Source organism: Adelges cooleyi, unplaced genomic scaffold (assembly GCF_023614345.1).
Source record: "Adelges cooleyi isolate 19-005CV unplaced genomic scaffold, UGA_ACOO_1.1 ACOO_flye_CR_arks_rails_tigmint_CR_PRNA_38, whole genome shotgun sequence".
Classification (NCBI taxonomy): Eukaryota; Metazoa; Arthropoda; class Insecta; order Hemiptera; family Adelgidae; genus Adelges; species Adelges cooleyi.
The window spans coordinates 1534397-1606485 of record NW_026096056.1 but is presented as its reverse complement, the minus strand read 5'-3'; the positions used below and the strand labels follow the sequence as shown (position 1 = coordinate 1606485).

At 29.4% G+C, this 72089-nt stretch overlaps 7 protein-coding genes and 1 pseudogene across 8 annotated transcripts; 6 read left to right on the top strand and 2 right to left on the bottom strand.

Moving 5' to 3' along the window:
* Positions 1 to 11950: 11950 nt before the first annotated feature.
* Positions 11951 to 18319, top strand: LOC126841293 (uncharacterized PE-PGRS family protein PE_PGRS54-like). Its single transcript, XM_050577662.1, has 3 exons — positions 11951 to 13787; positions 13853 to 14061; positions 18218 to 18319. Exons 1-3 carry the CDS (start codon positions 11951 to 11953, stop codon positions 18317 to 18319), a joined length of 2148 nt encoding a protein of 715 aa, XP_050433619.1.
* Positions 18320 to 18413: 94 nt separating this feature from the next.
* LOC126841292 (E3 ubiquitin-protein ligase MARCHF5-like) lies at positions 18414 to 19274 on the top strand. Its single transcript, XM_050577661.1, has one exon. It carries the CDS (start codon positions 18414 to 18416, stop codon positions 19272 to 19274), a length of 861 nt encoding a protein of 286 aa, XP_050433618.1.
* A 5433-nt stretch (positions 19275 to 24707) lies between these two features.
* On the top strand, positions 24708 to 29473 carry LOC126841268 (uncharacterized). 2 transcript variants are annotated; one of them, XM_050577616.1, is made up of 5 exons: positions 24708 to 24796; positions 24921 to 25098; positions 27568 to 27795; positions 27871 to 27982; positions 28943 to 29473. In XM_050577616.1, coding segments are annotated over exons 2-5 (432 nt in total). In that variant the 5' UTR covers positions 24708 to 24796; positions 24921 to 25096; the 3' UTR covers positions 29033 to 29473. The 2 variants fall into 2 exon arrangements, with proteins under 2 accessions (XP_050433573.1, XP_050433574.1); XM_050577617.1 differs by having other exon boundaries at positions 27555 to 27795.
* A 112-nt stretch (positions 29474 to 29585) lies between these two features.
* Positions 29586 to 40906, top strand: LOC126841221 (uncharacterized). The gene is made up of 6 exons (XM_050577554.1): positions 29586 to 30653; positions 31028 to 31329; positions 37092 to 37243; positions 39375 to 39986; positions 40059 to 40133; positions 40618 to 40906. Exons 3-6 carry the CDS (start codon positions 37213 to 37215, stop codon positions 40734 to 40736), a joined length of 837 nt encoding a protein of 278 aa, XP_050433511.1. The 5' UTR covers positions 29586 to 30653; positions 31028 to 31329; positions 37092 to 37212; the 3' UTR covers positions 40737 to 40906.
* Positions 40907 to 46138: 5232 nt separating this feature from the next.
* LOC126841265 (lysM and putative peptidoglycan-binding domain-containing protein 1-like) lies at positions 46139 to 46720 on the top strand. The gene has a single exon (XM_050577614.1). The coding sequence runs from the start codon at positions 46139 to 46141 to the stop codon at positions 46718 to 46720; it is 582 nt and encodes a 193-aa protein (XP_050433571.1).
* A 1691-nt stretch (positions 46721 to 48411) lies between these two features.
* LOC126841238 (ubiquitin-conjugating enzyme E2 J2-like) lies at positions 48412 to 49414 on the bottom strand (annotated as a pseudogene).
* A 2895-nt stretch (positions 49415 to 52309) lies between these two features.
* On the top strand, positions 52310 to 56975 carry LOC126841266 (uncharacterized). Its single transcript, XM_050577615.1, has 4 exons — positions 52310 to 52581; positions 52679 to 52722; positions 56365 to 56673; positions 56755 to 56975. The coding sequence occupies exons 1-4, from the start codon at positions 52532 to 52534 to the stop codon at positions 56946 to 56948; spliced, it is 597 nt and encodes a 198-aa protein (XP_050433572.1). The 5' UTR covers positions 52310 to 52531; the 3' UTR covers positions 56949 to 56975.
* Positions 56976 to 60647: 3672 nt separating this feature from the next.
* Positions 60648 to 62190, bottom strand: LOC126841291 (uncharacterized). Its single transcript, XM_050577660.1, has 3 exons — positions 62062 to 62190; positions 61594 to 61730; positions 60648 to 60791 (listed from the first exon to the last, which is right to left on the bottom strand). Exons 1-3 carry the CDS (start codon positions 62120 to 62122, stop codon positions 60648 to 60650), a joined length of 342 nt encoding a protein of 113 aa, XP_050433617.1. The 5' UTR covers positions 62123 to 62190.
* Positions 62191 to 72089: the final 9899 nt, after the last annotated feature.

Sequence of the window (72089 nt, the reverse complement as noted above, 5' to 3'; positions counted from 1 at the left end):
TGTAATCTATTCCAACTATTTATTTCTAATTCCAATTCCTCCTCTTTATTTTCTACCTTTATTAAATTTCTACGCAAATTCTGGTGACAGGTTCGTTGTTTTTTTTCTAATCGATATAAATCCTAAGTCATCCTAATAACTATTATATTATTATTTAGACATTACATGATCCAAATGGAGTTTTAATGTAGGTATCTATTGTACTATATGTAGTGAAAGAGCGAGAGTTTTGGGGAAAAAATATCCTGGCTGGCTAACCACATTGGTATTGGATTGGATTAAATACGATTGATATAAGATCAATTCATGGTACAAAAATAAATCCTACGTATTTTAAGTCGAAAAATATGTTGATTTCAAACTAAATTTCAGCACATTATCGTGTGCTAAATTCTAAATATGTACAATTGTTTATGCCACTGTGTATTGATTTGGAGAAGTGTTTTTGTATGGGCAACAGTCATATGCCTCGTGCCACATTACTCATAATATGTTATTCACATCGATTCGAACCCAAGAAAAATAAAACGTTAAAAAAAATGATAAATAACTGTGTGTTCTTCATACACAAGGTACTCCAAGGTCTTTTATATGATAACGTATTTCAAAGTACGAAAAATTTGGGTACATCGACCATTGTCAAGAAATATTATTACTCAAATGTTATTTAAATAAATTGATGTGATTTGAATATTCGTCACCTGTAAAACAGTTGCTTGCAAAATAAAAACGAGTACCCCTATGCTTGGTTTTTATATATAATATTATTACATACAGAAAAAATCAAACCGAACGACTCCTAGCCGGCTTTGGCCTTGAAGTTGTTTTTGCTCTTATCGATGAAAAACAGTTAAAAAAAAAAAACATATTTACCTTTGGGTCTTAACTCAGAACTTTACCGATTAGGTTTTAACGGTAATATTCGTTTTTCGACGTGCTGCATGTAAAACCATGAAAACCAAAGCGACTGTAATGTAACATATTATATATGTATGTGAATACTGGTGTAAAAAAATTGCATTCAGTTATAATTTTTTAATAAAATTAGAATGGTCAAATGTCTCGAACGCCTTCTTCATATGTTCGCACATATTGGATCCACATAACAGCTTATAGAGACATTAGTTATAATATTTGAATAAAATTCTGAATTGAATTGGTAATGGTCGATTAAGTGTCCGAAAACCGTTTTAGTATCTATCTGAAATGTGTTTGAAAACGGAAGATATCAGGATTAATTTTACTTTTAAAAATTGGAATGAAATAGACAAACCCAATTTCATTTCCTTTAAGAAAGTAATAATAGGACTAGGGCTGTGTTTAATTACAGTTCTAGGATTTGTTTTTTCTCACACCGAATTTATTTTCATGTGATTAGGTGTTTCACGAGTACAATATTTCAAAGTTAACATTTAATTATTATCATCGTCACTAACTTAAAAAGATTCTATGGTAACGTAGGGTTAACTATAAATAATAATACTATAAGGATGGTTTTTTTTATCAATATTGACACAGAGCAAAAGCTATGGTAATCTGATAAAAATGGGATTGAGGCATGCCTATTGCTTAATCAATGTTCCAAAAAATTTCAACTCGACATCGATAGCCATACTTAATACTCGTAGTTTTTGTCTGTAATCGTTCGCTCAAGGTTTTTTTGTTAAATTAAAATTTACAATTTGTTTTACGAAATGTTAGGCAGCAGTTGTACAAAATAGAAAATCGATGTGCGCAAATCGTATATCTGATTCAATAAAATTGTTGTTGTATGATTGTGTTATCATTTTAAATTAATATTATGTTCTGGAATATAACCTATACAATATTTATCACGCGTAAAAAATATCATTTTAAGTAACAAGTTTAGTTATGTACAGGAATTAATAAAATAATTAATGTAAGCAAACAGTGTATAAGTTATAACTTATTAAATACTATAATAATAAACATAATACAATTGTCAACTGTTGATGATTTGTCATAATCTTGGAAGTTTTAATAAATAAAAAGTAGTACTAAAAAGTGCCCAAAAAAAATTAGCAATTCTAATATTGACTATTTAATTTTAATTTTTTGTTGAACTAGAAATCTGAAAAATTGATTAAAATTGGATCAATTTTTGCTCTATAATAAATAAAAAGGTTCGAAATAATGTAATAGGTATACAGCCTAGACTGTACAGTTCAATCCAAACAGTTATGGTCCTAAATTTGAAATATAATAAACGTATATGGTAACGATATGTTTTATACAAATCTTAAACCATAAATCGTTGAATTCAGATATAAGGTACATTTATCAGGCGGGTAAATTAAGATGTGTAAGATCAATGCATTTTTACAGATGTTTAGACACACCCAAGGTTGAAAGTGAATTTGCGACTATAATAATGTATCGTATTTTTGTACAGGGCTATTCGAATTACTTTTAAAATAATTATTTTAACAGTAAAAGTTTTTGGCAAAACCTTTCAACGGTATCGTATTTTTTTAGGGTTTATAAAAAAAAAAATAATGTCACAAGTTAAATAAAATATATCTACTTCTCGAGTTTTTTTTTTATTGACCTTAAACAAATACACAGCGGGGAGAAGTAGGCTACTAGTACTATTATTATTGACACTGAATATTCTTTTGCACTCCTCTACCCACCGTGATAAATTGAACGCTATAAAGAATTGTTAAAGTTTGCCACGGTTATTTCGTTTAAGAGTAGAATATACAATTGTTCAACTGTGTGTAGTTACACTAGTGAAGCGCAAAAAATCAAGTTAATAATTCTTATTTTTGCTGTACCTTTCAAATCGTATTTACATTTAAAAAAATATATCCGCTGTAACAAACATGCGTATGCTTGTGTGAAATTCGCTATAAAACACCAAAATATTTTAGACGAGTATCACAATTAATGGTCTTACTTATTTGAAAGAGTAGAAAGTCATATTTTACAGCAACATGCACTTCAAGACCGTGGTTTTCCTATGTTCAATAATATGTATCCAACAGACATTGACAACATTATCAGAAGAATTGGCAGAATTATTTGGAGATGAGGTACCTATTTTTTTTTTTTATTAAAGCTATTGATATATTTTGGTTTATGTTGCTAAAATAATTATTCAGTTTTTGCTGAAACACTAATATCGTATTTTCTATAAAGCACAAGACTAATGAAGTTTTTTTTTATTATTATTTCAACAGTCAGCTTCAACTACCGACCAGGTAACATTTTTTATAGCAATAACCTAAAATTTACTAAAATAATTTTCAATGTTTATTATAACACTAACAAATACGATTGGTGATATTTTTATTTATAGAAACAATTTGATTGAACACTTATGATAAAAAAAAATAGATGTTTTAAACATTGTTGTTGCTACCATAATTATTCAGATTTTGCTGAAACACTAATTGTATTTTCTAAAAAGCACAAGATTAATGATATTTTTTTTTTGTTATTATTCTAACAGACAGAACCAACTACCATAGAGGTAATATTTTTTATAGCAATTGTCTAAAATTTGAGAAAATAATTATCAGTTTTGAATTGTAACACTAATAAATACCATTAATGATATTTTTATAAGTAAATAACATTTTTTTAAATACTCATGATAAAAAATGTATATTTAAACATTTTCACGATTTAAATATGGATACAATTTTTTTTTTTTGATGTTATAATTAAATATGAGTAATATATAAATTACATTTCAGGGGTTAAGAGATTTGTATTCGGCTATTGTTGAAAAATATCCAGATCAACCAGTCACACAAGAATTGACAAAACGTTATTTCGAAGATGATCTAAGTTATTCACAATCATATACCGAAATTGTAGCTCAATTTTTAGACGGTATGTTGAATAATCTCTAAAGTGTAAATAATGGTAGGGGCTAAGGAAACTTAAAATTTTTAAAAACTCTTAAAGCTTCATTAAATTTCAATAAATATTTTTTGGGGTTGTTCCTGATTGATAGCTAACATTTTTTTAAACGAGTTTAAAAGGATTTTAACTTTTTTAGCTCCCCCTTTAGTTACGCAAATTAAAAACACGACAAACTTTTAATAACATTTTATAAATTTAGTTATTGGTCGAATATATTGACTTAAGCGGGACTAGTTAATAATGTCTTGAACAATAGGGGCAATTTAATATTTATGTAGCATAACAGTAGAAATAATTTCTTAAAAACTAAGCAATGACCTTTAACTATAATAAACGGGTTGATAGCCTGAACGCAAGTACTAACAATAGCTAAGAAACAACAGCCGTATTAAGGTTCTTCGGGAGTTGCGGTCTTTATTGCAATACACTTATTGTTAAAGAATACTTAGTTTTAATTACCTTTAGCTAACGAAAGAATATTTTAATATTTAATAGAAAAAACAATATCATTAATAAATAAATTAAATAATAATGGGAGATATGAGCTCCTTGTGGGACTCCTGAAATTACCGAGATTTAAATTGAAACACAATTTTTATATTGAACACAAATTATTACCTATGATTTTGTAAAGCATTAACATATAATAAAATATAAAATATATGACATATGAAAAGGGTCAGCGAAACCAATTATTATTTGTTTTTATTTATTAATGATATTGTTTAACTATAATTTAATTATATTATATTATTCCTCGCTCCTACTACAGCTTCTTAACTCTACATTTACTTTTCATTGTTGACATAAATTTTTATAGTTTAATCTTTATATTATTTTTGATATGCTGACGCATATTTGATAGAATATGGTTCAGTGGTTCAGTAGTCAAAGAACTAGGCTGTAAACAACGAAATTTACATGGTTTAAATGGGCAAACTCTGCTACTACAAAGTATTTTAATTATGAAAATTGTATTAGTTACTATTTTATTTTATAGTAACTGTACTAAAATTGTAACTGAAAAATGTGCAATGGTTCCGATAGAAAAAGACTAAAGTTTTTGAAAATCGGATTTTTAATTAAGAGAAAATCAACATTATTCCTATTTGAGTTAGAGTAATCTTTAGTCGACAAGGCAATTCCCTCATTTTTAAAAAAATAGTCTCATTCTTTATCGGACAACCTTTGTATATTTAAAAACTATATATACTTTGATAAATAAAATTCTTGATTTAGCTTTTAGCTAATGATAGTATTATTAAAAACTTTTTAAAAAATCCACTGAAAATGTGAAGCATATTTGATATTTTATTCTAATAAGGGTATTTGTACATTTCAGGTCATCCTCATTCTGTAGAAGAATTTATAATTTGTTTGCAGCAAGGTGAGCTATTATATCACACTGAGGTGCCATAAAATGCCATGCTATAAAATTATTACAACCCAATGTACAAAAAATATACTTCGGAATAAACAAATTAAACTTTTATTATGCAAATATACAATTATATTATTACTATCTTATAAATAAAACTTTTTATTTAATACAAAGTAGGTACAACATTTAAAATTTTTGATTTATAGAGTTGCTATTCGAAGGAATTGGTCCAGTTTAAAAAAGTTACAGTGTATACAGGCACAAAAAAAGACCACATCATAGTAAAACCAATACTTTCGCTGCTCTGCATCGAAGATAAAAGTATTGAAAACTTGTTGAAGTTATAAGTTAGGCCTTTCGGGATGTTTTAAACAGTCCGTTCCTGTTTATATAGACGTAACTTGACTTGGTCATGTATTTAATTGAGTTTTATTTTATAAGAACAATAGTAGTTAAGTCTTAGCCATCAGAATATTATACATATCTTGGGTTTTTCTATACCTATGTATTTGTGCATTGTTTACATGGTTTGATAAATAATTGTTGGTGTTAAGTAAAAACAAGTTTATTTGATAGTACCCATCAAGAAGCATATATTATTATGGGTTTTTCTTTATAAACTAATGTTGTATACTTCATTCAAAACTTTTCTGTAAGGTGAATTTTTTTATTTGACAATCGGATGAATGTAAAAAAAAAACCAAAACAACTTTTTTTCTTCAAAATAGAAGATGCGGGACCCCGAGAAGTCATTTTAAAAATCTGAAAAAATTCACAACATTTTGATTCATCATGAGAAACTTGAATTTCGGTGGAAGAAAGCTGAAAAATAGTTTGTTTTTTTTGGACTACCCTAATTTTTCATAATATATATATGAAATAATATTTCACTTTTTTTTATGGGAATATTTGCCTTTGACCACATCTAAACGTTGTTTCGAACAATTTATAGCACTGATTGTTATAGGTTGTTTAGCGATATATGATGAGTTATAACATCTGGCTTTAATCGATTTACTGGCAACATTTATCAATATTTAACATTTCTCATAAATCAATTTCCGTGGTTTGCTAGTAAGTAAGTGCCTACATAACTTATATATATATATATATATATATATATATAATATATATATATATATATCATAAGGATATAAGAATAAAAGGATATATATCATATGGATATAAGGAATTAACGATATATATTAGGATAGTCAAATTAATTTGTTAGGTAGGCACTTACTTACTGGCGAACCACGGAAATTGAATTATGAGAAATGTTAAATGTTAAATATTGATAAATGTTGCCAGTAAAACGATTAAAGCCAGATGTTATAATTCATCATATATCGCTAAACAACCTATAACAATCAGTACTATAAATTGTTCGAAACAACGTTCAGATGTGGTCAAAGACAAATATTCCCGTAAAAAAGTGAAATATTATTTCACAGATTAAGTTACTCCATGTGCAGTGGACTGCATAATTTAGAGTACCTTATTTGGAGTACCTAATTGATGCCTGGTACTTAATCTCTTATCCTTATGTTATTCTACCCTTTAAGACATTTTGCTACTTTAAATAAGAGTTTAAAATATTGCTGTAGGGCTATATTATAAAATATACTATTCAACAAGCATTTTTGGTTTTATAACTACATTTTTCGTGGTGTACAAAAACCAATAATATATTATTTTCATACAATCCATACAGTACTTTTCACAACGACTGTCGCATTGCAAACAAACGACAAACACCAGTTGAATACACGAACTTTTAAGCTCTACATTCTAAGAACAGTTAGTTTATATTTTATAAAAACAATATTTTATAGGTTCACCAAATCGTCGTGGCTCCTACCTGCAAAATAAACCAATAATTGTTTTTTCGACGACTTTCTTAGGTCGGTCGGACAACTACAAGAGACAAGAGTTGCCATCTTGGGGAATTGAGTAGTGCGGCGGTATCTCGTTGCCTTCCGCACCAGTTAAGTCTCCAGACGGTTGCATATACAAATGACACATCACGATATTATAATAATATGGATTTTCCAAATGATGAAAATGCTGTTTATTTTTTTTTTACTTTAACCTGAATCTTTGATTAACACTTGTCTGACGTCCCTGTCCACAAACTGACTTAATCCCGAATTTTGAATACCCCCGCCTCATCGGTAGGGCTGGAAGTTTTTTTCCAATAAATTTGTTAACGACATCTTAGGACTAAAGAGCTGAAAACTATACGTTTCTATTTCAGTTTCAAAAGTTCCTATCAAAAAAACTAAGTTGGGAGGTGGGTAAAAACAAAAAAGAAATGTGAAAAATTGAGATCTCATTGTATAAAAACAATATAAAAAAAAAATATTTTAATTTCTTATTAAACCCTATGAGATATTGAGTGGTTCACGATAAGTGGATCATCCTGTATTATTGGTAATGCTTTTCTTATACATACTCGTATATATCTACAGATATACATATTTAAGTGTTTATTTAAATGTGATTTTACAACTTTTAGTTAAAATAATTCCTATAGCCCTGTGATCTCACCAGCTCTTGTATGCTTCGTTCCCACTTGAAACGTTATAAGTTTCAACTTTCTATGGTCTACGTGTCATTTACCAGTAGCCGGCCGATTCCGATCAGGGATAATTAGGGGAATGCGACCAATAGATGGCGTGCACATAGTATCAACCTTAAATCTCGCAGTTTTTAAATATTATTTATCAATTTACTAAGAGTAATAATTCATTAACAAAATATAGGCAGTATAAACATTAAAGTGGTCTTATAGCATTTTGTTATATTAACTACACCGAGGAAAGCATTTTGAGGGTGTGTTAGACACTTTTATTTCTTTCATATTAAAATAAGAAATACAGATCATAATTAAATTATTGTATAACGGTAATTATTCGACTCCTATTAACGGTTCTCGTATCCATATGTATTTAACCGAGCTCCAGAAGTGTAGGTGATTTTAAAAAAAATAAAAAAATAAGTTAGCGTTTGAATTTTTTATTTTCATTTATTTGTTCTAACTTTGTAAAGATACTTAATTTCCTTTTAATAATTATCATATTTCTTCGGTTTTCCAAAACCGGTAGCACATAAAATTCATATTTATGTTCGCATTTTCCAATTGGCGATAACATTATAACAACTAGGAAGTCACTATAAAAGATTTTGAAATAATGATAGACAAACGGTTTTTATCTACAGATTTCTAGATTAGAATGAGTGTGATACGTTAGTTGGATCACCCTGTATGTGTAAAATATTTTATTTCTTCGTTACAATATCTTACTTATTAACTATTAAACAGGAAATTGCAGAAAATACTAATAAAGGGATCGTTTCATTTATTTAAAAATAAAATCAAGTCTTAAATTATTCTTTATCAGTAGAGTAAAATTAAAAAGTAATCTCTTCCTTGGTAAATAGTTAGGTGAAAACGCCACTGGCCAAAGGTGGGATCGTTTCACACTACACCCCGGCCGTATTGTACTAGCTTTTTTTTTAAATGCAATAGACTTTTATTAACTTTTTAAATAAAAAATAATTTGCCGAAAATGTAGAGCAATTTCCAACGTTTGGTGTTTGATACTTTTTTGATATTTTTTTACTCGAGAGTAACAATTGTGGAAAATAGTGAAAATTGTATAAACTGTTTAACATTCGGTGGCATTAGTTGATAATATTTAAACTATACTTTTGCAACAACCTTTTTTGCGATACAGCTGCGACGACCGACGATACACAAATAAAACATTATACGTCTTGGTACCTTGACGCTACAAAATATGCTTACCCGGTGAATTGTGAAATTTAGTACCTATACTTTTTTATGTAACTTAATAGAAGTTATAACAGTAAATCGTTTTTACATTATTTTTATTGTAGTTTAATAAATGAAAAAAAAAATAAAGAAACAATCTGTATTGCAGAAAATATAAAGACGAATTGGTCATTCGAAAAAGAGTGGAATACCACAAAAAACTGTTTTTAAAACAGCCATTAGGGGTTCTATTTTGTTGAACAGTTCAAATATAATTTGACTGTCTCCAGAAAAATATTTTTGGCAATTATTGATATTAAGTATTTCACGACATCAGGTGACATTTTATTGTTTTAAGTCTTAAGATTAGACCGAAGGTAGATCTAAAAAGGGACCAAGACATACACACTTTTTTTAAAGACCAGTAGTAATTTTTTTTTTTCAAAGAATCACTCCATCGCCCTTAAATTCAGGAATCACTAATCAATACTTTCAAATTTTTCTACTTTTAAACTTTGACTAGCGAGAATAATTTCTGGAGCAATGTTAATACGATGTGGCCACTTAGAAAAAACAAAACACATTTTCGAACAATTGTGTTTTTAGCTAGTTTTAAAAATAGACGCCTAAGAAATAGTTTCTCTCTAGATGTAAGTCCAAACTTATTTTTGTGGTATTTATGTAGTTTGCATCTCAGAAATAATACTTTACAATTGAATGTATCATTTAATAGTAAAGTAGAATTGCTATACTTAACTAAATTTTCCAACAAAACTATCTTAGTCAAGCTAGCCCTTTCCCCTTTCATGGTCGCGCATATATGCAGTCATCATCTTTAAAGTGCCACGGGCGTGAGCATTATTATCCAGTCTTGTAAATATAAATTGATTTGATATGTCATAATGTATTAATTTGTTCAAAAATACTAACATAGGTTAAGTTTATATGAGATAATTATTTTTAATAATATAGAACTCGCCTTATAATAATGAGTACCTAACGTCGACAAATACGGAGTCTTTAAAATTGTATGACTTATGGTCGATTTTCTAAAATTATGAAAAAACAATCTATGTGAATCGTATGTAAGGTCATTTTAATTTTTCCCCCCTTCGGTAGGAATATTTAGAGAGGGGTGATTTTGGAATCTCTTATAGCCTGTATAATAATTTAGATATGAATGATAAGCTATTTTTATAGTAAAAATTAATTCGATTGAACTTTGAAGTTTATAACATAAATTAAAAGAGCCGTAGCCTTTTGAAATTTCTTTTAAAAAACTGTGCGCGTGTTGCGAGTAATAGCAGATAAAGTGAAACTGGAGTTGGTAGAATTTAATGTTGGAATAATAATTAATATTTTATATAACAGGATATATTAGTCACAATAGTATTATGTTGTTTATCATTATAATATAAATGAGTATGTTGCAATAACGAGGAAATAGTTTAGCCAAGGGTTCGAGTCTTCATATTATCAGTATAGCTTTTACGAGGAACTTGTGTTAGTGTCACACTGTTTATTATACTCTATGTTATAATATAATCTATAATAATTGTGATTACTTTATGTAATCACTTAATTTATTTTTGCTGTGTTTATTATTCAAATACCAAACCTTTCCACTCGCAATTCCTCTTATACGATATTAGTTTTATAGTATTACAACATTTAAGACATGAAAAAATATACTTAATATGTATAATCAAATTAAATTAGAAAAATTATTTTATTTCATTCGCTCAGCGTTAGTTTTAGCCATATCTTAAGTATTACAATAATTATCGGGCGACACGAATTTGAACTCCAATTTGTTGAAGCATATTGAGTACGCGTCAAGCACGTTTCTAAGTGGATGAAATTGGTTAAATTTTATACCATAACTGGATTATGCCCCACACTATCAATACGTTCTCGATGGGCCGTCCAAAATATTGCCAAGATTGAAAACTTTCAAGACTATTCTCAGTGGAAACGTAAACTAAACGATTGATTAGTTGGTGCTTGCTTGTATGTTAGGAGAGTTGAGTAGTCATGTAAAAAATTAACATCGTATGCGTGTAAGTAGCCATATGTCCAAAACGAAAATGTCGAGAGCATTAGAGAGTGTCGAGTTAAAGTATGTTCATAATAAACCTTACGGAGTTTAGTTTTTCCAAAAAACCGTGCTAATTCAATTTAACCTTGTATATTTCAATCATGGTGGTTACCATGTAATAAAATTTGATTAATCAACTTAATCGCGCACACAAAATTTCATAACAATCTGTCCAGCCGTTTAGGAGGAGTTTGAATACTTACACACGGACAGAAGAAATATATATATATATATACATATTTAGATAATAGCTGGCCAATATTAACTAGCTATACCTTGTTAGTTTAAAATGTAAGGTCTATTATTATTTCAAAATTCGAACTTTATTAAATATATTGTATAAAAAAAAAATGTCTACATGGAGAGATGTAACAATATTAGACAAGTGCGTCAAAAAATTGAAGAAAGCAATAAAGCGAGGATGCTACAAGCCGTGCTGTTACCATGCATATTGTAGGAAGACTATCATCAACCGGAATTGCCTGACACAATTGGAACACGAACAACTACTATCTACACCAAAAGGATACATATTTGTGGGCGATGTGCAAAGAAGAGCCGAACTAAAAAAATGCACGAAAGATAACATGAATACCAGACTCGACACAGGCGACATGCGACCAACGTAGGGAACTTCTTGGACTGATATCTAGCTATGTTATGTTATATCATATTTAAGTTTTTCAGAGTTGCATCAATGCCAAAACAGCATACGATAGCAAGTCTCTGCAAATATTTTAACAGTCTTGAAATACAATGCAACTCACCGGCTTGGCGACAAGAATTCATAAGCACCGTGATGAACAGCGTGCTGCAAATAATCACCAGTGATATAAGTGTAGTAAATACTTCTGAGACAGCCAACATTATTCTCAAAACTCTAGATAGTATTACTAATAGTAAGACAACTATGTCGTCACCCAAAGACCGATTACAAGAAGTGCAGGTATACTTGTCTTCGGCGTTAGCGCCTTGGTTGGAAAAGCCGACAAATAATATATGTGCGGACGCAGGGAAAACAATTAGTAGAAAAGTTAGTAAAGCTGGAGCTGATGGAAAAAGTGGCACAGGAGTTGCAGGTAGAAAATACGGTAAATCTGGTGCTGATGGGAAAGGTGGTAGAGCTGGTGTTGGTGAAACAGATGGTAATACTGGAGGTGATGAAAAGAGTGGTGGTGAAGGAAGATATGAAAAAAGCGGTACAGCTGGTGTTGGTGTTGGTGCAAAAAGTAGCAAAGGTACTTATGGTGGAAAAGGTGAAAAAGGCGGTAAAGTTGGCGCTGATGGAAAAAGTGGTACAGGTGCTGCTGTTGGGAAAGAAGGTAAAGCTGGCACTGCTGAGAAAAGTGTTAGAGATGCTGATAGTAATAAAGGCGGCAAAGTTGGCGCAGATGGAAAAAGTGGTACAGGTGCTGCTGGTGGTAAAGAAGGTAAAGCTGGTACTGATGGAAAAAGTGTTAAAGATGCTAACAGTGGTAAAACTGGAGCTGATGGAAAAAGCGGCACAAGTGTTGCAGGTCGAAAATCTTATAAATCTGGTGCTGATGGAAAAAGTGGTAAAGATGCTAACAGTGGTAAAACTGGAGCTGATGGAAAAAGCGGTACAAGTGTTGCAGGTAGAAAATCTTTTAAATCTGGTGCCGATGGAAAAAGTGGTAGAGCTGGTGTTGGTGAAACAGATGGTAATACTGGAGGTGATGAAAAAAGTGGTATAACTGGTGTTGGTGGTGCTGAAAAAAGTGGTAAAGGTGGAAAAGGTGGTAAAGCTGGAACTGATGGTAAAAGTGGCACAGGTTTTGATGGTGGAAAAAGTGGAAAAGGCGGTAAAGCTAGCGCTGATGGAAAAAGAGGTAAAGATGTTGATAGTGAAACAGGTGGTAAAGCTGGAGCTGATGGTAAAAGTGGCACAGGTGCTGATGGTGGAAAAAGTGGAAAAGGCGGTAAAGCTAGCGCTGATGGAAAAAGAGGTAAAGATGTTGATAGTGAAACAGGCGGTAAAGCTGGAGCTGATAGAAAAAGTGGTACAGGTGCTGAAGATGGAAAAGGTGGTAAAGCAGGGGCTCGTGGAAAAAGTGGTAAAGATGCTGATGGTGATAAAGGTGGTAAATCTGGAGCTGATGGAAAAAGTGGAACAAATGCTGCTGGTGGAAAAAGTGACAAAGCTGGCACTGGTGGAAAAAGTGGTAACGATGCCGATGGTGGAAAAAGCGGTAAAGCTGGAGCTGATGGAAAAGGTGGCACAGGTGCTGATGGTGGAAAAGACAGTAAAGCAATAGCTGATGGAAAAAGTGGTAACGATGCCGATGGTGGAAAAAGCGGTAAAGCTGGAGCTGATGGAAAAGGTGGCACAGGTGCTGATAGTGGAAAAGACAGTAAAGCAATAGCTAGTGGAAGAAGTGGTAAAGATTCTGCTGGTGGGATAAATGGTACCGCTGGTGTCGGAACTGGCGCTGATGGAAAAAGTGATACAGCTGGTGTCGGTGCTGGTGGCACAAATAAAAATACTGAGCATGAAACAACTTACCCAGACATCCATTCTTCAGGAAAAGATAACGAAAAAACTATGAAAGACATGAGCCATCGTCCTGGAGACCAGGACTACAGACAAGAGTTGGATAAAACGGAAAAAGACGATGGTAAGTAATGTATTAGTACATTATACATGTATTAGTACTAAGGTTGATAAGAAATGTATTTTTAGATGGACGTCTTGCCTTAGAAGTGGAACATGAATTTCAGGCCCACATGTCTGAACTATTGGCTGAATGTATTAGGAAACACGAGACGCGGAAAACCCAAGCTCAACCGTCAAAAAAAGGTGTAACGTTTACGGATAAAACGGATCTAAAAACCACGTGCCCTGGAATAAATACCAAGGATTTACATTTGAGGAAACAAGACGAGTTAAAGGTAATATCATTATAACCACGTTCAAATTATACACTACTTTAGATAGTTCGGTAGCTGTATTTAACTTTAATTCGTTAAGTAAAGAAAAGTTTTATATTCACCAAGAACTATGCGTTAGTATTCTTAGTGCAGTTAATTGGAATAATTGAATTTACCTCATATTAGAAGGCTTAGCAGGACCCCAAATTGCAAATCCATAAGACTAAACAGACTTATGATTATCTTATATATTAGAAATTTGTTTTGAAGAGACATTTTGGAATTAAGGATAGGGCGAAGGAGTTGTAGCCTGATAATAGCTGAGGTTTTTTTTAGATGAAGACCCCAGATTAAACATTTATCTAATGTTACACCTAAATATGTATTTTATTTTGTACAGAAATATGGGTTTTGTTCATAATTAGCTTTAGACAATCTCAAAAAAATCTCTTTAATTTAAAAGTGACTTGCGCAAATTGTTCAGCATTTATTTTAATTCGTCATTGTTTGATCTATGCGTTAATTTTATTTCCATGCTAACTTGATAAGGATTTTAACTAGTCACAAGAACAACAGTGTTGACGGTATATATTAAGGAAGAAGTCAGTGAGTAGTATAAAATATCTGCCGTAAAAACTTTGTAATGATCAGAAGATAAACATATTTGGTGAGTAGATGATAGATCAATATCCTGTCACACGACAAATATTTTCTGAGTATGGTTTTATAAAAATATAGAACGGAGATAGCAATAAAAATTTTAATTTGTATAATACGCCATGCTATTATGCTTGAGCACAGTCTAAAAAATCGAGGGGTATATTTTTTACTAAAAACTTAATTTTGTCTGAAGTTACAGTATACATGGCTTAATACATAGGTCATGAGCAAAGTATGTATTTTATCGAAGCTTGGGCGTTTGGGAAGATAGTTTGAATGTGTTTGACATTTTTCAGCTAATAAAATATATCATTATACTTGTCGGCGGTAGCTAAGAGTCCATTTCCTTGTAATTTTTTCCCTGGATCTGAAATCTTTTGGAAGTTGCTTTCCAAGTCGAGCCATTACAGCTTCGTTAAAAAAAAATGTTCATATTTGTGCATTCACAGTTAATAAGGCGTTTGATAATGAAGTTGTTTTTATAGTCTTAGTTTTGGCCAAATGGCTCTAGCACGACGAAACAAAATATGTAAAACTATCTAATATTAACGTAAATTGTGTGATGGTTTTGGGCAGGTTCGCACGTGGTTGCAAAAGACGACCGAAGACGATGATTCCCTGTGTTCAACACAATGCTCTCTTGATTATGAATTTAATGGAAATAAAAGTGCTCCGTTATGCGATAAATTCAGATGTTTCGCGTTGAAAAATGATGACAGCCCTACTCGCCCAGTAACAACAAAGCCTGACAATAGTTGTGGCGTCCCAAAAAGTGAAGCCAAAGAGGGATATCTGCTTCGGTTAGACAAACAGATCCAACAAATGGAAAATGCATGTAAGTTACGCGATCGACAATTTTTAAAGATCCTCAAAAAAGGATCATATTGAATCGCAAGAAGAATATTAGGATTCAATTCGGATCCATAACACCCAAAACGCTTAATCTCGTATTCATTTTTTAGCTAATAAACACAAAATTTAAAATTAGAAATTTTAATGTGTAGACAAAATGTATACAACAAAACATTTTTAAAAATATCATTCAATAAATATGTACATAAATTTATTGTAAATCCATTTTTAATTTTTTTCGCGTATGTTAATTTATTGTTTTTATGGCTGGAATATTTTCTAAAAATATAATACAAGGTGATCAACTTATCGTGAACCACTCAATATAATATATTTTTATTTTTAACCCCACTCCTCCCCTTAGTTTCTTTGATAGCAACTTTTAAAACTTAAATGGTAACGTATACAATTGAGAATAATGTACTAAAAACAAAAAAATGTAAGAAATTGAGATCCATTTGTATAAGAACATTATAGGAAAACAATTTAATTATTCATTAAATCCAATGAGATATTGAGTGGTTCACGATAAGTCGATCACACTGTACATTATATAATTTTATGATATTTTATAATATTTATAATTTTTTTGGTAGTACTTAACCTATATCAATTCGCCTAATAAAATTACACTGTCAATAGTTATAATGTATAATAATAAGAATTGTTTAATCTGTAATTCTTGTATTAAGGCACTTGACCCATCAACACTTTCACTGCGCTTGTCACCTATGACCGACAGTCCGACATTTCAACGTGTTGTATATAGTATTGGCAAACAGTTGTAATTATGTTTTTTAAAAACAGTTAAGGCACGATTGTTAACTTTAGACGATTTAATCTACACTATGAAATGGTCTGCCGGAGGAGATGATTTTAGTGGAAGTAGTTGGAGTGGAGGTGAAACGATTTTGGGAGATAGTTGGGATGATGATGAATAGGGCTAGGGACATCTTAGAGTTTGAATGTTTTTTGATAATCATTCGAAATATAGCTAATTAATATAGAAATTTGTTTTATAGCAATACTTAGTTAATATTTAAAAAATATAGTTGCACATTTAACTATTTTTTATATAAATATTTTATTTAAATCAAATATAATTTTAAATAGATTTCCTGGACCTGAGATACCTTAGTTTGATGGTTTTATTTATACATAATACATATTATATAAAATTAGTGTTTGTGTTTTCCTGGCCGATCACTCGCTTTGCCTAGACCAAAACCAAAAACTTATCTATCGACTTAACAAGTTTGTAAAATAATTCGGCAAAACAGTATTTTCGACAGATAAATCCGTTTTGTATTGTAAAATATGTGACATTAAGGTTAGTGCTGAGGTAAGAAATTTTGAATGCATTTAGAGTTTTTATGCAAGCTTCTGTTTATTAATAATTAAATATCACGGGATAGAGATTTTATGATAGCCACTTTATTCAGATATGTGTCTTTCGTTTATAGACTGGTATTTTTATAATAATTTATCGAAACTCAAAATTAAAATATTTTTGGGATTGCATGCAGTTGGTTTTAAAGGGGTTTTGTATAGGCATATATTTAGGCAAAAAGTGGTTTAATTAAAAAGTGGTATTAATTTTCGACCATGTTAACTAATTTTCCGGTTATTTTGTGTGGCTTCAAGGTACTATTTTTTATTTACATACAATTTCTTTTATTAGTAAAAGTTATTTTGGCTTATTTTAGACCAAGAGTTAAACAAAACGTTAGGATGGTCCAATTTCAACTCTGTAAAGAGATTCTAGTTCTTTGGCTACTTTACTGTGCTATGTAAGAAATCGATTTTTATTTTAAAATTTTAGTTTCTTGTAATTAAATTAATTAAATTTACAATTTTTTCAATATTAAAATCCAATTTTTTTACATAAAAAATCAAAAATGTTTCCTACATAACCTAGTAAAGTTTCCAAATAACACAAGTATATAAGTCAAGGCATAAGAACAATAATTGGACCAAGAAATCCAAGAAAGAGAGACAACTTTAGCGCACCCCACACATAATATACAGATGGATGAAGTGCGGAATGATCTAAAACTTACTAGGAATAATTAATAATGATGAAGAAATGGCTTCAGATAGGGAATGATATTGTGTACAATATGGTAAAAAGGATCAAGTATCTGTTTAAATCTACACATAAGCAACAAATGTGATTATAATCGTGTTTAAAATTATTTATTATGAAATTCATTAAACTATTTGATAGCTATTAGTGCAATATGAAATAGAATATTAGTGCGATATGAAAAGACTATTTCAATAAAATATCAATGGTATTATTTCCTCAATGGTACTATTCCCCCCCCCCCCGCCGTTAATCTAATAGTAAACATAATTATATAATTTTTTTTTTGCGGACTTTGCCACTGATGTATGTATATTGAGATTGATTTGGAATTGTATTACATCACCGGCCATTGATACCGGTTGCCAAGACGACTCTTAAAATGTTTGCAGAAATATTGTTCAGCAATAGTTTAATATGTGTCAAAATTGTATTACACCTTTAGTCAAACATATTATAACCGCGCTTTGTGTAGAATATAATTATAATAGGTAGATATTGTTACGGCGTGAACTGGCTTAAAACAAAAACCATTTGCAGTAAACAGTGTTGTTATGGTTGTGTTGAATGCGCAAACAGATTGCATATTCAGAAACAGAATTCAAACCGCATTTGAATATTTCCAATAAAATATCCATTTACACGCACACCCAGTCGCTTTTAGTGGAATTTGCTGTCTAATATTGTTTATTCACACAGCAAAGGTGTCTAAATAGTGGCACGAGAAAATTGAATACCAATAGTCTACGATTAAAAGAAGTTATAAAGGTAAACAATGGCAAATTTAAATACTACTATTAATCCATCTACGTACAAACAAGAAAGCTCTAAACAAAAATTTTGTTGGGTGTGTTTTGAAACCGACGATGATGAATTCGAAGGCAGAAGAGATTGGGTATCGCCATGCAAATGTCGGGGATCTACTCGTTGGGTACATCAAGATTGCGTTCAATGCTGGGTGGCTAAAAAACTAAAAGAAAACTCCACTATTAAAGTACATTGCCCACTGTGTAAGACAGAATATAATATTATTATTATGTACGAAGTCAATTTCATTGTCAAGTCATTGAATGAGCTTGATAAAATATCCAATCAGTTAAGTCCATTTCTAATATTTGGCGTTGCTGTTGATGCATGTTATTTGACTGCAGCGTTATACGGAGCAATTACTATTATACAGGTAATAGGCAAAGAAGAAGCAATGATTATTTTGAAAGATACCGATCCATCTTTACTACTACTGATGTTGCCCGCCATACCGCTTTCTCTGATTATGAGTAGAACTATTAACTGGGAAGAAACTCTACTATTAGCAATTCAACGCTTTACTTTTAATTTTCCCATATTAAGAAATATTATGCCTTCAATTTTATGTGAACCAGTGAACATGGTAAATACAACTCACTCGGTACAGTTTAACTCGAGAACTTATGTAGCTTTATTGTTGCCGACAACAGCAAAAATAGTTGGAAATGTGTTGTTCCACTATAGTTCTTATTCAAATATTCAAAAAACCTTATTGGGTGGATTGGTGTTTATTGCTGTTAAAGGCGCTTTAACAATATATCAAAGACAACACAATGCAATACGAAATAGAACTCGTAAAGTTGCTGATTATCCAGATTCTGCACGATGACGAAGATTAACAATTCTTATCCAATCGATATTGAGTTTTAAAATCACCACTAGAAATTGTACATACAAGTACATATTGTGAAAAATAAAAAAATAAAAAATAAATATATTGTATCGCTCAGGAGTTGATGTTGTTTGAATAAAAATATTGTATAAAACGTTGTAAGACTTACAAGTCAAAAAGTTTATAGTACATATCATAACCAATTTTTATTTTTATTGTATACAGTTTAAAAGATATATTAGATTTTTCAAGGTAAACGAGTTAAGAGGAAAAGAAAAAAACATTAGGTACACCTTGAAGAGTTATCAATATTTTTATACTTTTCCACTAGAAAATAAGATAAGAAGTGAATTATTTGATTTTTGTAAATGTGTTTTAGTTTATAAAAACCCATATTCACCAGAATAGAGAGTTTTTGTTTTAAGATAATAAAATATACAAATTCACTATGACCTTTTGTCGAGTCGTCTTAAAGCCAACGGTATATTTTATACGGAGACCGGCTTTAATTTTTTGTCCAACCCCAAAAAACAAAAAAAAAACGTTCTTTGCCAAGTACAGTGCGTTATATACCAAAGTCATTTCTAGTGGAAGATAAACCAAGAAGAGTAGTCGGTAACCCGGAACTGGTAGTCGCGTCGGAGTAGGTAGTGGCGGTTAAAAAATCCTTTGACAAAAAAAAAAGGGAAAAAAAAGAAACAATTACCGTACACTTCTTTTTCTTCTTCTTTTTGAGAAAGAGATCGGTTACCAATAAAATGCAAATTGCGGATACATTATATACATAAATTTGCGATTTGCATAAACACTATTTAAATATTTTTTCTGGGAAAATTTCTCTTTTTTCTCGTTTCCCTCCACTTTTGTGTGCTCACTGTATCGGATATCGAAAAAAGTCTCATCTTATTTTAACCCAACCATAATATTGTCTTTATATCCGTATATTCTCTTTGAGCGAGCGACTGTACAGAGCATTGTAAATTATACGGTTATTAGGGTTAAAGAATTATTATAAATTTATGTCAAGAATTAAACTAGTTAATTATTTCTATTAAAAAATTGCACTTTTTAAAGTTAAATTTGTATTTTTATTATGATATTAATATTGTATTATAAGGATTTTCCCGCCAAATGGTTTTTTTCCACATAATTTAAATTTGAAAGATTTGTATTCATTTATTTACAGGGTGATATTTTTATCATGAACCAGTCAATTTATAATTAATTAATATTAAGGTTTAATTAATATTTGGATTTTTTTTACAAACGTGATCTCAATTTTTCACCATTTTTTTTTACCCCCCCCCCCCTCAACTTTTTTGATAGTAGGACCCAAAAAAATATGTTGGGAGGGGTGTAAAAACAAAAAAAGATAATAGTGCTGTGAAACAAAATTCAAGCATATTTACTAAATAATACTTTGTGAAAATCAAAATACAAAACATAATATAATTCTTTTAAACAGATCTTAAGATGACGCTTAGAAGTACTATTAATAGAAGTACTTGAACTCGAGTCCGCGCTTCCTTTATCTTTTCCTCGACTGGTTTTCCCTTGACGGTTTAAATAATAATTATTATTATTCAGTTAGAATAATTCAGTGAATTCTGGCGTTTTATTTAAAATAATTCAGGCTATATAATTTTATTCGGCGGAGAAACACTGACAACGGAATTCCATTGAAATTCTGAATATATATATAAATTGCTGAGTCACATCCTATCTGCTGATACTAAGTGCCTCGGAATTCGATGCGTTATTCGTCAGTTGTTCCCAGACAAAACTTAGCCGAACTAAAAAAACTGTCAATATTATTATCAGCGTATGGATCACGGGCGACGCGGCGATTACAAAGATTATATAGGAAAATTCCAATCACATACAAAAAAATAACTATAATAATGTTCGATAACTTCGACAACTAATATAATAGTATATAATTATAAATATAGATGAGGTTAGGTACTCTTATTAGAACTTTAAGAGTATGCAGTTGGTGGTACTGGCGGCGGCGGGTCGGCATGATGGCTGATCGAGATCCAAACAAGTCAGTAAACAACATTTAAGCCAGACCCCTATAGCACGTTGTTTTTATGTTGTATTTTTGTGCCTTTGTATTATTCTTTTGACAAATTTTATTTTTATTTGATGTTGTAAATAATAAACTAAATATTATAACTTGTAATAAACTATTTGTTACAAGAGAACAACAGATACCGTGAGTTAATTATTAGTATTATCATTGAGTACTCAATGGTATTATTTAATGAGCAATCTTTGCATTTAATCCATAACGAATACTATTTCACTAGTTATTTACTAGTGTTGTGTTGTCAACACAGCAAAATAAAATGGCTAAATAATAATACATTATTAGAATTTCCATAAGTGTTAAACTCATATTGTGTACAATTAACGGATGATTAGATTTATAATGTTTTAGGGTACATGGAGCCATAGGCTACATGGCTTACATGTTAAGAGGATGTCACACACACGTTATTTTCTTCAAAAAACTCGCCTTGCGAAAAACCAAGTTTTCACATAATATAGACAACAACATTGTCTGTGCTCCACCGTGGCCGTTTTTAATATTTCAACCAGTTAATGGATAATTAATTAATTCAAAAAGGACTTTTTTAAAAATTATATTATAGCGTCGGTTGTATTAGGTATATCGAAAAAATACGGATGCTGGAGCACAGATAATTGTGTCATATATAATATGTATGAATTTCTTTCCTTAACTTTATATATGAAGCCTGAGAAAAATGAATCCACGTAAAACTGAACTCAACAGACATTTATTTTTTTAAATCGCTGCCAAGGATGCTGTGATAGTCCGAAAAATGATTTTTTACTACTGAACTGATAATTACACATCACAGTTTAACCTTCAAGTTAAGATTTTGTAAAAAATTGCCTACACTTTACTCCTTAAAAATGGGCGATGAGGTGTGCTATGTCCATTTTTTTTCAACGCCGTGATTTTGGAAATACCTGAATTCGTAATAAAAAACTGAATCGAATGAACACCAGAGAAAGAGCATAAAAAATTGTTAAACTACAATTTACCGTAAAATTCTATGTCTTATGTTGATGCTATTACTACAAATTTGTTTGTTTCAATTGACTCAATTACTTTTGGAATCGCTTATTTCAGAATGTGCTCTTAAAATGTATAAGAAATTACTCCTATTTATTTAATGTACTTTATTTTGAGAAACTTGTGTACTAGATGTTGTAACAGGAGAAAAGATTACTCTTTATAGGAGATGGGAAATTATTAGACAAATCATTTAGACAAATTAGCTAATAAAGTTAATCCATTATGAATATTTGCATCCTTAAAATGACAAGAACAAACAAAAGCTCCCGGTCCTAGAATATCTGTCCACTTAATACGTATAGTAATATTAATATGTATAATTTATATTTTCGACAAAACCTTATTCAGTAGCCATACCACATACTTGATTATTTTTATCCATTTACTTCTCCTATCACCTATGTATGTTCTTGGGAGATAAGAAAAACACAAATATGTTGTAATGTTTACAACTGTAAACCCTACAAAGCATTTTGAATTATTTTATTTTTGTGATGACTAATGACTTTAAGAGGAACGGAAAGCGTCAATTTTTTTTTACAAATAAAAATTAAAACGAAGTCATTTTCTGAAGTGTCTAGCTGACCGATTTCAATTTTTTTTTTTTTTTGTTACATAGTTTAACATCTTTTCTATGGAGACTAAAAAGTAAAAGGACGATTTTTTATTTTTGTTTTCAACAACATTTTATAAGCATTTAGATTTTTTTTTAGCTTCGATGCGGAGCTGAGAAGGTATTATTTTTACAATGATGTGTTTTTATTTTTATTTTTGTGTCTGGACCCACGATATCTTGTAAACCGCTGAACCGATTTCTTCGTGTAGCAACTCTATAGATCAGAAATCATACCTGGAAGGTAATTTTTCGGGGCAAAAAATAAAAAAAAAGTCACCCCTTCCCCATCAAAGTCAAGAAAAACACCCAAAAAATTTACAAACTTTTCAACTTAAAATTACGATGCTCTATGGCTTTTTTAAAAATAGTCGAAAATGTTCCAAATGTATATGAATTGTTCTTCAAACATAGTACTACCGATAAACATTAACAAACCAAAAAAATATCATAAACCCTTTTCCTTAGAAGGGATAGAATTGTTTTCTTTATTTCACCTTTTCAAGCAAAGTTTTGAAGATTTAGATCTGAAAATTAGACCGAAGGTAGATCTAAAATGGAACTATAACATATACAATTTTCTCAAAAATCTGTAGTCAATTTTTTTTTTTTTAAGGAAAAACCCCAAAAATAGGGTAAATTTATACTTTGGTCGTAGTCAGTTTCTAGGTTGCTATGTGTGTGTGAATCAACAGTCAACAGGTAATGAAAATATTTTCATTATATTGTTAATTACGATACATGAGTAACTATGGCAATACATTTTTATTAACAGACGATTAACCCTTATCGTATTCACCCTGCATAAGCCTAAATATTAAATTTTAAGTACATTATTGCTGGTCCCACGATATCTTCTAAACCGCTATAACTGGTTTGAACATACTATCCACAGATTCGCATCGAAGCGTTTATTTAAAAGTGATATCACTTTATAACTAGTATTATAACTAAAAAAACTTAATATTTTTTCACCTAAAAATTAGTCAGCATATTAAAAGTGGCTATTAGATCAATTTTTGTCAAATATTGCCTATCCTTTGTCCTTTAATAAATAGTGCTTTCCGTTCCGCTAAGTTAAGATTTTGTAAAAAAATTGCCTATACCCTACTCCTTAATAAATGAACTGAGCGGCGTCCTCTTAAGTACATAATACGTAATATATTATGCTAACGATTATACCTTATTTGTAAGAAAACATTTTACTCATTTATATAAATCAGAAAACACTGAAAACAATTTTAAGTTGTTTTTAATAATTTATGTTGGACGTTATATTTGTTAGAACGAACATTATTGGAATAATTTAGTCTTTACCTGACTTATATTTTATTCTTGGTCCAAAGATACTTTGTGTCAATTATTTCTTTTTACCTTTAACTTCCACGAACGGCCGTTGTAAGTTATTCCACAATACTGTTTTGATATAAAACGTTAGTTCCACAAGACATCTGTTCCATAAATCGTATGTATGTCTAATGTTTTTTTGTCCCAATATCTTTTTGTTCCACAAATTGTTTGGAACAATTTTATGTTCATTGCAAGATAAAATATGTGCAACAAATATTACCGGCTTTTGAATTGGAAAAAAACAATTTTCATGAATTTATATTTTATTTGGATATTTGGTAATCAAGTATACCTAAGTTATTAAAATTTTATGTGATAACACAATTCCGAGTGATAACGACAATCGCTGATTATCAATTGTCGGTCTTGTTCTCACTAGTTTTACCTCGGAACTGATCAATAATTTGGATAATCGTCAATCGCTAGTTTATATTCTACCTACCTAAAGTAAAAATGCATTCTTTTTAAATAAACATATTTCTTTTTATTTCATTAATATTTCATATTTCTCAGCTATAATTGTTATTACTACATTTGTTTTCGTTTAAAAAAACTATTCATTAAATTACAGGTATTCTATTCGCCGTCTGTATTGTGGTTTTGTACATTGGTGTATTAACTTAACTCTTCAAAAAGAAGTTGTCGAATACAATACTTCTACTTTCTACACATTATTTCAAAATAGATATTATCACCATATTTTACGGTGACAATGTTCAAGCAACTATAAGGGTTTCAATTCTGTGAATGTAAGTATTTAATTAATTCTTTTGTGTTTATTTTAACCCATTTCTAGGACGCCCACGATTATAATTTTATTACCGTTGGTGTTTATGTACTAGTAATTTGGTTTTATTTTAAACAAATATAAATCTAACATTACATTATCAATTAAATAATTGTTGCCTCGCCCACCTAGCTAACAAATTATATACTCTCCAAAATGACGTGATTATTTATTTATTTTGAATGTATCGCATTACAGTTAATAAGTATCTTAAAATCATAATTCAGCTTAACGAAATGGCATACATAGTACGTAATATTATAATGTTTGCATATTGAACGACTAATGGCCATTTTCTATTATAGAGTTATGTAACAGATTTTATGTTCTTAAAATATTATTATTAACTAATAACCATTGATAAGATTAACATATTAACCGTCAGTCTCCAATTAAATAGAAATAACAAGATATTTCATGTTTTTAAATTAAATTGCTTTATCATTTGATTTTCTGTAAGAAACACTTTAAATACTAATTCTAGAATTTAGTAAATTACTAAACTTGTAAATTGTCTAGATACAATATACTACAAAAAGTATTTGAAGAATAAATAACTAAATTCAATAAATAATTTATTGTGGTCTTGTTTTAACATTTTACTTATAATTGACATTTTAAGTAACTTACAAAAAAGAATCAGGAGGCGTTCGCTCTTGTTTCTCTGATACATTTTGGTATAATATTATCATAAATTGTTGACAATATATAATTATTATTATAATTATTTGATAGTCTGGCCGTTTCTCAAGCTCGTCGGGCAACCGTCTAGAGAGAGAAATGGCCACCTGACTGGTGCGGAAGGTAACAGGAAACCACCGAACCACACCCATTTCCCCAGGATAACAACTCTTGTTTCTCGTAGAGCAAGAGTTGTCGAAACCGACTTAAGCAAGTCGAGAACTATAAAAAAAAAATTTGATAGTTATTTTGTTTCTATAATTAAGTATGTTATTTGATAAATATATAATTATATTAGTATAATAGAAAATGTGTACATAATGTTGTATCCTTGATTGAGTGTGCCGAACAAAAAATAACCATTTAACGTAATCAGTGTATTTATTTAACTGAAAACTCAATAATTAACTATAATAAAAACCGTATAATATAACTTTGCGAGCTAATGGGCGGTTTATATCTGTCAGTCATACAAAATAAAATCTAAAGTATGAAATAAATAAATAACATTATAGTTAAGAAAAACCCTAAATAAATTACTTAGACACAATTTACCTTGTATATATATTAATTTACACAAACATTATATGCTGTAAATTTTAGAAAATATAGGACTTGATAACTAATTTGTTTCGAAATACATCAGTGGCAAACAAGAAAGCTACTTAATAAATTTGTACTAAGCTAAACTTTTATCAGTACGAGAAATCTAGTTTTGGTTTTAAGTTTTGCTGATAGGTATTGATAGTTTTAAATTGGAATAGTAGTTTCTTGTGTCTTAATAGCCAAACTACTTAAAAAAACTATGTATTTTTTTTTTAAATTAATTATTAATTGTATATTAATATTGTTATCAACTATAGTAGTTATTACTTATTGACAATATTAAAAAGTAATTGACTATTCACGGCTATAATTTTATGATACCTACTAAGGTTAGTTTTTTTCAAACAAACAGCTTTAAATTTTGATAATTAATATAAGCTGTACAAAATGGTGCTTACAATATAATTTGTTTTTTTTTTCATATAAGATAAAATATGAAAATCCCTAACCTAATCTGTTTTTTTTAATATCAAATTACCTATAGTTGTAAAATATAATTTATATAAAAATAACAACACTGTTTTGTACAATAAAGGAGTACAATTTTTTTTTAGGGAAACAATATTCATAATATAATTTTACAAGTATCACGGATTCATAACCATAGATAAAAATTTGGTTTCTTGACATATGTCTGATGAGAGAATACCAGATCACACTATTTTTTTATTATTATTATTTTTAATAATAATAATTATATTGAGATATTATTACATTTTTACTCGTTAAAAATCTTTAAAACTCTTTTACAATATTTTTTTAAAATGTTTATTGCTGCACTAAGGAGCAATTTATATATAAAATCATAAACTTGTACAGAACTTGGAAAAAGCTATAGCTGTTTTACAAGACATATTTTTAATCTTTAAATTTAAAAATTTTGTCTGGCTTACGATATTAGAAATGACAAAGCTATTGCTTGTTGTCATTTTGTTTTATCAAGTATTACAAAATTTGGTCAACGCCATTAGCAATATGTCAAAAATACTGCGTATTTACTCAGTACCTTATCGGTGTGTATTTTGACCTCTAAATCGTTTCGTTGTAAACTATAAACAAAATCCTACCTACCCTTGAACATGTCTGTTATTACTGTTTAAGCTTTAGTTTTATAAATTGTGTAATTCACAGTTAAGCAACGCAGGAAAATCATGGGGGGAAGAGCGTCCAAGCTGTTTAAGAGTTTTTCGAGTCACTCAGCTAGTGGACAAAGCCTACCAACCGACGACGAATTTGGCGATCTAACCTTTAATGAAAACCTCCAGCAGCAGCAGCAACAATATCAGTATTATGAGCAACAAAAACAAAGACAACAGCATCAGCAAGAGTTCACCAATAATTCCGTTAGCCCATTTGTCCATTACAGAAGAGGGTAACTGTGTATTTTATTGTAATATGTTTTTTGCCCCGTACATTTTTTTAGAATTTCCTATTTTGTTTTCTCTAGATCCATGTACATAGATGAAGACGGTGACATGGCGCACGAGTTTTATGTTGAAGCTAAAGTGGGCACAAAAGTCACTCTCAAGAAAATTAGTAAAAACTGTTTGAAACCTCAGGTAAACTAATGTAAATCATTAAAACAAAATAACAATAAATTATTTTTAATTTTGAGATTAAAAATAACTTCTTGAGTTTTATATAACATTAAGTGTTAGCAAAAAAAAAAAACACTGGGTTTTTTTTCTTTAAGCCCAGAAAATGTTTGGTGCTTACCGAAAAATTATAGTTTATATTATAGTTTTGAAAAAAAAAGGAGTGGTCAACTCTGTAAATGATGTAATATAATTCTTACCAATAATGTATCAGGTGAAATTTCTTATCTATAATCCAGTCACTTTAAGAAAAGACCTTGTCGTGTCGGCGGCGACTGGTTTCCATCCAGCAACATCGTCATAGTTTGGCACCGCCTACTGTGATATGACCTGCATGGCGACAAACGAGGTATTGGTGTATCTTCTTAAAGTGACAGGAGTATATAGACTTGCTATATGAAGAACGGTTCAGAGGCTTAAAAGAAATTGTGGGTCGACATAGAAAAAAAAACCCCATCATTGTAAAAGCAATAGCTTCGCTTAAAAATAAAAAATTTCTAACACTGTTAGAAAAATTACATAAAAAACAAAGCATTTAAAACTAAAATTTGTCATGTTACATCTATAATTTCTTTGACAATTTTAAACATTTTTTTCTTATTTTCCCAAAATTTCAAAAAATGTAAATAAGCTTGTGTGAAAAGAAACAGATAGCCATTAATTTTAATTGAAAACTATATATTATATATTATTCTAGTTGCATTAGCATTATATTTATAGTATTTTAAGTAACATTCATTGGTCCTAGTTCAAAGTCTGTTAGAATGACGTCTCAAGTCTCAACGTTAATTACCAATCCACATTGGTATTATTTTTTAGTTGACTATTTATCTTCACCGACTTTAATTGCATAGTCAAAGGAGATACATATGTGTAAATACCTATTCTATAATAACTGTCTGAAAATGTCTGATTGTGTTTTAGGGTGACGTCCGATTGGATACCCCCTGCATAAGAAATGATTACCCCGTGGTGCTGTTGGAAGAGCAGAGCACCAAAGCAGTCAAGGGATAATGATAATGGGAAGACGTCTTACTCCTGGTCGGCGCCTTTTGATCAAAGGGAGTATGAGACAACTACTTCAAGTCTCTGTCGTCATTATAATATACCATAACATAACTATTGTATTGTCGTTGTGATATTTTCGGTTCCCTTTGATTGTCGTACAATCAAATAATATAACGTCAAGTAAATTTAGTTTGTTTTGCCGGCCAGGAGACCGTCGTGTCCACCTTGCGCGTGACACGTTAACAACTAACGTCCAACTGAAATACACCAAAACCTACAACGCTTATCTACTTATCCGATATAAAATATAGTATACAATTATAAAACATATATTATAGTAGTGTGTGTGTGTGATAATAGTCAGTGTATGAAATGCAATCACTGTATTTATTATGTACATAATATTGTTAAATAGCGTAGTAGCTATGTTTATACGTTTCCAAAGGACTTTTGTTTTGTTTTTTGTTATCTAACTTGGTACTCACAGAATACCAATATTGGCCTTTAAACTGGAGTAGATTCCGATTAAGTGTATTCGTTTTGTGTACTAATTAATTACTTTAGTTAGCTGTTATTAGCTTATCAGTTAATTAGTTAAAAGTTATTAGCTTAAAAATAATTAAATATTACAAGATTTTTTAATAGGTAGCATAAATAGATACTAAATAGGTACACATTATTTGGCCCTGTAAATTTTCATTAAATGTTATCAGATTATTATTGGATTCATTGTTTTCATGTGTTAGAGCTTAATAAGTTTATTTATTTCCGGCCTCTAATTTAGTCATTCTATAATGACTGAATGTTTTTTTTACCAAGTTTGTTTTGTGATTGTTTATAGCTATTAGAGTTGAAATAGAATTTTAATTGTTGTTTAGAATTTAGTCGTCGCCCGTGTGGTTATTTATTCGATTCGTTTTGATTTAACTATTTATGTAAACATTAACGCATTGGCACCATTTGGGGTTCATTTTTAGCTCCATAGGTGCTATTTTCTCTCACCGTTGATCCATTTTTACCTATTTTGTGTTTTTTTTTTTTTTTACCTAATTTATAAAAAAATTAGTATAATATACAACTTTGTAATTGAACCATTAGCGACCCAACAAGGTATATTAGGCAATGCCGGACACCTTGCCCCCTTCCCCAAGTGGTGTGCCTGAATTAATGCCAATACAAACGGCGCTAAATGTACCTGTTAAGCGTACTGATACTGTTTGTGTTCGACATTTTTTATTGTATTAATATGGTTGAGTGTAACTAATTATATAAATATTGTATATTTCGAGTATTTTATTATCCAATAAGTAATAATATTTAATTATATAAAGACATTTTTTTCGAAATTTACTAGTTATAAGTGACGAAGACTTAAAGATATATACATTACGTGTCAACCAGTTACAGCGTTTGTCTAGCTTTAACGTTCTTCTCGCTATTAGTAAAAATGTGAAAAATTTGTGAATGTCTGCGCTACGTTTTTATTTATATATGTTTTTTTTGATATTCTATTCAATAAACTTCATATTTATTATTTTCGTTTTTTTTTTTAGTTCATAACATATTGCTATGTCGATTTTTAAAAATCACAGAAAACTCTGGAACATTTGTAGCTGGTCGTTATAAGGTAGCACTTCCTATAAGTTTAAGTTACAAGTAATTACTCATTGTACTTTTTCCATGTCCACTAATAGAAACTGTACATGAGCTGAATAACATGTGAATTTTGTTTTAATAATACAAAAAGCCAAGGCCAATATTGTCAAAAACACAGACCAAAAAAAAAAAACTGTACATTTTTTTTAAGCCCACTAAATTGTTTGTATTACCTACCAAAAAATATGGATTTTATTGGCATACACATTAAACCTTAACTGGGTCGGTCTAAAAAAAACTTGAATTATTGCCAATTATGCACCGGACATTTAATAATAAGTGTTTCGCTATTATATTATTACGTTTTGCGTAAATAATACAATAATAAACTGTTAATTGTTTCAGCATGTCATGAAAAAAATATGAATGAAAAACAATAAACCGAAGGAAAGTGATTATTATTCTTGATCAAGACTTTTATTCATTATAATAACTATTACTTTAAATCCATTGTACTTATAGGTAACTATTGAAAACCCGATTTTAATAGAAACGTAGTTGTAGAAAATTCACCTTGCGGTAGGCGCCTATATGTGCGCTGAGGCAATTTTCACACAAGTTTTGGACAAGTCTGAAGATTCTGGTAATCTGGTCCACGTACGACATAGGATCTAACTAATGTCTATAAATCAATCATCAATTTTAGGGTAAGATAACAAAAATAACGTTTAAATCAATATTTTGTTTTTTTCCTAACATGCTTAAATCACTGAGATATTACAGAAATAATTATCATTCACCATATACCATTCAACGATTGAGTGTTGTACAGAGTAACTTTTGCATAGTCAATTTTATTATTATTTCACAGTTAGATCTAGCGGTCAGCTTCACGTACATCTTCCGTTTGTATATGTAACGAAGTTAATAATACAATAAAGTTATAATAGAAAATGTATAATAACTATATGATGGAAAATGAGTGTAACAAATAAATACAATTTAAGAACGTTAAAAGTTATTTTATAACTTGTACAAATTAGTAAGTTACTACTTATAGAAAATTTACAACTTTCGCGTGTAATTTCATACATGTACACCTAATTAAAATGTTTAACTTCGGTGTGCAAATATAGTTATATTAATATTAAATTATTTATTAGAAAAATGAAATAAGAAAATAGTTGGTTAATTTTTGTTCTAGTTATTCCATATATGATTTGAGTGTATTGAAAATAATTGACTTTTTAGTACAACTCATATGTATTCATAACTTATAAAACGAAAAAAAAATCGGGTCTACATTTTTTTTTTAAATTTGTATTTTATTTGATGAATTAAAAAAAAAACCAGACACATAATGAAAAAGGTAAAGTCGATATTGACAATTATTGTATTATTGGTATTTAAACATTAGATTTGTCTATTATGATAAAGTAACAGAAACTTGTATTAACTATTATAAACGTTATTTTTAAATCAATATTATTATTTTTAATTTTTTGCGTCGATCAAAAACGTAAGTACAGATTGATCTAGCTTTTTCTTTTTAACTAGGTACATGAATGTTTTCATAGAGAAAAGGTGTCCATAAATAAATGAATATAATAGAATTCAATTCCAAACAAAATTTTCTTAAGGGTACTATTAAAATATATGGCATACAAAATGGTATTTTCGACACCATAATATGATGTACTTTCTAGTCTCATATTGAGGCCCATTTTTTCATCTATGATTTGAAGTTGGCTACTAGGCAATTCCATTACAGTTATACTTTTTTTCGTACAACATTTCGACATCTCTGTTTCGACATTGAAGGCATGACACATTTTTTTCAGCAAAACCATTCCATTAGTGTATGCATTTTTAAAATCACCGTTTGTTTTGCAATTTAACAGCTCGCTGAACAGTTTTACGTCATCGTCGCTCTTTAAAGTTAACAATTGTGTGAACTTCTTGAATTGTTCGTAAAACATTAAGTTATATCTGCATTTCATTTTGTTTAGACTGCGCATCATCCTTTGAACATGCGTTAAGTGTTTTATACACAACCTCAGCATCATTATTTTCAACGTTGAAATGAAATGATGGTGAACGTCCTGCAACGCTTTGACATGTTCTTCTAATGGTATAATTCTAAATGCAACCCATGTGAACTTATCATGTAAATATAATTCTAACCTGTGGTACTTAGGAATCAACCCAAATGTTCTGATCAAAGTGTTCATGACATCGTTATTATGTATCACGTTGTTTAAGTACAGTTTATCGACACTCAGGGATTTCACCATTATTGCCGTATGATTTTTTATTAAATCCTGTTCTAAATACGCGTTGGAATCGTTAACATTTAATAACAACATACGAGGATCATTTTCTCTAGTTATGTAATTAATGTACGATTCGTATTGACGGCGCTGTCCGTCTATAGTTACCATTACGGAACAATCCGATTGCAACCTCTTTCGCAATATCTCAAAAGTTTCATCCTGGAAATTCTCGTATCGGGCTGGATATGATTTTTCGTAAAACCACATTTCTTTTTCTACATAATATGTGCAAAAGAAAAACACCCACATGGCGCCCATCATTGATCTAGTTTTGGACAAATACACAGCCATAGTCACCAACATTTTTTTAGCCCAGTTGTGAAAGTCTGCCGATCTAGTATACTCCACCATCTCATCGCGCTTGTTGGTCCAAAGGAATTTACATAAATGGACGTGTAAAGTCGCGTGGTACAATAAATTGCATCCAATATTAAGGCCTTTTTCTAAAGACCCGGGTGGTAAGGCATCGATGAAATTGTTCGTAAGTGATTCCAGACCGTATTGTGGACTTGGCGCAGTTGTGTCATCGCCTGAAATTTGGACCGCGTTGATTAAGACACAACCAATTACCGCGCAGCGTATTAAAAACCACGACATTTTAAAACCACGCTTTGAAAATATTTAAAAAGCACTAGTATTTAAAAAAATGTATTCATTTCCTATCATTCGTAGTAGATAACCTAGAAAAAAATTGGTAAATATTTCATTAGGTGTTGTGTTCCTATAGATTGTGTAAGCGAAGAAAATATTTTGTTTTGGACGACTATAGTTTAAATACAACCTAAATTGTGTGTGTATAATAAAAACACATTTTTTACACGTGTGTATTATATAAAAACAATTCAGACCACAATTTCCTTATAAGTTTTCCAGTTTTTACTCGGATCACAATTCACAATATAATATAATATTCTGTTTAAATCATACATTTTCGTATCTTATGGGAGAATAACAATGGTTATGTGTCAATAAAAAGGCAAGAGTATGTCTTGTACAGTTGTTACACGAGAAATCGTTGTGAAATGTGTTTGCCTGAACGACACTAGTGAGGAACACTATGAAAATAAGGAAAAAGTAAAATCACACTTGAATAGGTAAATAGATATTATATAAACAGTTAGATATAAATTGTGTCAAACTCTAAAATAGTAAACAATTTTGTTTCAACAACTAATAGTTGTTTGCGGTGATTTATGTTAGACGGTGATTTATTGTTTGAAATAAGATTTTATTCTCTCGTTTACTGTTTCAGTAAAATTGATTATTTAAAATAATCGATTTAAAGGATATCAAACTATTTATTTTTCGAAACATAAAATAATCGTCTTATGGATTCTACAAGGGAGATGAGATGTTTTACTATACAAAATATTCCTTATAAATTTCAACTCGATCCGACCGTTTTTTTTTCTGAAATTATAGCTATAAAAAGTTTAGACTATGAAGTATAAAATTTAACTTAAACTAGGTATTTGACTAACATCCATAAATTGTATACCAAATATTTTCTTTAACATATTAACGGTTGGTAAATAAAGGCATTAAGGTAGTAACATTGTGTGTTTAATAAGACATCCAAACGTTAATTAATAATAAATCTATAACTATATCAAAAGCCGTTACATTCAGAAATAATTTAAAAAAGGAACCTTAATTTTAAATAGAGTACAAGGTTAAATATCTAAATTATTTAAAAAACTTCACCAAGGGATAATGTGTCAACATTTATGTAGTCTCCAAGAAAATATTATTAATTATTATAAATGCTTCGATGCCGACCTGTTGTAGGTAGATGTGTAGAAGTACAAAATTCAATAAAAGCAAGTAAAAGCTATAATGTGCATAAAATTATATTAGAGTATTAGGAGGATACGATTAGGGCTGATCATCTGTCTATAATAATTTGTCGTCGTTGTAACCCATCATTGTAATTAACAATATCATTAAATATATTTCTATATTTTTTTTTAATACTTACCAATTGACTGTTGATTCACTCACATATTATATCAACCTATAGATATTTACTAGGGTCAAAGTGTTATTTTTACATTTTGTTTTGGTTTTTCCTCAATAAAAAAAAACTTGAATACAGATTAGTAAGCTTACCATATATGTCATAGCCCAATTATAATTTACTTTGAGTTTAATTTTCTGCCCGTAAGTTATAAGACTACCTACATCTAATAGGCCGTCGTAATTTTAAGTATAGGTATCCAAAAAATATGTTCGAAATTATAACTACCGAACAGTGTAGTTATATATTTTGATCACTAATTTTTGTTTTTAAACTTTAAAAGTAGTTTTGGTTTCTTAAATGGCACACGTGCTGTTTAGACTTGTTTTATATTATGTTTGTATGTGTAAAAAAAAAGCTAGAATTAGCTGACTAAAACCTTGATTAACATTTATAAAACAGAGTAGGTATAAAAAATCGTTTTCAAAAAATGATTGTAACTTCGTAACTCAGAAAATAATTATGGTAAATGACTTCTGATTTCACCTATTACTTTCAAATTAAAAAAACAAGTAGACTAGTGGAATAAAAAAATTAAATTTTGTCGAAGTTTTTCTGAAAATAAAACAGTCAATAAATGAGAATTTTACTGATATCATTCAAAGTATTTCAGTCCTAGCCGTTAATTCTGATTGCATAAAAAAATAACACTTTGAAAGTAAAATATAACAAGCTAATAAAATATGTATAAAATATATGTATGTTGATTTTCGTTGTAACTTATAAACATATATTATCTAAACTACGAAAATCATTAGAAAAAGTAAATATATTATAAATTATTGGATTAAATTCGAAAAATATAATAGTTAATAATTGTGAAAAATGCTTTCGAAATTTTAAGACAAAACATATACTATAATAACATTAATTTTCTGTTGAAAAATATACTTGGTATCTACAAATCTCGCAGTTATTTTTTTAAAGATTTATTGATTTATTTTAATCAATTTATCACATTAAAATAGTTGTTGTCCCATCTGAGTTTATGAATGAAAAGAATCAAAAACTATTTAAGTGAAACGGAAAGAATACATTTTGTCACTTTTTTAGATTACTATAGAACAGATTAAAAAAAAAAGTTATTAAATTATATGTATGGGGACTAAAAGTAGGTTTTAATTTTTGTTTATAAAATTGTATTAGGTATAAGTTTTTATATACTAATCTTTTTATTGTTTTTATAATAAATCTACTTTTAACTACATTTCTAATAACTAAATAAAAAATCGCCTTTTTAGCCAAAGTAGTAAGAAAAAAAATTGAAATCTGTCAAAACTAGTCGTACGCGATATAATTTATGAAGTATTTACTTAAATACTTAAAACTAATAATAATGTTGTAGTATTTTTTATGTACATATTTTTATTAATATAATGAATGCATTTCTAAGGAGTCTAAATTTTGCTACCAATTAACTTATATCCTTGTTACTAACATTGTTTTTTTTAATATCTGAGAATAAGTTTCTTACCATAGTTCAGGAATATACCGTGTTTAACTTGGGTGATATCTGCCAAAAAGTGTGCCCCAATTTACTGGAATATGAATTATGATGGACCTATGTACTACATGGTATGTAGTCCGAAGTGGAGATAACTCATTTTGTGCAATCAATTAGATATTTTATAATAATTTCCGATTTGATTTTGTAAAAAGCGAAATAACAAACATTATTCCTATAACAATAATAATACATATTATATAAGAAATTGCAACAAGTTATTTTAAAGAAAAATAGAAAAGAGGGAATCTTCAGACTTAAGTATAACTTATAAGACTACCATTAGGTAGGCAGTCTTAATAAAATATTTTTTTTCGCATTTATTTAGGTCTAAAGAAAAAAAATCACATAATTTATACAAACACAAAAAATAATAATAATAATTTTAATTATCACAGAGAACGGCTTGAAAAGTGTATTTTTATTTTGGGTTAAATTGTTTGTTTTTAAACAATTTAAATGGCCCGAAAAACTTGTTTAATATCTATATTTTCACGATAATAATATAGTCGCCATTATGACTGATAAGATATTTTAAAATTGCCACCAAAATTTTTTTTCCAGGAGATTAAACTCATCGATGGATGTTGATGTCGCTTGTTTTTTCTTTTCCAGTTGACATTATTTTACGGCTACAATTGTTCTGCCTAGCAAGTAGCAACGCCGTTCATTTGTCATTTCTTTCGACGCCATCGGCCATTGTCGCACACATTTTTCTTACAACGGTTCATCGAAAATGATTTTTCCTACTGCAGTTTTGTTATTTGGTAAGTATAGAAATTCGTTTTGTCCCCGCTAACTTTCTTTTTGTAAAATTGTACGTTAAAGTTGGTTTTTTCTTTAACATCGCTAATCGAACTGCGACTAGTGACGTTTGTCATGACCGTATCATTACTTACAAAACACAACGGAATCGTTTCTTAACATGGCATCGCACCGCCCATTTTTAAGGAGTAAAGTTTGGGCAATTTTTTACAATATCTTAATTTAAAGGTTAAACTGTGATGTGTAATTATTAGTTCAATAACTAGGACTCTATTTTGGTGGTTGATTTATTGTTTGGGCAATCGCAGCATCCTCGAAAGCGATTTAAAAATATTTTTTCATCTTTACACGTTTAAGCAGACTGAAAATAACTCGCTTAATTTTGGTTTTAGAGTAAATGCACTCATTATAAAATTAAAAGAGAACAATATTCCGGAGGGCAAGACGGTGCCTTTTTTTTCATTATTCCAAGTATAACGTAGTTATACATAGTTTAGAAATAACATTTATTTAACATTATTTTAACATTTATAAATGACTGTAACTTTTCAAAAAATTTTTTTTTTTTAAAAACGCACCGTCTTGCCCTCTGGAATATTGTTCTCTTTCAATTTTATTATGGGTGCTTTTACTCTAAAACCAAAATTAAACGAGTTAGTTTCAGTTGGCGTAAACATGTTTTTACCACTGAAAATCACCGGTGCGACGCCCTCTTAAGTAAAATTTGTTAGGTATCATTTTGCTTTAGATAACATTTCAGTTTTATTTGTAAATGGGCCCGGGTAACCAAACTTATAGCTTTGCATCTTATAGTATGTGTTTATAATATCCTACCGTTTTTTCTCTACGAATACATCTTAATAACTGTAGTAGAATTAACTATTCAAATATATATTTTATAACAAGCTACCTTGATAGTATATGTTAACTTTATTTTATTGAAATTTCTAAAATACTTACAATAAATTATAGTTTCATATTCTCATAATTTCCGTTCTTTTTAGAATTAAACATTTCAATAATATAAAAGTCACAGCTGTAAACAGTATAAGTATAGAGAGTATTAGGGTATGTCTAGCTATAGAATAATTGTCTATTGTTAATTTACCAATTAAAAAAATTTGGGTTTTAAGTTTTGGGTTTGTTTATGTATTATTGTTCTTTATGTCCCTTAAAGAAATAAAATATTTATAAAAACCTTAATCCCTTTAAAGAACATAGGTACTAAAGCTACAGGAGTATACAACCCCAAGCTTTGCTGAGAATTTTTTAGTTTTAATACCTACACTATTTAATGTAAATAATATTATTTATTAGGTTAATTAATTTTTTTAAGTGTTTTTGATTTGGTTAAAAATTTAAATCGTCGGCCATATCAACCCACCTTGGTGTTACAATAAGACAAATTGCTTTTAATATAAAAAAGACTCTTTAATTTTCCATTTGATGGACAATATATAGTAGTAAAAATATATATATATATTTGTATAAACAAAACTAAAATAGTTTTTGTTTAGTTTTTTTATATCTTGCAGTCTCAGTTTATCAAAAAAAAATCTCTTTAATTAGATGTCTTGATTTCAAATGTTCTTTGCAAAAATAGGGAACATGACTTCTAGAGTAGTCGGAATCAGATTTTGTAAGATGGTGGATTCTAAAAATTTTAATTTTCGACACTATTACCCTTTTAAAAATAATAAAATAAGGGGTTTTAAGTTATCTTTTCTGAGAATAGCTATTTTTTTATAGAAAATCTGTGATCGCGATGGTCTGTAATATATAATCTACTTAAAAACAAAAAAAATCATATAAATCTAACCATTCTCCAAGAAAGTTATTAAATAAAACTTTAGTTGTATCTCTTAAAAAATTCAAATTTAAAAGTAGATAATACAAAAAAAAATAGTTGTTCACCATTTAATTAATCACGATAGTTGAAATTCCTTCTAGAATAATATAAGTCAAATTTTACTTATATTTTGCCTCTTGCAAATATATATAACCAGCGTCTTATTATTATTGAAGTAGTGACAATTTGAAGAAATTTAAATGTGTATTGATAAATATTAATTAGTTTAATAATACCAAAAGTTTTGTATAAATTATTATGTAAAGAACAATTTATGATTGCAGTGCTTTGGTTGTGGCAAGAAAGTGAATATTTCGGTTTAAAAGAAAATGGTGATGACCAATTAAATAATTTTAATATCGATGATGAATGCATTTGCTTATCAAAGCAGTTAGATACTTTTAACTGCTTATCTGAACAGTTAGAAACTTCTGACAAAAGCATTTGTTTTCAAATTGAGAATTTACTAATTATGTTCAAAATAAATAAATTAGTAAAAAGATCTTATATTATGGGGCCAGATTTTTTTCGACGTTTTTTCCCCTCATCTCAATCGGAGGAATTTCCACATCCTACATTGATTCCCTCAAACATTAAGAAAAAAAACAACTTGTCAAACCGGATTCGGAGAAACTCTCAAAATTCAACAACAATCAAGACAAATTCATTAAACTACACCATTCATAACAATTCTTTTTCATCGACCACTCCTTTGAGTCTTCTTGTGAATCAAACATCAAAGACAACAAAACAAAATCACACATCAGAAAAATATGATAATGATACTATGAGCGTGACAACACCATCTATTATTGGAAAGAATATTGTAAATGTGGCCAACTTAACTTCCTTGACTAATAATTCCTTATCAGGGATGGCCGAATTCAACAGTCCAGGTGAGTTTCTACTTTCCACTTTCTAAATATGCAACGCATTGTAATTTTTTATTTATTTATTTTTTTATTTAGCTGAAAAAGAAGAAGAAAGGAAAGAAAATAGCAGAGGCATTGATGTTTGGATTATAGGTTCAGTTTTGTTCTTTGGTAAGTTATTTATAATAAATAATGACATTTGTAAGTGATAACTTAACACCTTATTTTAAAACTGAAATAACATGTAAAACAAAGATTTCTTTAGCTTCAATGTAAAGCTATAAAAGGTTTTTTCAAATGATTATTATTAATTAAATATGATAATTCATAACTGATAACAAAAAATTATATAACATACCTCTAGTATGATTTCTATTTTTAATCTAAAATTGGTGATGATAATATGAGAAATGTCATATTTTATTTCTTTTCTATATAATATGTCTCATTGAAAAAAGTTGTAGACCTCACTTTGAGTTAAAAATGTATACTTAGTCGTAGTATCATTCTTAGTCGTAATTATAATAAGATTTTTTTTTTATTAGAACACAAACTTTTATCTGATATTTGTAAACTTATTTGTACAGGTTTTATTGATTGTGAATATAATATATAAGCTTTTATAAAATAACAGTTCTATCTTTTTTTTTTCCAGTTTTCTTTATGCTGGCTACTGCTTACTATTACATGAGTAACATTGGTTCACAACTCAGACGTGGGAGTTATGGAGTTCGTTCGATGTTTCCCAACAACAATACCGAGTCTGCTGTCTGATTTTTCCAGTTAAAAAATATTTGGAGTTTAGAGCTGGAAAAGATTTTCCAGTTAAAAAAAACTCTGTACTTTTCCAGCCTTAAACTCCAAAAACTTTTTATTATTAATTCTATACTTAATTATTTTTTCAATCATAAGAATAATGTTCGGAACATAATGTTACCCCTCAAAACAATTCTAAGACTTATGGAAAAGAAATTCTATAAATTAATTACTCTAAAGCACATAATTTTTAGAGACACTAAAAAGTTAACGTTTATTCTAAATTTAACAATTGTCAAATATCAATGAACTCTTAAAAAAAAAAAATTCTTTATAAATGCAATACATGGAACGATTTTTGTTTATTCTTTAATATCGTTGATGTGAAAATACAATAAGAAATGTATTACCTACATTGTTTTCAAATGTAATAATAAAACTAGTTTTATTTTATTTTGAGTATTATTTAATTAAACCACTTTTTCTACCTCGAAAAGAAAAAAAAACTAAAATAAGTGATTGTAAAATTAATACAAATTGTTTTTGGGATTTTTAATATTCAACATATAAAAAATTATATTTAACCGTGTCCTATTCATAATTTTGTATGGCTGAAAAAAAGTTTTCCTTTTAATTATTTATTATGTGTGTTAAGTAAATGTATGAGGTCTATCTGTATTGTTTCTATCAAGTGTTCATGCAAGTAATTAGACATTTTTTTAAACAAAATAATGAAGTGAAAGAAATCTATAACAAGCGCCTTCTACAGCGACGAGCTTCGACAGAAACCGTTGTTATTTCAGTAAAAATGGGAAAAATCGACCTCGAAGTAGCCTCCAGCAAGTAATGTACAGAATTGGGATATTCTCTTTTCGAATATAAATAGTATTGGTGACTTTAAAGAGAAAAACATCTTCATTTGTTTTTATTTTTTTCTATTAATTCTTCCAAAAATTCAAGTATAATTGTAAAACCAATACAGACTTAATAAAAATGTATATATTAATCTCTTATGTACCTTTTCTGTTAAGTTAAGTTGTAGCATAGCTTTATTTAACATAAATACTAAATTTAAACTTTTGTGATTCGTCATACTTTACAATTTCATTACAACAAAGCCCAATTCCACAAACAAAATAACTAGTGAAATAAAATTACATATTTAATTATCACAGATATATATTATAATACAATATACTACTATAAATAAGTTTTGTAACATACAGAATATTAAAAGGAGTGAATTGCACTAAAAAAATGTGTACGCTTAAACAAACAAATAAAATATTTTCTTCTTTATTTCTTAAAATATTTTTACAATAAAATAATAACCAACAGATAACATAATAAACAATGACATGTTGGTAAATATAATAATAACAGTAGTAGTTTGAGTAAATTTGTCTTTTTTTTATAACTAGCAAATCAAGCCAAAATATAAATACTATAGCCTTTTATAATATTAGCTCATAACGATGAATCATTTTATTGGTTATATGTAAATGATTACCCGGTTTTATCTTTTTTGAGCAGTTCATTAATCTATAAAAAAACATTAAGAATTTTTTGATTAATTAAAAAATGAAATGAAACAGCAACTGAATCACTTAAATTTGTTCACCTGTGCTTTATACATGTCTTTTACATCTTGGAGATCTAATTTCAACTCGTCTCATTCTTCAAGTTCTTCACCGTATAACTGTAACAGTGCATCGTACCTCCTTTGCAAGTCTAACGATTCCGCCAGTGAGCTGACTATTCTTCTACTTTGACAGTTACAGCAGCTAATTCCGTCGTCAACTGATCCCTTTCATGATCTCTTCTGGACATCTCCTATTGTAGCTGTTGTGCTTCTCCTGTTAAAAAAGTTTTATTAATATAACATGTTGATAAAAAAAAATAATTTAACTACTGTTCTTACCTTCTTTTAGCTTTATCTGAGACTGTACATTTTCTAAAATTGTCGTTGTATTGATAAACGATGGTCTCATAGAATCGTAAACACTGCCTGCTCTTTCGGTTATTGAGCTCCTGTCGTCATCGGCAAACTATATAAATTAAAATTATTGTTTACACATAATTACTACACAGAATAAAATTAAATGTATTAATTACAGATGGCCAAAAGGAAGATTCGTCCATAGATGGAACGCCGACACTAGTAGTATGATTCTACGAGGGAGATGAGCTGTTTAACTATGCAAAATATTCCTTATAAATTTCTCAACTCGATCCGACAGTTTTTTTTTCTGAAACTATAGCTATAAAAAGTTTAGACTATGAAGTATAAAATTTAACTTAAACTAGGTATTTGACTAACATCCATAAATTGTATACCAAATATTTTCTTTAACATATTAACGATTGGTAAATATAGGCATTAAGGTAGTAACATTGTGTGTTTAATAAGACATCCAAACATTAATTAATAATAAATCTATAACTATATCAAAAGCCGTTACATTCAGAAATAATTTTAAAAAGGAACCTTAATTTTAAATAGAGTACAAGGTTAAATATCTAAATTATTTAAAAAACTTCACCAAGGGATAAAGTGTCAACATTTATGTAGTCTCCAAGAAAATATGTATTAATTGTTATAAATGCTTCGATGCGGACCTGTAGATAGATGTGTAGAAGTACAAAATTCGATAAAAGCATAGTAAAAGCCATAATGTGCATACAATTATTTTAGAGTATTAGGGGGATATGATTAGGGCTGATCATCTGTCTATAATAATTTGTCGTCCTTGTTACCCATACATTGTAATTAACAATATCATTAAATATATATATATATTTTTTAATACCTACCAATTGACTGTTGATTCACTCACATATTATATCAACCTATAGATATTTATTAGGGTCAAAGTGTTATTTTTACATTTTGTTTTGGTTTTTCCTCAATAAAAAAAAAATATGAATACAGATTAGTAAGCTTACCATATATGTCATAGCCCCATTATAATTCACTTTGAGTTTAATTTTCTGCCCGTAAGTTCTAAAACTACATCTAAACTACATCTAGTAATTTTAAATATAAGAAAATGTACAATTTTTGGGGGTTTTTCTCAATTTTGAAAACCAAGACGTGAACTTTTTTAATGTTTGACCAAATAAAATATATTTTAGGTATGATTTATGGGCTTTAGACTGCTACATAAAGAAATCCGATCATTCTCTTAGAATATAATATCATTGGTCCAGACACAAAAATAAAACAAATCTTCTCAAACACATCATTGTAACTAATGGGTAACAATATCTTTTCAGCTACACAATTAACTAATAACAAATGATTTATTTGAAATGCATATTTGTTTACTGTTACAAATTATTTGGTATTTATATTTCAAATAATTTTTTAAATAAATCACACCTTGGCATTATCTACCTACTATTAATAAATACTTTTTATTATTATACGAACTTCAAATGTATAACAAGTTTATCCGGTAGTTTGTCTAATAAAAACGCCCAACGTTGTCGAAATCGAATTATGATTATATTTTATGTCGTCCATCATTGTATTTACACTTTGTTTGTAACGAATTGAATCTAATTTAAAAAAAACCGTCTAATTCGTACAAGAAATCGTCATGATTTACATTTAAAACGCGCTTACGATATCCGTTATGATCGAACTCGGACTTTGAACGTAAAATTTGATAGATTTCTCTTGGTGCAAACATTTGTTCGCAATCGCATTCAATTCGGTCAAGTATAGCCAAACGATCCGGAGCGTGCACACTCTGAATGTGTCCGTAAGCATCATGTTATATTTTCCCATACGAACGTTAAAGCGTTGGTAATCATGTATTGTTTGTCTATAATTGCTCTCTGAAAACAACAGTAATAATAATTCATTTTGGCTGCGTACCGATAAACCAGCCATACTTCGTCCATTTGTATACCGTCGTCTTTAACGTAGAACAACGAGCGAACCATGTTCACCGTTTCCGTTAAGAAATACACCGAAGTCATCCGGTAGAGTTTTGGTTCAAAACGACTGTAGTCGGCCTCCAGAAGTAATTTTCTGACCGTAGAAAAATGAAAGTGTGCGCTGAACAGATAACCGCATTTGAGTTGGTCGAATTTCCAAATTATCGCTTGCCTCAGCTGACCGTCGGACACGTTCTCCAAGGAAGTGGGCAAATCAAATTGCTCGTTTACACATCCGGTACTTAACGACCGGACCTGGTGCCATTGTTCCATTAGTTTTGAACGTTTGTCACTTAGTTCACTAGTACACAATGACCTCACGTGGGCTAGTATGAAAACCAAACATGCTACACGGTATTTTGTTAAAAACATTTTAATTCGGTTTGTTATTGCGACTTACAACGGACAATTTTTATAGTGAAAACGAATTATTAAACATAACCTCACACTTTTTAAGAAATTTAAGTATACATACATACTAGCTACTTGTATAAACACCTACACTTAAAACGGCTATATTTTATAGTTTATGACGAATAACGTGCTTTATTTACTGTCGGTGGCGTTGCATTTATTTGTTGCAATATCTACCATATGGTGAACGCAAACGCAAACTCTCCAATGTACTAGTTTGAATTTGAAATGTTTTTTTTATATGATCGCTGTCAACATTAAAACTATGAAAAATATTATTTAAATCGGTTCAAAATATAATCGTCGCTATTTATTTATTTTCTATTGAGTTAAATTAGACTTCAACAACCATTATTCCACTATACAACATTAAACCGTTAATCAGCTATTAAGGCTAGTTAATTATATTACTATCCTATGTATATAATTATTTTATATAATATTAAATTCTTAACTGTTTGCATGTAATATCATATTACAAATTTTATATAGTTGGTCCAAAACATAATCGTTACTATTTGTTTATCGATACGCTTTACACATTTGCACGGTAACGGTAATCTTAAAATTGTTGCTATTTTTCAATGTATGAAAATACAATTTTGGATTCAATAATACTGTCAACGTCAATAGATTTTTACAACACGTTAGTGACTTTGAATGCGGTCAAAATCCGCTGAATTTAGGTACCTATGCAAATAATGATATTTGACCGAAAATTGAATAGGCTAAAACGCATCGAGCGACCAGTACGATATTTGTTAAAATCTTAAATTCAACCGTAAAAGCAGCGATCGAGTCTAGTGACAAAATCGGCAGGTAAGAAATTAACCGTTTACAAAAACAAACTTTGTTTATTATTTGAAAATATTAAGATTTTTTTTTCCTGTCGACGACCGGCACTGTATAGAGATTGCACTCTGGCGTCGTCCGAAAATGCATACAATCTGTGGTAGTTCACTTTTTTTTTGGTAATCCGTACTTGCAGTCGTGCATTTACTTGATTGTGACATCATCATCTTTCATATACAACGCATTTGATCTCGATGATCTCATAACCCATGGACGAAAGAGTCAGCATCCGTGACAGTGGAATACCTCTGAAGAAGTATGGAAGCATCAACAGGAAGTCGAACTTGTTGCCGAACACGTGCTACGTCAAACACGTGGTCACCCAGACCGACACTATACAAGGGTTGGCTCTCAAGTACGGCTGTACAACCGAAAAAATACGGAAAGCCAACCGGCTATTTGCCAACGACAGCTTGTTTCTGAGAGAGCATTTGTACGTGCCCACCGGAAACGTTGTGGTCAATGCCGGAAACGGCAACGACAGGGAAAATATAAAATCACCGCCGTCGGACGAGAATAATTATTACTGTCGAGAAGACTGCAATAACTTTTTGAACAAAATCGACAGTAAAATTGCCAGCGCCAGAGCTCAAGTGATCGACAGCCAGAAAAGGAGTTCCTATTATCCACAAGAACAACAAGTACTGTTTACCTGGCACCGTAGAATACCTAGTCCCGAGTCCGACTCCGACGACAATATACCTTACCCGATAATTGTGACCCAGAACAAAAAAATGTCCGGTTCGCGACTACGTCTGAAACAAAACCAAGAAGAACTGTTTCCTTTGTGATAACAACTGTCAGAATATAATATTATGTTTTTTTTTTCATTTTGACCAGTGAAATCTAAATATGTCGAGAAAAAAATGTAAAAAACATTATTGAAATACTTAAAAAAAAAATGTATATTTTCTAATTATCAAAACAATTTGTCGTGTAAAATGGTTTAACTGTTTAAGCGAAATCTAATTGAAAATATTATGTTTGTGATTGTTTTTTTTCTTCTAGTTTTACGTACAACTTTTGTAATACGTTAAGATTAATTTTAAGTATATTCTTAAAGTGGATGTTAAAATATTATCAATTGTATTACCGCAATAAATTTCAAAAATTGTTTAAATTTCATTGTGAATTTTGAATGATTGTTACCATTGAAATGTGAAACAAAACTATTTACAATTATTATTGTTGTTAATTCTTTATTAGTCAATACATACATAAGAACTGCTAGCATCTCTCTGCACTCATAATCAAGATATTATTGCCAGTTTTTAAATGCTTAGAGCTGTCATTTTCCCTTTACTACAAAAGGATAGACAAATCGTAGGCGAAAGGGCAGAAAACAGCGGTAATAATAGCAAAGGTGTTCACTTCGGAAAAATTATATTCAAAAAAGCAATAGAACTTTAAAAAATACCACAAAGTCAGTATGGTCACGACAGCGGAACGGTAACCATCGCTTGTACATTAAAAAACATATTATGCTCAATAATATTATACACAGAGTATTTATATGGTATATCTAACGCAAAATGAGTTAATCGTTATAATTCATTAAATTAACGAGAGAAAATTTAATACTAATTAAGGATTAGTATCTCAACAAGTAATTACACCAATAGTTACAAGCTCAATAAAATCATCCACAGAATCAAAATATCTAATAAATAACACAGGGTGATCCACTTATCGTGAATTTTATTGGTCTGCAAAAAAATCTGGATATTATTTGCATTTTTATAAACCTTAAAGTAAAGCTCAACGTCTTGCATTAACATCATTGGAGCCAAAAATCCACAAAACTCGTTCAAAACAAACAGAAAGAAATAACACACTAAACACGTTTAATCCTTGTATAAACTTCACTTATTGTGTAATAATTGAAGGGGTGAGTGGATAAAGGTGTTGAGTGACTTTTTTTGTAAAATAGATATAAAAACAATTTGAATTAATGAAAATGTTACAATTTAGCAAAATATTATATCAGTTAAATATGAGTGTTGAGCTTAAAAATTCAAGCATTTGAATATATATTGACTAAAATTTTGCCTTTTGAAGAGTTTTACAATGATCAGCTATCACTTTTATCCACTTACCCATTCAACTAAACTAACTTTAATTATTTTGTAAAGGTTCATTTTATATTGATAAAATGGAAATTCTCTCACCATCGTTTTAATAATATTATATGTATATATTTTTTTAATAATATAACGTCATAGAATATAAGTAGTTTGTGGAATTAAAAGTGATGAATTTAGTGACTTGTGAGGTTAGCGATTGCTTCTTTGAATAAATACTAGTTTGTGTAAAAATTAAAACTATTAAACAATGCTTTTAGTTAGGGAGGTAAAGATGTTTATTCCTTGTATAATGTCATTTGTTGTGTAATAATTTAAGGGGTGAGTGGATAAAGGTATTGATTGACAGTTAAATATGTTAGTTGAGCTTAAAAATTTAAAAAGTTTCAAGTATTTAAATATATATATATTTAATTATATATAACATTTTGACTATTAAGAATTGAAATAACTGTTTGGACAATATTATTTCCTGGTTTGCTGATATCTGAATCCGGTGTATTGATTTCATTTGGTCTGGCCAAGTTGCGTTTTTCAATTTCGTTTTTTATAGTCTGTAAAAATGTAATCAAATAAAATAAAACAGTATAATTACAATTTTAGGTATAAATGCACTTTACCAGACACCCTTTTTTTTTGTATCTTTGTAGCCAGTCGCTAACACCTATTTTTATACATGCAAAAAAAATATACGAATTTCAAGAAGCTATTGAAGAAATTTGGAACTAGAGGAGTCCGCCCAATTGTGACTCGCGATTCGTAAATTTCATTTGTACCCAATTTTATTTTATTGGCAATAAATGCATTATCGTTAATCACCGTTGTGAGTTCAGGAAATAATTCACAAAAATTGTCATCGCGTATGTTAGTTTCCAAACTTTGAGCAGCCAGTTGACGCCTTTCGTAATCTGTCATATTATTACTGCCCCATGTACGAGTGTTTTCCAGCTTAAATGAAGAAATTAAAATTGCACACAAACAATGATTCATTCAATTACCATGAAGCTGAACAATCCAGTGAGTATTGTAGATACACTCCAAGCAGGATTCCACGTATCCGGGCAAAAATCGCTGATTGTTAAGCAGAGTCGAGTGTTTGCTTTAAACCTCCCGTTAGGAGTAAATGCTTGGCGGCATAAATGGAAAATCTCCAGGAAAAACAAGTCCACCCAAGTAATATCCCCCAGCATATGGCGAATCGTCCGGTCCGCTTATAACATAGTACCTGTAAATTCATTGTTACTTTACAATACTAAACTAATAATTGATTTCTACAATTATAAAATACCATTGCAATATGTTTGACGGATCGGGTTCAGCTACTACGTATGGTACTGGGTCATTTTTAAGACGAGCATAATCATGTTTTAATCGAAGTGTAGCAGATGATGTCTTAGGTGGCATAATTCAATTTTGTTCGTATAGTTGTTTACAAAAACTTGTGGAAAAAAGTGCATTCCCACAATAAAATATAATCTCGTTATATTTATCCAGTTTCTATAACAATACAATATCAGAAAAAATAATAATATAAGCTAATGAATTATTATTGAACTTCACTTCAACTAAGTAGGCAATAATTCCAACAAACACGCTTTAAAAATGTGTAATTTATTTAATATTATAGTTATTTTATCGAAAATTTAAACAGAAATTAATTTTATGTACTTTTACATTCAACATAGAAATGTATGAACTATAAATTGGGGAAATATTGATAAAATAGAAAAGACATGGAATAGAAAATAACTAGTTGATCAACAGCTGTTCTGGAGGAGGCAAAGTTGGAACTTAATATTTATTATTATCAACAGTTTTTGGGAGGCAATAATTATTAAATTTAAAACAATCAGTTTGTACAAAAAACTTATAATAAAACGGAATACCTAGTGGCTAGTTGTATTAAATTGCAGTATCTATTTAATAGTTTAATCTAATCTTAAAGAGAAATATTATACTATATGTTATTTTTTTACCAATTAACAGTGGTCAAACTTTTGACTAATACTCGGTCTGTAAATTCTTTGTAAATTGGTCTTATTAATTATAGTCTAATCAAATATAAGGATAGTTATAGAATAGACAATACAATACTGTTTCGACAATATTATTTTCTGGTTCGCTGATATCTGGGTCCGATGTACTGATTTCATTTGCTCTGGCCAAATTGCGTTTTTCAATTTCGTTTTTGATAGTCTGTAAAAATGTAAGCAAATAAAATAAAAGAGTATATTTACAATTGTAGGTATAAATGTACTTTACCAGACACCCTTTTTTTTTTTGTATCTTTGTAGTATTTTTGACATTTTTATGTCTTTGCTATGGCACACACACGGAAAATCTACACCGACACCGCTTATCATAACGACACCGGTTATCATAACGAAAAATAACAGCTGATTTATCTGTTTAGATAAGAGAGATAACAGATAACAGATATGGGTTTTACTTTGGAACACAACCGGAAAAAAATTGACACCGACACCGACACCGGTTATCATAATGAAAAAAAAAACAGCTGATTTATCTGATAAGAGAGATAAGTGATAAGGGAAGGGGTGAGAGTTAGAGATGAAGGATAGGGTGGAAATGGGGCTGGGGGTGGTTATAAGGATGAGGATGAGGTCGAGGTTGAGGATGAGGTCGAGGTCGAGGATGAGGACGAGGATGGGGAGGGGATGTTAAGTTTTTTTATTATGTGTTGTTTTCACAACGAACAAACTTAAATTAATGGTTTATGAATTGATTCAAAATAACTAGCCATGTAAACGTTTTGCCAATAAATCGATTAAGGGCAATTATTAAAAAAAACACTAAAATACTTTTGGCCACAACATAAAATTAATCATCACCTACCATTCGAGTACCGTGGTTACCATTGTCGCAAACCAAGTGTTTATTTTGGGTTATCAACGAAAAATATTTCGAATGGTGTCAAGGCTTTATAAAAAAAAAAAGCGGACGGTGCTCCGCATAACGAGACATAAAAATGTATCCCGTGGTGTAGCGGACTTGTACGCAAGCTGTTAAAAAATAATATGTAGTACCTTTCTTAGAAAAATAACTTTAAGCCAAGCCAAGTAAATCTTTAGGCCATTTTAAACAGATTTTTTTGTAGCAAATGTAGCAGATTTGGGTCCCCCATTGATCTACCGCATATGATAGATTTCGGAGGGCACCAGTTGACTCTAAAACGACGTTAAGCAATTTCCTTATGGAACTACCATCACCATAGGTTTCTTTTATTTAATAATTTGCTTAACTGAACATATAGGAAAGTTTATTACTAATCAATAGGCATTAACAAATATTATAAATGTTCTTGTTACTGTTTATTTACTGTCATGTAATACTAAGGGTTTTAACTACGCTATGTTGTTTTAAATGTATTTTTTTTTTTTACGTCTTTGTTTACAACATTTTTTTTAACCACTGAACTAAATTCTTCATTTAGCAAGCTTATACTTTACACGTGTTTTTCATTTATGTTTGCCAAAAATTAAATTATTTCATCCCGCATCAAATTTAAAAACGTTCGACTTGAAAATACAGCAGACCATTATTTTTTTTAAAAAAAAGTTTGGATTTGTTCCAAATTTATTTCAGGTGTTGTTTTGATACAACTCTACGGTCTACTAGTGTAAATTGAAAAACAAAATTCATTAGTCAGTTTTCTTGGAAAGAGGAAAATTTTTTTGTGGTGTAGTTTTTAGACCAAGAAAAAAAACTTAATTATACAAAGCGGCAAACAAATGTTTTGTACAAATTTTCCACTGATCAATGCTTCAACCATGCTGTCCACAATGTGTAGTACTTATGAATATTATTAAAAATACTGTCATGTTGTTGGCAATTTTTCTATCATAATATTTCATTAAAGAATTTTCATTAAAATGTGCAGACGATGGACATATTTCCAACTTGGAATGTTGGACTACCATCATAGGATTCGTGTATTATATGTGATTTTATCACTTTGAGCTACAATAGTAAATTATTTTGATTACTATAGTTATTATTGATGAGCTATTGCATACAATATATTTTTGTATCTTGGATTTTGCCCTCAAATTCAATAACACCGGCCTGTTTTCCACGTGCCAGGCAAAACGTTTGTGCAGATGTGGTTTGCAAATAATACGAATATCGAGTACACAACGGTGTACTGCTTTTGTGTACGATTTACGAGCAAAAATTCTTTGAAAAAAATATTATGCACTAAGCAAGTACATATTTTTTAGTAAAATTATTTTACATTACAACGAGCGTTAAATTAATATCGGCAAAAATGTCTATAAGATGCTCATAAACAACTCGTGTGTTCTTATGGACAGTTATATTTTCTTGCAAACAAATGTAAATATGGATTTTTTTCGTGCGCAAAAACTTAAAAACATCCGTACCCCCAACTATGTGTCAATCATTTCTAGACTCGTTGACTTTGGTATTATACATACTGAAAACACTGAATATTTTAGTACAGTCGAACTAAATAGTTCATAACAGATCATAACAGTTAACATGATGAATATTACAATTGTTCTCTTGCTTAATCTGGCAGCATACGCGGCGTAAGTACTTTTTTTTTATAAAGAGTGATAATATTTTATCAAATCTAGAGTTTTCGTGTATTCATTTTTATTTTAAATATAAACGTTTGCGTTTCAGGTGTGGTGGCGGCCTGGAACCGCCATTAGCAGGCAGCTTAGATGGTAATTATATAATATAAGATTTGGACATTTGGTATAAAAAATTATAACTTAACGAGGTCGGGGCATAGTGGGGTCAAAGCATATTGGTGACGTGGAGATTTTTAGTACCAATTATTATCGTGACTGATTTTGGAAATAACATTGGATGAGAAATTACATGTGGTAAAACATATTAGGCAAAAATAAAACCCTTATTTTCCACAGTAAACTGTTTTGTTATTATTATTTAGCTTTAAAAATGAAATTGAAAATAAATTGCGGCCTCATGTCGGCGAAGTTGCGCATTATTTAAATCATATATTTTAGTTTAAATAAATGTTTTAAATAAAAGTGGATTATTTATATATCGTAAATAACCATACTAATACTGATTAAGTTAATTATTAAAAGCGATTAATTAAATTTAATCATGACTATATAAATATTGATCACGATAAACATTTTCAGTCATGATAAATATTTTTAATCATTGTTGTTCGTAGTTAAAGGGATTGCATGCGGTATATTTTTAAAGAGTTGTGAATAGGCAATATTTAAGAAAAAAGAGATTTTAATAAATTTCGACAATGTCAATTAGTTTACCGGTAAATTTTTATAAGTTCTAAGATATATTTTTAATTTAAATATTGTTTCTATCAGTAAAAGCCATTGTGGTATATTTTAGACCGAAAAATCAGAAAAAATGTCAACTACTTAGGAAGTTTCAATTTCAATTTTATAAAAAGATTCGAGCTCTTCGGCTACTTTACTATGTTATGTAGGAAGCCGATATTTATTAAAAATGTAAGTTTCTTGTTGTTAAACAAATGAAATTTGCAATTTTATTAATAATATAAAAATCTGTTTCCTACATGACCTAGTAAAGTTGGCGAAAAACTCAAATCTTGATTAGGATAATATAATTAATTTTTATTAACCTAGTAATTTTGGGGATAACAAAAAACACTAGATAAAAATGTCTTATTATTATTATTTTTTTTTAAAACTATTTATTTACAATAAGACGTTCCTAGCTAGTGCTATCTACATCTAAGGATATGCAATATACACTGCAGTTTTAATATTTTATATATTTGGAAGTCTTTGTGTACATTTTTGTTGCGTTCGAACCAGGGAACGTTAGCTATTATTCTTAATACCTTATTTTTGGAAGGTTTGAATTTTTTCCAAGTGTGTAGGTGCACAACTACCCCAAATAGAGCAAGCGTAGGTGAGTAGTGGACGTAGAATTTGCTTGTATATTAATAGTGAACAAAAAACGTCTTATTTGTAAATCTGATATCTCTATTTATGTTTAAAAAAAATTATGATACGAAAACATGTTATACGCAGTTTTTTAGTTTAAATGCTATTATTCATCGAAGAATTAGACAAATGCTCATTACATTTTATAAATGCGTAAACATTAGTCCTAATTAAGTTTTATAAGTTAAATGAAGTTATAAATAATATTATTGAATTATACAATGATTATTACTTAGTCACTAAAAACATTATTCGTATGTACCTACAAAAAAATTAATTTTTTAATCATCTTACTTTATTAGCATATATAAGTTAAAAATGTTATTCTTGATTAAGTTTATATTTTTAATTATTAGATTAACATAATCATGATTAAAGACTTAACTTTCTATATTTCACTTAAGTAAAAATTACCAGCTCGCGTGTCGGTCACTTTTTATGAGAATAATCTACTAAAAGTTTAAACTGGCCGATTGATTGGTGTATTATAGTATTGTAAAAAAAAAAATAACTACTTAATTGCCATAGGATTTTTCTAAATTCTAAATTATAAAATTTATTATCATGTATACAATAAAAGTATTAAATTCAATAAAAATTACTGGTATAAATCTAAACAGTACAATCCAACAATTTATTATTAAATTATTGTGTTTGTTTCTTCGGGTTTAGTAGTTATTTTAGGTTTTACTAATTAAAAAAGAAGTTAGGCTATAGAAATTTTGAAATAAAACGACATAGTCCAAACTGTCTATCCTTTTCAGCGTAAAGTGCCGGTATTTTATTAATATTTTACTGTACATCGGTTGTATTATTCAAAAAATTACCCCCTTCAATTTAAAAAAAAATTCAACCATTTTTTAAAAAGCTATAGCGTGCCGTAATTTTAAATTGAAAAAATTGTACATTTACATTTTTAGCGACTTTGAAAAGAATTGGTTACATTTCTTTTCTTTATTTTTGGTCGTGTTAGAGTTAGTTATCTTTTAGGTAAGATTTTTTATCTATAAATTTGTTACATAAAGAAATCGCTTTTTAATGGTTCGGGATGAAATAACAGAAAATTAAATATACCTTATACCTTCTCAGTACAGACGATAAATCGATTCAATATAATTATGAATCTATACATATTTTTACACAATAAAATATGATTAAATTACCCTAATTTTCAGGAAAAAGCAGAACTTTTCCAAAAGCATTTAACAAATCCTTTTAAGCCCCACGAAACTGCAAAAAATACTGAAAAAATCCTTTCTGTTCATAACGACCCCCAAATTGCTTCTCATTACTTGCAATCACACCTCAATAGTCTTCAAACCTGGTACAATGATTGGAAAATCAAAATTAATGAAACTTAATCCTGTCATATTACATTCACTCTCAAACAAGGAATCTGCCCTCACGTTACTCTAAACAATGTTCAAATACCCTCATCAAATACTATCAAATACCTTGGGGTACACTTTGGTAAAAAACTAAACTGGGCATACCACATACACTCCACTAGAACTAAACTAAACTTACGTCTTAACATTCTTAGAAGATTTCTTCATTCTAAATCGAAGTTGCCCCTTCACACAAAACTAACCATTCATAAACTCTTACTTAAGCCGCTATGGAGTCCAAAGCTGGGGATCAGCTAAGAATTCGAACCTTAACAAAATACAAGTCTCACAAAATAAAATACTCCGTCTCGTCACCATTTCACCACCTTATATATCAAACCATACTCTACACTCTGATTTACAAATAAAAACAATAACGCAAGTTGCCAAAGACTACTACAGACGATACCACAATTCTCTTCAAAATCACCCAAACCCCCTTGTAAATAATCTCACATTACCCTCAATGCCCAACAACCCACCAAAGAGACTTAAAAGGAAGTGGTGCAGAGACCTTCTCACTATCAATTAATTAAAAAACGAAGTTAATAAGAGTGTCGTCAGTGGACGGCTTTTTTTTCATACTTTCAATGTCTATAATTTACCTGTCATCGTATATACTTATTATACTAAAATTGTATTAGATCGTGTATGTAAAATAAAGGAGAAAAAAAAAATCACCCTAATTTATTTTTATTTTTTGGGGTCAATAAAAAAATTGCAGCATGATGTCGTTGACTTTTCGTCGAGACTAATCGTCTGACATTTAAACCGGTCAATTGGGAAAGTTATAATGTTGTAAAAAAAACTAACCAACCAATAAATAATTACTTCAGCATTATTTCCAACATTTAACGTGTCTACTGTAAAACAAACCCATACATTAAAACTAATACCTCCTCAGCCAAGTTAAAAATAATAGAACTAAACTCGATTACAAAACGATGAGAGCTACATTCGTTTTTAAGATTATATTATTGATATATCAGTCGGTAACACTTTGTTTTAGGTGATGAATGGGAGTATGAAGATGTCAACAATAACATTGAACTTAGTAAGCCAATTCAACCGATTAGAGTACCAACGTCTGAACGGCATGGATCAGTTGAAATTAGTGAAACAATTGAACCGAGTGAACCGATTGGACCGAGTGAACCGATTATTGAACCGAGTGAAGTAGCTAGTACTTCACGCGGTGTGACTCCCAGTAACAGATATCCAATAGGTGTGTATTATGACTACCATGGTGATCCAGCAGTGGCGTCACGTGACGGATCGAATCATAGTAATGAAGGTACACAGAATTTCACAAGTACAGGTAAGTGTAATTCGACCTCGGCGTAGAGTTATTATCGTGTTACATTATATCACATTTAATTTATTGAAAACGTTTCAATAGGTGTAGTCACCATCTTAGATTCCGTAACCCAGTCGTTTGACGGCGAAACACTCGTCATTAACGGCATCTACGTCCCAGAAATTCAAGCAGAAGATCTACGGTGGATACAATGGGGTGAAGGTACACTCAAGATCAACGGGATGGAAAATGAAAGATTCAAGGGAATACCAGGAAAGGGAACCCTGATTTTTTAATCAAGCAATAAGTCTACAATAAAAAATAAAAACCCATGTATCTAATTTCAAAAATTACAAACTGATTATATCCTAATTTAAAAAAAAAATGAAAATAAAAGAATATATTAAATACCGTATTTTGTAGTACTATATTTTATTTATTCAAAAATTATACCATAATAGTTCATAATATAATCACACATAACATCAAATTTATAATCGAATCGGTCATTTCAAAAACGACATGGGTAAGTCTCTGTTTTTTCAAAAAAAATGTATGTATAAATTCGATACTTCTAGTTAAATAGTTAAGTATTATTTTATTATTACCTATTTATTATTATTTATACCTACATTTTAGAAAACGAGTTGCTATTCCTTTTAAAAACAACTCAAGTTAAGTATGTTTTGGCCAAAGGTTGACTATATTTTAAAACTATGAATCACAGATAATATAATACAAGTCATACAATAGGAAAATATTTTTTAAAGTTTTTACTTAATTTTTCTACTCCTGCGGTATGACATATTTTATAAACTTATATTGTAGATATATCAAAGAGTGGTTCAGGGTTCCACCAAGGAAAGTTACAGGTATAGTTATCAACTAAAAAAAAAATGAAATCTATCATCGCCTCCTAGTTTTTGGTTTTTGTCAGTTTTTAAGCATATATTAGAATATAGAATAAGTCATTTTTAAAATGCTTACAGGCATGCAGTAGGCCAAAATGAAAACTGATATCAAATTCATATAATAATGTTAGCGCTAGGAGGTTTATAGCTAGCCATCTAAAAACGTAAGTAAAGTAAAATAGAAATTGCTTGTGCATAGTTTACGGGAAATCCCGATTATATATATATATATATATATATATATATATATATATACTACTTTGATATACTGACAAAATTATGACAAGTTTTAAACAAAATATTAGCAAATTGACTATTATAGATGACGCTAGATTAACATGTACGAGACATTTTTAACGATAATACATATTACATACATTAATTGTAATTAAATTGTCTAACTAACGATTAAATCTAAAATTTACTACAGTTTTTTTTTTAAGTAAAATCAATTTAGTATTAATTTTCACTATTCAGGGGGCTCCATACAGACCATTTTTAAGGAGTTTTGTATAGGCAATATTTATGAAAAAATTGGCTTAAATAAATTTCGACCATGTCAATAAATTTACCGGTTAATTTGTACAAGCTTCAAGGTATTATTTTTAATTTAAATCATTTTGTCTATGAGTAAAAGCCATTTTAGTTAATATAACATACATTTTTTGTTCCATCGCACAGGCTCAATCAGTAGTCCGATAAGTAATATGAAAACAGATTTGAATTCGTCATGAAATTTACTTGAGATCGGTCAACGTACTTTTTTGATATCTTATTCTTACTATGTATAAAACACGTTTGAACATTTTATAAAATTTCAACATTTTAAATAAAATTTAGAAAGGGTTAAAATTAAAAATTGAAAAAAGTACCTCGACCGATCCTAAGTAAACTTCATGAAAAATTCAAATCTGTTTTTAGATTGCTTATCGGATCACTGGTTTGGCCTGTGCGATGGAATGAAAATAATGTGTTTTGACTGAAAAAATGGTCTATATGGAGCCCCCTTAAAATACTGTTGGAAACATTCCGCATTTGCCCAGTCGGAATTCTTTATTATTTTGACAAATCGGGAACGACGTCAGATAGTCCGCAGATAACTGCTTCAGCCCATAATGGTAATTCCTTACCATCGCCAGTGTATCATTGGAGATGCAATGAAGACATCTGCTCGGCATGCAGTAGTTGACCAATCCGAATACATCAGTTTTCTCCAGACTGATAGAATTCTACAAAACAATACTTAATTAGCAATTAAAATTAAAAAAAAAAAAAATTAATTAGATTTAACTGTGTTAAAATTTTTAATATGAGATTTATCATAAGTCAATAATTTTCAAGTATAAATATATATTTTTACTTGTAAGTCGTCAGACACTTAGGAAAATATAAATATGTTGATTTAATCATTCTAGCCTGATGTTAATGGTGGACTCCAGGTCTTATGTACACACAAACAAAATGTCAAAAAATAGTAAAAACTAATTTTTTTCCTCCTTACATTAATACAACTATTAATTTCAAAATTACTTTGGACATACTATATTTTAAAACTTGAGATTTATATATGAGAATGAAAGAATAGTAAACATAAAAAAATGGAAAATATCGATTTCGGATGAAAATGTTCATACTACCTTTTGCAACTGGTGGACTCAATTAAGATATCGCCGCCTCGGTAGAACAATGATGACTCGGCTGCAAAAATTGAAATTTTACAGGAGAACGAAAAAATCAAATTATTTTTCACTAAAATGTTAATAATTCACGAATGCACAGTTAATTATTACAACTAAATTATTACAACTACAGTTGCATCGTTTTGCTACCTCATGCGTTCGATATATTTAAACACATTGAAGCATTTAGCCCATTTTACTAAATTGTGCAGTTAGGCAGGATCATCATGCTGTTGTTGGAATGCATAAAGCGTAACCGGTCATCGCCCAAAGACTTGCAAAATTCGAACGGAATACTTTTGAGCACAGCCACATGTTGGCGGTATCTCTGCGTATTAAAGTCTTGCATTCTATTCTTACGTGCACAGTGCTTAAGTTGTGACAGTTTAAAATTAAAAACAAAAATAGAAGCAAGATAATAATACATTTACGCTGTTTACGAATTTCAAGTCGAAAATCGGAGGAAGGAGCTCGCGTCAACTCTCAAAGCTGGCAGGCGTAGGGAGTGGTTTTATATAGTTAATAAATCGCCAACTTAAAGCTTTAATACTTAAGAAAATTATATTGTTGTTCAATACAATATTGATATTGCATCATTGATAATATTACAATAATAACAAAAATAAATAATTTAACTAATAATACTGTTGCAGCGCGCACTTGCGTCCCTGACAAATGTATGGTGTGGCGGCGATCGTCTGTGGCCGCTGTCGCCAGTCGCTACCACCTATTGTTATATATGCAAAAATATGCAAATTTCAAGATGCTATTGAAGAAATTTAGAACTAGAGGAGTCGGTGGACTCCTCTAGTTCTATTTTGATTTGTACTGATTATAAGATACCATTGCAATATGTTTGACGGAACGGGTTCAGCTACTACACATGGTACTGGATCATTTTTAAGACGAGCGTAATATTGTTTTAATCTAAGCGTAGCAGATGATGTCTTTGGTGGCATAATTATATTTTGTTCGAATATTTGTTTAAAACAACTTGTGGGAAAAAATTAATTCCCAAATAGATACATGAACATACCGGTGCGCACAATAAAATATAATATTTATCTCGTTTCTATAACAATACAATTTCTGAAAAAATAATAATATAAGCTAATGAATTATTATTGAACTTCAACTAAGTAGGCAATAATTCCAACAAACACGCTTTAAAAATGTGTAATTTATTTAGTATTATAGTTATTTTGTGGAAAATGTATACAGAAATTAATTTTATGTACTTTACATTCAATATGGGTGGTAAGTTGTAATGAAAAATGTATGATACTGTGAAATATTGATAAATATGGCAATAAACGCTTGAAAACTCATTAATTATTTATTTTCCTAAATATCCTTCAGGTGTGCAATATATTTTATCTTTTATAGGTACAATTAGATCCATACATTAATATGTATTTAAACGCCTCAGGGACTTTAAATAATCATCATAGATGTGCTTTGCCTGACTTGATGATTCGGCTCCACTACTGGCATCACCACTCGTCGCTTTCATTTCTCCTTTTGGGTTGTTACCACTGGCTGCCATGTCCTTTATATAAAACAAAAATTAAATTGAAAAGATGCACGTTTTTTATAATTATAAAATTAATTAATTATAACATGTACATGTTATTTGTTCTGCGATGACTATTTATACAAATTAAAGTATTATAATATGAAGTATAGCAAATAAAGAAGTAATAACAATTTTATTGAAAAATAGATAATGGTATCTTTTTATTTTTATAATATAATAACAGAATAAGATTTTTAATATTTGGACACATTTTTATCTCATAACAAATGTTAGATGCCATCTGTGTAATATAGAATAGATAATTGCTAAGATACAAAATACTTTTTCGAGGTATAGTTGATTGTGTAAATACTAATTACACAGTCAATTATTGATTGGTTGTTTTAAGGCACCTTAAATTTTCTTACAAGGTTACTACATCTTTTATTTTTCATATTTGTTTAAAATTAATATCCATCATTAAACCCTTCTGACTCACACTATTTCTATTTTCATGGCATATTGATGAACTGTATAAGATATTGTTTAATCACATAATACAGTGTACAATAATCATACAACATGCTTATGATTGTTTTTAGGCAATAAATACTAAGTCAAACATTAAATACTGTATTTAAAGGACTAGGTACATGGTTTGATTGTATAACCAATACTATAAATATAAAAATATCAAATATTTGATTAAATGCCAATAAACATAAGTTTAGGCTTATTTAGTAATTACTCCGTTTGTATCTAACCTATATACATTTTTGTTTTTTTTTATTAAATAAAATAAACGCCAACTGATTTTTACATATTAATTATATACCTCTCTAACTTGACGTTGTTTATCATCGATATTATAATCGCCTTCTAATTGTTGCTTTGCCTGACTTGATGATTTGCCTCCTCTACTGGCACCACCAATTGTCGTTTGCATTTTTTCATTTGCTTTGGTACCACTACCTGCCACGTCAAAAACAAATACACATGTAACAAATGTTGTAGACAAAGTTTGTTAATGCACTAAAAGTGGTAGGCTTTGATATGTGTCCTAGAAATCTGGCAACAGCTTTTGTACTCTACAATAAGGTTTTGTAAATTTTACCGTAATAGAATATTAATAAATATAGCGGATTCGTTTAAAAAGAGTAAAAAAATGAATAGGCTGTATACAAATTAAAAACAGAATATGTAGTGTGCAGCTATAACCGAAGAATGGTTATGGTTGTACGTTTAAACCTGTACATCTATGGTCTAATGTATACAAATATATTTATCACACAGAACGACATACCTGAGTGTATGTTTGTTAATATCACAAAAGCCAAAATCAACACGATTCTTAAATGGTTCATGATACTCGGAACTCTAATGTAAAACTAATAAGGAATGATAAAATTTTAACAAATGAGCAATACCAACAGTTCACGGTTATAATTCTAAATAAAATATCAGAGTACAATTTTTAAAAACACAATAGTTGAACACTATAATCGGCTGTTACACAAAATACACCAGCTATGTTGTTTTTACTGGCTTTGTACCTCACTTGTTTGTTTTGTACATGTTTTTTTTTATGTTTGAAAAATACTTCTTATATAATTTAAGTTAAATGGTAAATGTATGACGAAAACAGTATTCGTTCTAAGTCTTGTATACTTTAATACACTCGACGCATCAAAACGTTTGAAAGTAATCTCTTAAGCCAATTATCTTTTCAAAATTATGTGCCCCAATGCTAATTAATAATTGAGCTTGATTTATACTGTACTGGCTTGCCTACTTGCTTGGTTTGAACTATACTGCTTAAGTGGAACTTGTTTTATACTCTACAGTATGCACGTTTAAACTATACTATTTTTTAATGTACTTGTTTAGGCTGTGCTGGTTTGGATTCTGTTTGGTTTAGACAGTGTGGAGATTTATTGTGCTGAATTCATACCATTTCCAGACTCGCATCGAAACGATAAAATATTTTTAAAATTTTTTGTCTTCAAATGTTTGTAATATAAAACATATGTTACCATTTAAAAAAAACCAAAAATCCCCCCCCCCTCCTTTTTGGCTTATAAAGATTGGTGATAAAAATTGTCAAAACATAGAAACATATAGTACAATGTGTACCAAAAAATCTTTGAAAAAAATCTTGTTCAATATATTAATATAATCCGAGAAAATGAGTGTCTTATCCTTAATGAACCATCCTGTATATATCACCCTGTACCCTGTACAATGTTTTTTTTTTTAAGGAAAGTCTACCTAATGCAGTAACTGCTTTACTTATGCGACAAATACATCACGAATCCCGAGTACCCTTCGAAAATGGTAATCGTCAATTGGTCTATGATCTGATATTGTCATGTATTATTGTATCTATATCGATCTTTATTTTACAGACCTTATGAACGATAAAGTAAGTTATTACCTTAAATTTGGAAATATTTTGTATGTGAATAGTAATTAAAAACAAAAAATTAATCTGTTTAGCGAGATGGTGTAAATTTTGGGTTGTATAGTTGCGAATGGACGGTAATAGATATACGTTTTAAAAAGTTGATGATTTTAGCGATGACAATGAATAATGCGAATCAGTAACGATTAAAGTAAATGCTTTTATAAGTTTCGCCGGATTTCACGATTTACAAAATAAGATTAATTATTAACAATACGGTCGACGGTTGTAGATTAAAGATAATGGTGGACGGCCGTCGGTCACAACGATAAACGAACTATTAATAAATACATAATATCAAATGGGTGATGTCTTCTTATCTGTTTTATCTGTTGTGTTCCTACTTCCTAGCGGTGCGGTATTAAATATTGATGTAGAGAAGATTAGGTGACGCCACTCCAACCAAATCAGTGGGTCAAGAAATTACGGCATTTTACTTTATAACTTATAAAAACTTAATCGTAAACCACTATACAACCTTCTGAACCACTTGGATTTTTTTAACATGGATATGTCATTGGGCTGGGGGGTCAATTGGAAAAACTTCCAATTTTTTATCTGTGTACACCGTAACTTGGAAAAGTTGTATACAGATAAAAAAAACACACATCAGAGTAAAACCAATACCTCCTCCGCTTTGCATCGAAGCTGAAATATACTTTTGAGAAAATTCAATTTTAAGATTAAACCTGCTCCAAAGTGGTTAATATTAACTTTTAAAGCTTTAATTTCAATACTTTGCAATTATATTTGTTATCCGATTTGTTATTTTAATTTCAAGTTACTTAGTTAAATCTTAGCCAGGCACCATAATTTAACGTTATGGCTATTAAGCAATATGTTTTTATTACACCTAACTGCCTAATTTGATTTTTGTGGCAGTTTACCAATTTAAATCAAATATTTTATACGCCATATTGAGGAATGTGGCATTTATGTTTTTTTTTGTTAAATTAATTTATTGCTTCAACAGGAGATCAATGCTTTAAAAATATAGTTGAATATAAGCTGTCGACTATAATGTCGCCTATTGTTCGATTGTTTGTACAAATTTCACCGTTTTCCACGATAATTATTGTTACTCTATGTAATAAGTATCGAAAAAGAATCAAAATATCAACTGTGAGAAATCGCTCTAAATTTTTGGCAAAATATTCTTCGTTTAAAAAGTTAAACAAGTCTATATTATTATGTTACCGTTTAAGTTTAAAAAGTGGACCTTCAAGAAATTTTTTAGACCCTTAGGTCCTGTTCTATGACTTTTTAGTCATTATTTGGCTATATTCGTTTCCTTTGACTACTTTTTGTATACTTGAATTTCACTCCACCCTTCCTCATATTCTAAATTTTTAAATTTAGTAACTCCAAAAGTAATAGTTACCCAAAATTGGTTACCGGCCAATCTACATATTTAGACAATTATTCTTAATTTAAATAGTAAATTAAATATATAGGTTGCTATTTGAGTTACTGAAAGTTGATATGGTTATGGAAATAAGATTATATAAGAAATAAGGCTATTATTTATTATTTTTATAATATTGTAAAATATGATAACCAAATACGTTTTCAAAAAAGTAATACTACAAAATTGCTTTTATTCTAAAAAAAACCAAGCGTTTTACCATTAATAAATCACCTTGTATATTTATATATATGCCTTACCCTGTGGGATTCTGATAACCAGTGGACTTGTTGGGTTGTCCTGGCTTAAAATGAGGCCCCTATTTTTTTTCCCCACCAATTTTAATGTTATCACCATATTGAATATTTGTTAATGGTCATTTATAAATTGTTAAAAAAAATTGTTATAGATACCAAAAAAAAACTGTTTTTATCATAGTACGAAAATGGGATAAGTACAACTAGTATTTTTTGGCATTTTAAAAAAATTAACTCTTTGCTGCGTCGTTACTCCTAAATCAAAAGGAAAATCAAATTTTACCTAGACAAAGTTTGTTTTTCTTTATCTTACTTTACTATATTTCACCATTTTTAATATCAACTACATGGACATTTTTTTTTTAAACTTAACTGTACTCATTCTATCTTTAAGCTATGATTAATATACTTGGTTTTAGTGTCAAATAAAAAAAGTTTTATTAAAAATGCCCATTGTTTTGTATTCCAATCAATTAAAAAATATTTCTAATTGCGGTGACCATAAAAGACAATGTTCAACAAATAAAGGCGTTTAATTTTAGGCCAATACGAATCAATAATAATTGTTAGAGAGTGAGGTTTTTGTATAATTTCGCTCATGGCGCATGTGTTTCAAAAGTTACACCTAGTTCAAAAGTAACTAAAAATTTAAAAGTATGATTTTCCATGGAAATGTTATTTATCGAATTCTCACCTAAGCGTTAACCCGAATACTTATTTTTTTTTCTTAAGAAAAACACTTTGGTGACTTGTGGTGCGTTACCTTTTCCACTGTTTACATAAATGAAAATATACCAATCGTTTTTACACGTTCAAAATACGTCGACAAATTCAAGGTCTTAAGAAATTCATGGCCAACTCGACTTATTGACGATTTTCTATAATAATAAAAAAAAACAACCTATGTGAATAATTTTTGGTTTTTTGTAATACAATGTTATGTCAAGGTCGTTGTAATTTTCTCCCTTCAGTAGGACGATTTAGGAAGGGGTGATTTAGATATTTGTATTTTTTTTTTTTTAAGTAAAATCAAATTTGATTGAACTTTGAAGCTTATAACCATAGCTTTTTGACATTTTTAAAAAAAAAATTCGATTTCTACAATAGTCGTTAAGCATTTTAACGACTTAATTAATTGTTTAATCAGATAAATTAGATTATTATTTTTTATATTTTAATATCCACGTTTGAAAGGGTTTGGTTAAACGTCGGTTTTGTTGATATCTTAAATAGCTTTGTTTTTGTTAACTGTTTAAAATTCACTTTTTTCTGTTTATATTTGAAGGGCTGCGGGGAAAAAAGATCAATGTCAATTTTTGTTCATTCTGAGAAAATCATGTTTTTAATTTCAAAACGTAATACATTATGCTGACCCAACTGTATTGGTTTTTTTTTCTTTATTTCACTTTTTCAAGCAGTTTTGGGCATTTAGGGTACAGGAAAATTATATCTAGAATGGAACTATAACATATAACATTTTCTCAACAATATCTGCGGTCAAATGAAAATATATCATTGCATTTATATAGACAGACAATCGTATCCACCCAGCGTTTGTTTAAAAATGATTTTATCACTTTCAGTTATAATAATTTCTGTAGACCTATGACCTCCCCCTCCCCACTATGCCTTGACTCAAGTGTACTGGCTTTATTTCTGGAAAAATGTTAACGAAAAGAACGATTACTTTCTAACAAGTACAAATTTCTTTAACTAGAGGCCAACATTTGGGTTTCCAAACCATAATGGTTAAGGTTTTGTTTTATACTCTGAATTTCCGTTGTATGAAATGCGCAAGTATATTATAAAAAACAACACACAGTTAGTATTATTTTTTTTTTTGGTCTATTTACGTTAAATTCGTATAGGTATGAAAAACTTATGAATAATAATAATACACATAAAAACACTCCATAATGGTAGATGTACACAGATTTTTCATACTATTAAATTAGTTAGTATATAAAAACCCTTGAAGTTTTATTATGTTAAACATATTCGATATAGACACAAATGTGTTGCATACCTTTAGGCAGAATTAACAAAAATTACTAATGAGAACATTTGAAATACGTATATAATGTATAAAATTGAAAACACGTTTTAACTCGTGTTATTTATTGAAATAAGAAAAAAAAACGTACTTTGATGAGTTGTTTTCTATGCTCGTTCAAACAGTTACAGTCATACACGAATGTACTAAATAAGAAACTTTTCGAAAACAAAAACAACAACTTTTAAATTGACCTAGTTGTATTATTTGAAGTCTCCAGCGTTCAAACGATTTTGATTATTATTATATGTTGGGTCCATTTATTTTTACTACTCTCATGGAATATTTATTAATTAATTTAAGTATTTATTAATATTAATAAGATGTTGTATACAAATTGTGTGATATAGTACACAAAACAAACCATTAACATACCTACATTAACCTAAAAAAGTGGCTGATAAACTCAAATATTTTTACAGAATTGAAATCTAACCATCTTGAGTGGGCGTAATTATGTCTGGCATAAAATGTCTAACAAACAGGCCACTTTAACCCCCTTGAGACAGCCTATTGTATACTACGTTCTATATTTATAATGAATCCATATAATACCTAGTTCCTACACATCAAAGACAAAATGTTCCCATTACTCCTATGAAACAAAAAGAGGCAATTTAATGAATTAAAAAAAAAATGATAAAATTAAAAAACAAAAGAAATTATTACAAATTAATAAGAAAAAACTGCTTTAATAAATATTATATATTCATGTATAATAATTATATATGTACAAGGAAATACAAATTATAAAAAAATGATACAGCTGATAAAACGAAATATAAATCCTCCAATCTATCCTTAATCATTATCCTAAACAGCCTCTATATTGAACTTGATAGTATTTTTTTTTTTTTTTAGAAGAAATATTTATCATTGTATAATAACTTTTAAATATGAAGACAAAACAGGGACTGTAATAGGAGCGAGGAATTATACAATTATGAAACTAAGCAATATATCTAGGCCAAATGGCAAACGCTTTTCTTTTTACTTAACTTTAAAAGTGTTATCTTTTCTCCCATCTCTTTAAAGGCAATTAAAACTAAGTGTTGCCTATTTAAAACAATAAGTGTAATGCAATAAATACCGCGATTTCCGTAGAAGCCAAAGTAGTACGGCTCTTGTTTATTTGCTAGTGTTCGCACTTGCGTTCAGGCTATCAACCCGTTTATTTTCGACTAGAGCTCTGCCACATTTATGCACCACTTATTAAAAGGCACCTTAGTAGTTGTTAGGTAAAAGGTATTAAGTAATTTGATTTACATTAGTGTGTGTGTTTATAACGTTTTGTGTACTAAAGTGCGTGTACGACAAAGCAAAATGTACCAATTTTTTCAAGTAAAAATGTAGGGAAAAAATCCGTGACGGCCGGGCTGCTTAGCAGGTTAGTGTAAAAATCGTATATCCATGTAAAAATGTTTTGGCCAAGTAAATAAATACAAATCTAAGTAACAATTTTGGTTCCTTTTAATTTGATCAATACAATATGATATTAACACAGTTTTATTGGGCTAAAATATGTATATTATTTTTTATTTGCCTCTTTCTGTACAGAACAAAGTGGAGTATTTTTGTTGTTATTATTAAATCCCAACAAAAACACTTCTTTAACTCAGTGTAAATGGTCATTAAATAAAAAAATAGTGTTTCAGCATAAGCCAAATACATGATATAATATGGGAACTAAGTAAATACTATAATGTAATATATGTACTATATATATCGTGACAAAGAAAAATCTGTCTACATATAAACCAGTCGTTGAAAAACTTAAATTTATTTTACTTGGCCGAAAGTTTGTTTCCCTACTTCCGATCTAGTAAATATAGCACTTGTTATAATAGGACTATAGTAGTAAAACAAACTTCGACTTCCGGACAAGTAGATTAAATTAAAATTTTTTCATGACTGGTTTAACATGTAGACAGATTTTTATTTGTTGGAAACGATGTATAATAGCCATACAATACACTAAAGTTTTTATTTAGTTTCTATATTATATCACGTATTTTAATGTTTATGTTGAAACTTAGCGACCATTTAAACTGAGTTAACGAAGTGTTTTTGTTGGGATATCAGTAGTTGTTTTATACATGAGTAAATGTGAATGCAAAATATAGTAATACGATTTTTAGTAGAGAATTAAAAACGGTACGTTTTGAATTGTAGCCCCTCATACATTGAAATACAGATGTTAATTTTTTTTTCATTCCTTGATTACCAGTAATGAAAACATTGTTTAGGTAAACAAATATTCCCATATCATCAAGTAGCTCACAACAGGTACTAGTGCCGTGAAAAAGCTTATTTTATTATATTATAATACTGTAGATATTAGTAAAACCAATGTTGTACCTACTTTGTAGTAAACACAAAGTCTTATTTATAGGATAGTAATAATATAATTGTATATTTGTATAACAAAAGTTTAATAGAAGATTAATTTATTTATTCCGAAGTAAATTTTTTGTACATTGTGTTGTAATAATTTTATGGCATGGGAGATAATTTATATAATTTTATATTTGTATTAATAATTAAATAAGAATTTATATTGAACAAGAAGATTTAAAAAAAACTGGTTGAGTGGATGTTAATGATGGGTTAAAATCTTCACTTCATTTTACTCTGGGTGTATAATAGATCACCTCCCTGCAAACAACTGACAAATTCTTCTACAGTATGAGGTTGATCTGAAATGTACAAATAGCCTTATTAAAATAAAATATCACATAAGCTTCACACTTTCAATGGATTTTTTAAAAAGTTTTTAATGGTAATATCTTTAGCTAAAAGCTAAATCAAGAATTTTATTTATCACGGTACATATAGTTTTTAAATACACAAAGGTTATCCGATAAAGAATGAGACTATTTTTTAAAATAGATGAAATTGCCTTGTCGACTTAAGATTACTCTAATTTGAATAGGAATAATGTTGATTTAAAAATCCGATTTTCAAAAATGTTAGTCTTTTTCTTTTTTTGTCAACCATTGCACATTTTCAGTTACACATTTAGTACAGTTACTGTATAATACAATAGTAACTAATCAAATTTTTATAATCGAAATATTTTGTAGTTGCACAGTTTGCCAATTTAAAACATGTAAATTTCGTTGTTTACAGCCTAGTTCTTTGACTACTGAACCACTGAACCATTTTCTATCAAATATGCGTCATCATATCAAAAATAATGTACAGAATAATATAAAATAAAAAAATATGTCAACAATGAAACGTAAATGTAGAGTTAAGAAGCTGTAGTAGGAGCGAGGAATAATATAATATAATTAAGTTATATTAACTATAACATTAATAAATAAAAACAAATAATAATTGGTTTCGTTGACCCATTCTATACAAGAGTCCCACAAGGAGATCAGCTCTCCCATTATTATTTCATTTATTTATTAATGATATTGTTTTTTCTATTAAATATTAAAATATTTTTTCGTTAGCTAAAGTTAATTAAAACTAAGTATTCTTTAACAATAAGTGTATTGCAATAAAGACCGCAACTCCCGAGGAAGCCAAAGTACGGCTCTTGTTTCTTAGCTAGTGTTAATCTTTGAGTTCAGGCTATCAACCCGTTTATTATTGTTGTAGGTCATTGCTTGCTTCTTAAGAAATTATTTCTACTGTTATGCTACATAAATATTAATTTGCGCCTATTGTTCAATATATTATTAACTAGTCCCGCTTAAGTCGATATATATTAGATCAATAACAAAATTTAAAAAATGTTATTAATAGTTTGTCGTGTTTTTCATTTGCAAAACTAAAGGGGGAGCTAAGAAAGTTAAAATCCTATAAAACTCGTTTAGCTCTAAAAAATGTTAGCCATCAATCAGACACAACCCCAATTAATATTTATTGAAATTGAATGATGCTTTAAGAATTTTTACAATTTTTAAGCTACCCCTTAGCTTACCCCCATCATTATTTACGCCAATAGAGATTTTTTAACGTACCGTTTAAATATTGAAGTAGAACGTCGGTATAAAATGGTGAATAACCTAGTGAATCTAAATAGGATTTTGTTAAATCTTTTGTTACTGGTTGATTATCATATTTTTCAACTATAGCCGAATACAAAATGTATAACTCCTGAAATGTAATTTTACATATTACTCATATTTAACCAAACAGCACAAAAAAAAAAAATTGCATCTATATTTAAATCGTGAAATGTTTAAACATTTTTTTATCATAAGTATTTAATCAAATTGTTTCTACTTATAAAAACATCACCAATCATATTTATTAGTGTTATAATAAAAATTGAAAAATATTTTAGCCAATTTTAGGTAATTGCTATAAAAAATGTTACCTCCACGTTAAATGGAATTGTCTGTTGGAATAATAAAAAAATATATATATCATTGATCTTGTAATTTATAGAAAGTACTATTAGTGTTTCAGCAAAAACTGAATAATTATGTTAGCAATATAAACCAAAATATATCAATAGATTTAATTAAAAAAAAAAAATAGGTACCTCATCTCCCAATAATTCTGACGATTTTTCTGACAATGTTGTCAATGTCTGCTGGATACATATTATTGAACATAGGAAAACAACGATCTTGAAGTGCATGTTGCTGTACAATATGACTTTCTACTCTTTCAAATAAGTAAGACCAAAAAAATGTGATATTCGTCTAAAATATTTTGGAGTTTTATAGCGAATTTCACACATGCATACGCATGTTTGTTACAACAGTTATTTATTTTAAATTGTAAAAATGATTTGAAACGTTCAGCAAAAATAAGAATTAGTCATTGGATTTTTTGCGCTTCACTAGTGTAACTACACACAGTTGAAAAATTGTATATTCTACTCTTAAACGAAATAACCGTGAAAAACTTTAACAATTCTTTATAACATTAAATTTATCACGGTGGGTTGAGGAGTGAAAAAAAATATTCAGTGTCGATAATAATAGCAGTACAGCCTACTTCTTCCCGCTGTGTATTTGTAATGTCAATAAAAAAAACTTGAGAAGTAGATATATTTTTGAAGTATATTTTATTTAACTTGTGAGATTATTTTTTGTTTTTTTGACCCAAAAAAATACGATACCGTCGTAAGGTTTTGCCAAAAACTTTTATTGTTAAAATAATTATTTCAAAAGTAATTCGTATTCGAATT

Bases quoted from the DNA above. Each gene is read 5' to 3' on its own strand.
- LOC126841266 (XM_050577615.1), top strand. From the start codon at position 52,532: ATGATGAATATTACAATTGTTCTCTTGCTTAATCTGGCAGCATACGCG. The intron at 52,723-56,364 runs GTAATTATATAA...ACTTTGTTTTAG, and splicing joins ATTAGCAGGCAGCTTAGATG to GTGATGAATGGGAGTATGAA. The intron at 56,674-56,754 runs GTAAGTGTAATT...ACGTTTCAATAG, and splicing joins ACAGAATTTCACAAGTACAG to GTGTAGTCACCATCTTAGAT.
- LOC126841292 (XM_050577661.1), top strand. From the start codon at position 18,414: ATGGCAAATTTAAATACTACTATTAATCCATCTACGTACAAACAAGAA.
- LOC126841268 (XM_050577616.1), top strand. The intron at 27,796-27,870 runs GTAACTGTGTAT...TGTTTTCTCTAG, and splicing joins TTTGTCCATTACAGAAGAGG to ATCCATGTACATAGATGAAG. The intron at 27,983-28,942 runs GTAAACTAATGT...ATTGTGTTTTAG, and splicing joins AAAACTGTTTGAAACCTCAG to GGTGACGTCCGATTGGATAC.
- LOC126841265 (XM_050577614.1), top strand. From the start codon at position 46,139: ATGGACGAAAGAGTCAGCATCCGTGACAGTGGAATACCTCTGAAGAAG.
- LOC126841221 (XM_050577554.1), top strand. From the start codon at position 37,213: ATGATTTTTCCTACTGCAGTTTTGTTATTTG. The intron at 37,244-39,374 runs GTAAGTATAGAA...TTATGATTGCAG, and splicing joins TACTGCAGTTTTGTTATTTG to TGCTTTGGTTGTGGCAAGAA. The intron at 39,987-40,058 runs GTGAGTTTCTAC...TTTTTTATTTAG, and splicing joins GGCCGAATTCAACAGTCCAG to CTGAAAAAGAAGAAGAAAGG.
- LOC126841293 (XM_050577662.1), top strand. From the start codon at position 11,951: ATGAACAGCGTGCTGCAAATAATCACCAGTGATATAAGTGTAGTAAAT. The intron at 13,788-13,852 runs GTAAGTAATGTA...ATGTATTTTTAG, and splicing joins TAAAACGGAAAAAGACGATG to ATGGACGTCTTGCCTTAGAA. The intron at 14,062-18,217 runs GTAATATCATTA...ATGCGCAAACAG, and splicing joins GGAAACAAGACGAGTTAAAG to ATTGCATATTCAGAAACAGA.
- LOC126841291 (XM_050577660.1), bottom strand. From the start codon at position 62,122: ATGAACCATTTAAGAATCGTGTTGATTTTGGCTTTTGTGATATTAACA. The intron at 61,731-62,061 runs GTATGTCGTTCT...TTGACGTGGCAG, and splicing joins ATTAACAAACATACACTCAG to GTAGTGGTACCAAAGCAAAT. The intron at 60,792-61,593 runs GTATATAATTAA...TTTTATATAAAG, and splicing joins AACAACGTCAAGTTAGAGAG to GACATGGCAGCCAGTGGTAA.